The 71,459-nt window shown below is 43.4% G+C and overlaps 5 protein-coding genes and 1 non-coding gene across 6 annotated transcripts; 3 read left to right on the plus strand and 3 right to left on the minus strand.

Annotated features, from left to right (window-relative positions):
• The first annotated feature begins 16,327 nt into the window (after positions 1-16,327).
• On the plus strand, positions 16,328-19,934 carry LOC124708748. Its single transcript, XM_047240417.1, has 3 exons — positions 16,328-16,621; positions 16,784-17,010; positions 19,169-19,934. The coding sequence occupies exons 1-3, from the start codon at positions 16,369-16,371 to the stop codon at positions 19,763-19,765; spliced, it is 1,077 nt and encodes a 358-aa protein (XP_047096373.1). The 5' UTR covers positions 16,328-16,368; the 3' UTR covers positions 19,766-19,934.
• Positions 19,935-23,118: 3,184 nt separating this feature from the next.
• LOC124708351 (nijmegen breakage syndrome 1 protein) lies at positions 23,119-27,336 on the plus strand. The gene is made up of 13 exons (XM_047240022.1): positions 23,119-23,239; positions 23,326-23,379; positions 23,809-24,064; positions 24,278-24,366; positions 24,492-24,622; positions 24,876-24,922; positions 25,035-25,143; positions 25,213-25,299; positions 25,574-25,745; positions 25,972-26,510; positions 26,603-26,664; positions 26,756-26,858; positions 26,943-27,336. The coding sequence occupies exons 1-13, from the start codon at positions 23,203-23,205 to the stop codon at positions 27,000-27,002; spliced, it is 1,746 nt and encodes a 581-aa protein (XP_047095978.1). The 5' UTR covers positions 23,119-23,202; the 3' UTR covers positions 27,003-27,336.
• A 474-nt stretch (positions 27,337-27,810) lies between these two features.
• On the minus strand, positions 27,811-33,967 carry LOC124705651 (E3 ubiquitin-protein ligase RING1-like). The gene is made up of 2 exons (XM_047237357.1): positions 32,796-33,967; positions 27,811-28,062 (listed from the first exon to the last, which is right to left on the minus strand). Exon 1 carries the CDS (start codon positions 33,893-33,895, stop codon positions 32,819-32,821), a length of 1,077 nt encoding a protein of 358 aa, XP_047093313.1. The 5' UTR covers positions 33,896-33,967; the 3' UTR covers positions 27,811-28,062; positions 32,796-32,818.
• A 14,129-nt stretch (positions 33,968-48,096) lies between these two features.
• LOC124647423 (E3 ubiquitin-protein ligase RING1-like) lies at positions 48,097-51,019 on the minus strand. Its single transcript, XM_047187373.1, has 2 exons — positions 49,819-51,019; positions 48,097-48,227 (listed from the first exon to the last, which is right to left on the minus strand). Exon 1 carries the CDS (start codon positions 51,017-51,019, stop codon positions 49,844-49,846), a length of 1,176 nt encoding a protein of 391 aa, XP_047043329.1. The 3' UTR covers positions 48,097-48,227; positions 49,819-49,843.
• Positions 51,020-54,071: 3,052 nt separating this feature from the next.
• Positions 54,072-54,143, minus strand: TRNAT-UGU. The gene has a single exon. It is a non-coding gene; the product is annotated as a tRNA-Thr (tRNA).
• A 103-nt stretch (positions 54,144-54,246) lies between these two features.
• On the plus strand, positions 54,247-56,242 carry LOC124708872 (probable prefoldin subunit 5). Its single transcript, XM_047240510.1, has 4 exons — positions 54,247-54,519; positions 54,625-54,728; positions 55,264-55,341; positions 55,866-56,242. Exons 1-4 carry the CDS (start codon positions 54,339-54,341, stop codon positions 55,953-55,955), a joined length of 453 nt encoding a protein of 150 aa, XP_047096466.1. The 5' UTR covers positions 54,247-54,338; the 3' UTR covers positions 55,956-56,242.
• The last annotated feature ends 15,217 nt before the right edge of the window (positions 56,243-71,459 follow it).

The raw sequence follows: 71,459 nt of genomic DNA on the forward strand, positions 1-71,459 counted from the left end.
GTACACTAATAATGTTTATGATGGTGGGGAGATTAAAGCACCAATACCATGTAAGCTCCTAGCAATGCATGAAGCTCTAGATAATAATTATGCTTGGCTTGTTCCTGAAAATTTGTTTGATGAGAGTAGCGATCCCAAGACTAATGAAAAGGGAGCCGCTGAAACTTATGTATCCAATATACTATGCATGGTTGAGAAAACTCCAAACCCCGCTGAAGATGCATCACCTCTCGATAACACTTGATATACACTTTCTGCGCCTAGCTGAAAGGCGTTAAAGAAAAGCGCTTATGGGAGACAACCCATGTTTTTACTACAGCAATTTTGTTCTATATTTGAGTCTTGGAAGTTTTTTACTACTGTAGCAACCTCTCCTTATCTTAGTTTTGTGCTTTGTTGTGCCAAGTAAAGTCTTTGATAGTAAGGTTCATACTAGATTTGGATTGTTGCGCAGTAACAGATTTCTTTGCTGTCACGAATTTCGACCTGCCCCTCTGTAGGTAGCTCATAAAAATATGCCAATTTACGTGCGTGATCCTCAGATATGTACGCAACTTTCATCCAATTTGGGCATTTTCATTTGAGCAAGTCTTGTGCCTCAATAAAATCCATCTTTACGGACTGTTTTGTTTTGACAGATTCTGCCTTTTATTTCGCATTGCCTCTTTTGCTATGTTGGATGAATTTCTTAGATCCATTAATGTCCAGTAGCTTTATGCAATGTCCAGAAGTGTTAAGAATGATTGTGTCACCTCTGAACATGTTAATTTTTATTATGCACTAACCCTCTAATGAGTTGTTTCGAGTTTGGTGTGGAGGAAGTTTTCAAGGATCAAGAGAGGGAAATGATGCAATATGATCAAGGAGAGTGAAAGCTCTAAGCTTGGGAATGCCCCGGTGGTTCACCCCTGCATATTTTAAGAATACTCAAGCGTCTAAGTTTGGGGATGCCCAAGGCATCCCCTTCTTCATCGACAACATTATCAGGTTCCTCCCCTGAAACTATATTTTTATTCTGTCACATCTTATGTGCTTTACTTGGAGCGTCGGTTTGTTTTTGTTTTTGTTTTGTTTGAATAAAATGGATCCTAGCATTCATTGTGTGGGAGAGAGACACGCTCCGCTGTTGCATATGGACAAATATGTCCTTAGGCTTTACTCATAGTATTCATGGCGAATGTTGAATCTTCTTTGTTAAATTGTTATATGGTTGGAATCGGGAAATGCTACATGTAGTAATTCTAAAATGTCTTGAATAATTTGATACTTGGCAATTGTTGTGCTCATGTTTAAGCTCTTGCATCATATACTTTGCACCTATTAATGAAGAAACACCTAGAGCTTGCTAAATTTGGTTTGCATATTTGGTCTCTCTAAAGTCTAGATAATTTCTAGTATTGAGTTTTGAACAACAAGGAAGACAGTGTAGAGTCTTATAATGTTTACAATATGTCTTTTATGTGAGTTTTGCTGCACCGGTTCATCCTTGTGTTTGTTTCAAATAACCTTGCTAGCCTAAACCTTGTATCGAGAGGGAATACTTCTCATGCATCCAAAATTCTTGAGCCAACCACTATGCCATTTGTGTCCACCATACCTACCTACTACATGGTATTTCTCCGCCATTCCAAAGTAAATTGCTTGAGTGCTACCTTTAAAATTTCCATTCTTCACCTTTGCAATATATAGCTCATGGGACAAATAGCTTAAAAACTATTGTGGTATTGAGTATGTACTTATGCACTTTATCTCTTATTAAGTTGCTTGTTGTGCGATAACCATGTTTCGGGGACGCCATCAACTACTCTTTGTTGAATATCATGTGAGTTGCTATGCATTTTCGTCTTGTCTGAAGTAAGAGAGATCTACCACTTTAATGGTTAGAGCATGCATATTGTTAGAGAAGAACATTGGGCCGCTAACTAAAGCCATGAATCATGGTGGAAGTTTCAGTTTTGGACACATATCCTCAATCTCATATGAGAACATTAACTGTTGCTACATGCTTATGCATTAAAGAGGAGTCCATTATCTATTGTCCATGTTGTCCCGGTATGGATGTCTAAGTTGAGAATAATCAAAAGCGAGAAATCCAAAATGCGAGCTTTCTCCTTAGACCTTTGTACGAGGCGGCATGGAGGTACCCCTTTGTGACACTTGGTTAAAACATGTGTATTGTGATGATCCCGGTAGTCCAAGCTAATTAGGACAAGGTGCGGGCACTATTAGTATACTATGCATGAGGCTTGCAACTTGTAAGATATAATTTACATAATACATATGCTTTATTACTACCGTTGACAAAATTGTTTCTTGTTTTCAAAATAAAATCTCTAGCACAAATATAGCAATCGATGCTTTCCTCTTTGAAGGACCTTTCTTTTACTTTTATGTTGAGTCAGTTCACCTATCTCTCTTCACCTCAAGAAGCAAACACTTGTGTGGACTGTGCATTGATTCCTACATACTTGCATATTGCACTTGTTATATTACTCTATGTTGACAATTATCCATGAGATATACATGTTATAAGTTGAAAGCAACCGCTGAAACTTAATCTTCCTTTGTGTTGCTTCAATACCTTTACTTTGATTTATTGCTTTATGAGTTAACTCTTATGCAAGACTTATTGATGCTTGTCTTGAAGTGTTATTCATGAAAAGTCTTTGCTTTATGATTCGGTTGTTTACTCATGTCATTACCATTGTTTTGATCGCTGCATTCATTACATATGCTTACAATAGTATGATCAAGGTTATGATGGCATGTCACTCCAGAAATTATCTTTGTTATCGTTTACCTGCTCGGGACGAGCAGGAACTAAGCTTGGGGATGCTGATACGTCTCCGACGTATCGATAATTTCTTATGTTCCATGCCACATTATTGATGATATCTACATGTTTTATACACATTATATGTCGTATTTATGCATTTTCCGGCACTAACCTATTAACGAGATGCCGAAGAGCCGGTTGTTGTTTTCTCGTTGTTTTTGGTTTCAGAAATCCTACAAAGGAAATATTCTCGGAATTGGACGAAATCAACGCCCAGGGTCCTATTTTGCCACGAAGCTTCCAGAAGACCGAAGGGAAGACGAAGTGGGGCCACGAGGCGCCGCCACACTAGGGCGGCGCGGCCCAGGAGGGGCCCGCGCGGCCCTGCTGTGTGGGGCCCCCGTGACCCCTCCGACTCCACCCTTCCGCCTACAAATAGCCTTCGTCGCGAAACCCCCAGTACCGAGAGCCACGATACGGAAAACCTTACTGAGACGCCGCCGCCGCCAATCCCATCTCGGGGGATTCTGGAGATCACCTCCGGCACCCTGCCGGAGAGGGGATTCATCTCCCGGAGGACTCTTCACCGCCATGGTCGCCTCCGGAGTGATGAGTGAGTAGTTCACCCCTGGACTATGGGTCCATAGCGGTAGCTAGATGGTCGTCTTCTCCTCATGTGCTTCATTGTCGGATCTTGTGAGCTGCCTAACATGATCAAGATCATCTATCCGTAATTCTATATGTTGTGTTTGTCGGGATCCGATGGATAGAGAATACTATGTTATGTTGATTATCAATCTATTACCTATGTGTTGTTTATGATCTTGCATGCTCTCCGTTATTAGTAGAGGCTCCGGCCAAGTTTTTACTCTTAACTCCAAGAGGGAGTATTTATGCTCGATAGTGGGTTCATGCCTCCATTAAATGCGGGACGAGTGACGGAAAGTTCTAAGGTTGTGGATGTGATGTTGCCACTAGGGATAAAACATTGATGCTATGTCCGAGGATGTAGTTATTGATTACATTACGCACCATACTTAATGCGATTATCTGTTGTTTTGCAACTTAATACTGGAAGGGGTTCGGATGATAACCTGAAGGTGGACTTTTTAGGCACGGATGCATGCTTGGATAGCGGTCTATGTACTTTGTCGTAATGCCCAATTAAATCTCACAATATTCATCATGTCATGTATGTGCATTGTTATGCCCTCTCTATTTGTCAATTGCCCAAGCTGTAATTTGTTCACCCAACATGCTATCTTATGGGAGAGACACCTCTAGTGAACTGTGGACCCCGGTCCATTCTTTTACATCGAATACAATCTACTGCAATACTTGTTCTACTGTTTTCTGCAAACAATCATCATCCACACTATACATCCAATCCATTGTTACAGCAAGCCGGTGAGATTGACAAACCTCACTGTTTCGTTGGGGCAAAGTACTTTGGTTGTGTTGTGCAGGTTCCACGTTGGCGCCGGAATCCCTGGTGTTGCGCCGCACTACATCCCGCCGCCATCAACTTTCAACGTGCTTCTTGGCTCCTCCTGGTTCGATAAACCTTGGTTTCTTTCTGAGGGAAAACTTGCTGTTGTGCGCATCATACCTTCCTCTTGGGGTTCCCAACGAACGTGTGAGTTACACGCCATCACTCTCTTTTGCTTCAACTCCTATTTTTTGCGAGTGCATCATTAAAATTACTGAGCCCATCTTAATGGCTATAAAGAAAGCACTTCTTGGGAGATAACCCATGTTTTTATTTTGCTACTGTTTTGTTGTGTCTTGGAAGTTGTTACTACTATAGCAACCTCTCCTTATCTTTATTTTATTGCATTGTTGTGCCAAGTAAAGTCTTTGATAGTAAGGTTGATACTAGATTTGGATTACTGCGCAGAAACAGACTTCTTACTGTCACGAAATTTAGCAGCCCCGTCTGTAGGTAACTCAGAAAAATCTTCCAATTTACGTGCGTGATCCTCAGATATGTACGCAACTTTCATTCAATTTGAGCTTCTTCATCTGAGCATGTTAAGTGCCTCTAAAAAATTCGTCTTTACGGACTGTTCTGTTTCGATAGATTCTGCCTTTTATTTCGCATTGCCTCTTTTGCTATGTTGAATGGATTTCTTTGTTCCATTAACTTTCAGTAGCTTTGAGCAATGTACAGAAGTGTTAAGAATGATTATGTCACCTCTGAATATGTGAATTTTTGATTATGCACTAACCCTCTAATGAGTTGTTTTGAGTTTGGTGTGGAGGAAGTTTTCAAGGATCAAGAGAGGAGGATGATACAATATGATCAAGAAGAGTGAAAAGTCTAAGCTTGGGGATGCCCCGTGGTTCATCCCTGCATATTTCAAGAAGACTCAAGCATCTAAGCTTGGGGATGCCCAAGGCATCCCCTTCTTCATCGACAATTTATCAGGTCACCTCTAGTGAAACTATATTTTTATTCCGTCACATCTTATGTGCTTTACTTGGAGCGTCTGTGTGCTTTTATTTTCGTTTTGTTATTTTCATTATCTGAATAAATTCATGCTTGTGTGGGAGAGAGACACGCTCCGCTCGTTCATATGAACACTGTGTTCTTAGCTTTACTTTTAATGTTCATGGCGAAGGATGAAACTGCTTCGTTCAACATTATTATGGTTGGAAACAGAAAATGCTTCATGTGGTAATTGGTATAATGTCTTGAACAATTTGATACTTGGCAATTGTTGTGCTCATATAGATCATGTTTAAGCTCTTGCATCATGTACTTTGCACCTATTAATGAAGAACTACATAGAGCTTGTTAAAATTTGGTTTGCATGATTGGTCTCTCTAGAGTCTAGATATTTTCTGGTGAGGTGTTTGAACAACAAGGAAGACAGTGTAGAGTCTTATAATGCTTGCAATATATTCTTATGTAAGTTTTGTTGTACCGGTTCATACTTGTGTTTGCTTCAAACAACCTTGCTAGCCTAAGCCTTGTATTGAGAGGGATTACTTCTCGTGCATCCAAATCCTTGAGCCAAAAACTATGCCATTTGTGTCCACCATACCTACCTACTACATGGTATTTCTCTGCCATTCCAAAGTAAATTACTTGAGTGCTACCTTTAAAATTCTATTCTTTGTCTTTGCAATATATAGCTCATGGGAAAATAGCCTTAAAAACTATTGTGGTAAAGAATATGTAGCTTATGTATCTTATTTCTTATAAGTTGCTTGTTGAGCGGTAACCATGTTTACGGGGACGCCACCAACTATTACACCTTTGTTGAATATCATGTGAGTTGCTATGCATGCTCGTCTTGTCTGAAGTAAGGGTGATTTATCATGATCAAATGGTTTGAGTATGCATATTGTTAGAGAAGAACATTGGGCCGCTAACTAAAGCCATGAATCATGGTGGAAGTTTCAGTTTCGACATTAATCGTCAATCTCTTATGAGAATATTATCTGTTGTTGAATGCTTATGCATTAAATAGGAGTCCATTACCTGTTGTCTATGTTGTCCCGGTATGGATGTCTAAGTTGAGAATAATCAAAAGCGAGAAATCCAATGCGAACTTTCTCCTTAGACCTTTGTACAGGCGGCATAGAGGTACCCCTTTGTGACACTTGGTTGAAACATATGTTATGCAATGATAATCCATGTAAATCCAAGCTAATTAGGACAAGGTGCGAGCACTATTGGTAATCTATGCATGAGGCTTGCAACTTATAAGATGTCTTATGCATAACACATATGATTTATTACTACCGTTGACAAAATTGTTTCTATGTTTTCAAAATAAAAGCTCTAGCACAAAAATAGTAATCCATGCTTCCCTCTGCGAAGGGCCTTTCTTCTACTTTATGTTGAGTCAGTTTACCTACTTCTTTCTATCTTAGAAGCAAACACTTGTGTCAGCTGTATGCATTGATTCTTACATGTTTACCTATTGCACTTGTTATATTGCTTTATGATGACAACTATCCACGAGATATACATGTTACAAGTTGAAAGCAACTGCTGAAACTTATATCTTCCTTTGTGTTGCTTCAAAACTTTCTACTAAGAATCTATTGCTTTATGAGTTAACTCCTATGCAAGACTTATTGATGCTTGTCTTGGAAGTAATATTCATGAAAAGTCTTTGCTATATGATCAGTTGTTTAGTCATTATCTTTACCATTGCTTTGAATCACTTCATTCATCTCATATGATTTACAATAGTATTGATCAAGATCATGTTGGTAGCATGTCACTTAAGAAATTATCCTTGTTATCGTTTACCTACTCGAGGGCGAGTAGGAACTAAGCTTGGGGATGCTTGATACGTCTCCAACGTATCTATAATTTCTTATGTTGCATGCTAGTTTTATGACAATACCTACATGTTTTATTCATACTTTATATCGTTTTGATGCATTTTCCGGAACTAACCTATTAACAAGATGCCGAAGTGCCGGTTCTCGTTTTACTGCTGTTTTTTGTTTCAGAAATCTTACACAGGAAATATTCTCGGAATTGGACGAAATTAATGCCCACGATCTTATATTTCACGGAAGCTTCCAGAGAGCCAGAGAGGGACCAGAGGGGAGCCCTGGGGGCCCCACCCCACATGGCGGCGCGGCCAAGGGGGGCGCGCTAGCCTATGGGGGGGCACCCCCAGGCTCCTCCGAGGCTGCCCTTCCGCCTATATATTCTCTCCGACTCGAAAACCCTAAAGACATAAGCCACGATACGAGAAAAGTTCCAGAGCCGCCGCCATCGCGAAGCCAAGATTCGGGGGACAGAAGTCTCTGTTTCGGCACGCCGCCGGGACGGGGAATTGCCCCCGGAAGGCATCTCCATCGACACCACCGCCATCTTCATCGCCGCTGCTGTCTCCTATGATGAGGAGTGAGTAGTTCTCCCCCGAGGCTAAGGGCTGTACCGGTAGCTATGTGGTTCATCTGTCTCTCCCATGTGATCTTTATGTGATCATGAGCTTAATTTGTATCACTATTACTATGTGCTACTCTAGTGATGTTATTAAAGTAGTCTGTTCCTCCTTCATGATGTAATGTGGACAGTGTGTGCATCATGTAGTACTTGGCGTAGGTTATGATTGTGATCTCTTGTAGATTATGAAGTTAACTATTACTATGTACTCTAGAGTTACTTTAATATGAACTCCGGATTCACTCTCCATGGTGTGACGAGTGACGGTGTTTGCATCGTGTGTGATTCCTTTATGACGTTGTGGAGCTTGTTTACTCCGGCTTGAGGGTGCTCTCGTAGCCCTACACAATGAATGGTGTTTGTTATCCAACAATAGAGTCTTTGAAAGTAGCATAAGAGAAGAGAACTTATTTATTTATGTGATCATTGTTGAGAGTGTCCACTAGTGAAAGTATGATCCCTAGGCCTTGTTTCTAAGCATTGAAACTCCGTTTCCAACAAGTTCTATTACATGTTTCATGTTTGCTTGCTCCCATCTTTATTTCAGATTGCTATTACCACTCATATTCATCCACATTACTTGTATTTCACTATCTCTTCGCCGAACTAGTGCACCTATACATCTGACAAGTGTATTAGGTGTGTTGGGGACACAAGAGACTTCTTGTATCGTAATTGCAGGGTTGCTTGAGAGGGATATCTTTGACCTCTACCTCCCCGAGTTCGATAAACCTTGGGTGATTCACTTAAGGGAAACTTGCTGCTGTTCTACAAACCTCTGCTCTTGGAGGCCCAACACTGTCTACAAGAATAGAAGCGTGCGTAGACATCAGCAACCAAGGTTCGAACCTGGCTACTAATGGGCTAACATTGGCCTTAACCACTAGGCTAGTGCTAACTATCTGTCAGGACACAGCAGTAACCCGTTTTGTTTTGCTAAGTGTCTAAATTCTGTGGCGCACGCCCCTCTAGGTGCGCCACAGAATTAAGGAATTATGTGGCGCATGTCAGAGCTGATGCGCCACAGAATGCTTAATTCTGTGGCGCACGTACAGGGGGTGCGCCACAGAATTTAGACATTTGGTAAAATAATCGACTCGAACCTTTCTTCCGCACTCACAACATCAGTTTCTTCCCCGACGAGCCAACCCTAGCGCCCACTATGCTCTCGCAACCACCGCCTAGCACCTCCGAGGAGGAGGAGGACCGCCACCGCCTAGCGCCACCGAGGAGGAGGAGGAGGACCGCCACGCCGCCGCCGCCGAGCAGGACGCCCGAGCCCGAGCATCCGCCGTAGATCGAGGAGGAGGACCGCCACGCCGCCGCCGAGGAGGAGGACCGCCACACCGCCGCAGAGGAGGAGGAGGAGGAGGAGGAGGAGGACAACGCCGCCGCCACCGCAACCCTGCGCCGCCGCCGTTCGGTGAGAGCCCCTCTCCCCTGTCCCCACTCCCTTGTCCCCCTCCCCACTGCCCTGTGCCCATCCCCAATCCTGCCACCGCCAGCGTCCTGCTCGATTAGTCCTTCTTTCTGGTGCTTTTGGGATGCTGGGTGATTTCCTTGTTTAGAACTTGGATGGCCAATTCATCTTATAGCATCCCTAGAGTAGCATTTGTCCATGTAATCGTCTGATTGAATCCTAATGCAATGTAGTGAAGATTATTTCATCTAAGAAGGCTGAATAAACAATAAGAAATACTAATGCAATGTGAATTATTTGTTTATATGTTTGGTATGTTGGTTTTGCAGTAAACAATTAATTGGTCTCTTGTGTTTTGCAGTAAACAATTATTTGTTTATTTTTTTATAAGATAGCTAATCTCCATTTCTCCAGCAAGCATAAGCTTTAAAATGCCTAGATGTACTGTAAAAGAAGAACAAAGTGACTAGATGAATGTTGTAAAAGAAGAACACTTAATGCTTGTTTTGGTTGATTTTTACTTGCTATTGTTGAATTGCTTCCTGACTTGGAGTAATCAACCATATATCTAAATAAATGCTATCAAGAATAATGTTGTAGCAAAATAAATGTTGTCAAGAATAATGCAAAATAAATGATGTCAAGCTTGCTATTTTTTAATTCATTGCTTGCTATTTTTTAATTCATTGCTTGCAGTAGAGCTAATAAAGTTCTTGAAGTTCTCTCTGAAAAAGAATGAAGTTTGTTTAAATGAAAATTAAAATGAAGCTGCTACTACTCTGTTGATGTACATGGTTCAATAAAATGAACAATGCAGTAGGTTTTTCAATACAATGCAGTAGGTTTTTTAATAAAATGAAATGCTACTGCCTAGTTGATTTTGAATTACTGCTAGGATTTGTTGGCAGTAGCAAATTTAGGTTTAGAAAATGAAAATGCTTGGGTTAATAAAATGAAATGCTACTGCGTAGGATTTGTTGATTTTGAATTACTGCTTGGGGTTTCAAGATAATAATGCTACTAGTACATGAAATGCTACTGTTTGAATTCATTTATGAAATGATCATGCTCATGCTCCCTGGTTGCAAGATGAGAATGCATAGATGGTTTTAGTTCACCTCTGGCCACTGATTAAATAAATGGTTTTAGTATATATACAGTATATATTCATGAACCCAAAATGCCTCTGCCTAGCAAGAATATTCCTCTGCCTATCAATATGATAGATTTTGTAGAATATTCCTGAACCAAAAATGCCTCTGCCTAGCAAGAACCATCAGTACATTGTCTCTCGTGACCAAATATGACAGATTTTGAAGAATATTCCTGAACCAAAAATGGACAGTCTCTCCTGACCCATTTTGGGGAATATTCCCAATGGCTTGTCTCTGACCCATTTTGGAGAATATTCCCTCTTGTGGATTGACATCACAATTCATAAAAAGGAACTTATGGCATTGTCCTATGTAACACAACTGTTCAGCTTGTGTTCTCATACCCTCTGTGCCCTCCATCCTATATAAATGCCTAGTGTAGTGAACCAGAAAATCACACCAAACATGGACAACCTCTCCTGGAGTGCAAAGAGGAGGAGCACTGGCTCCAGGGATGCCTCTCTTTTCAAGACTTTTTCTATGGGTAGGACAGACAAGGAGTTGTTAGTGTATCATAGGAGAAGTGTGCAAGAGAGGGAAGAAGCTGCTGTCAGGCGCAGGGAGAGGGAGAAGGGAGAAGCAGCAGCAGCTGGCTTGAACCAGCTAGGTGTGTTCTCATACACACAAGTTCTCCCAGTTCCAAAATCCTGACCTAAGCCAATTCCCAAAATGAAAAGGTATAAGCATCAGTTGAGGGAAGGAGGACCCACAGAGGTGCTGCCCTACTATGTAGAACCAAATCTTGAAGAAAAGGTTAAAGCTGGAGTTATCTTGTGCTGGCTGAGGAAGGGCATGAAAAAAATGAAAGATTTGGTATCCTAGTTAATTTGTCTTGAATAATTATTTAATGTAAGGGTTGATGCATGTAATGTTGGCTGTAAGGTAAGGGTTGATGTAATGATGAATAAAAGGGTGTTGTGGATTTGGTATCCTAGTTAATTTTCTGCCTTTTCCTTAGTGAATTTTGATTTTTCATTGTGGTGTTGTGGATCATCAAACCAAAAGCATGTTCCACACTATTTGTGTTTTTCGATATGCCACAGCATTGAAAGAAGAAGCATTTGCCACTGCTCATGCTCATGCTCATGCTCATGCTCATGCTCATGATCAACTTGCCACTATTTGTGTTTTTAGATATGCTACTGGTTGCATTCATTTATAAAATGATCATGCTCAAGCTCCCAATACCACTGCATGTATATAATTAAATGCATATTTAGATGTTGTACCACTGCATATTTACTGTTAAATGAAATACTACTGCCTACTATTTTGCTCAATGGACAAAAAAAATATGCTAACAGTTGGTACTCTATGCTAACAGGAAGCACCAGTCGAACAAGAGCAAGGTGAAGATGAAGATCTTTCTTGTGCTCTCGCTCTTGCTCACCATCGTCGCGGCGGTACTCTATTTCATCCTAGTGTAGGCGTCGGCCGGTGTCACTTCATTTGTATCTAGAGATGATGAACTTAATTAATTTGCATGGATTATGAGTTGTATGGAGCTATATGTATAACTCGATCGGGCTCTAAGTAATGTGATGATGATGTATAATGTTGATATGTTATATGTGTCCATATTATATTTGTCTATATTATATCTGTATATAACCTGTATACTATGTACAAAACCTGTATAAAACATGTTTAATACACCAGGAAGCACAAAATCGAGTATACATGTACATTGTTCTGTGGCGCACCAAAAAATAATTCAGTGGCGCACCTATTTCTGTGGCGCAGCTGGTCCATATGCGCCACAGAACCTCTTATTTTTGTGGCGCACCACCTACAGTGCGCCACAGAAACCTTAATTATGTGGCGCATGGGCCGGTACGCCACAGAAACCTTATTTTTATGGCGAAGTTTCTGTGGTGCACCGCCCGTGCGCCACAGAATCATTTTTTGGTGCGCCACTGATGATACTTTTCCTACTAGTGTATGCTATTAAAACAACTCTTGCTCGATATTAAACGGTGTTAACTTCAGCTAATATGTATGATGTATCCTCTGCTAGTTCATATGTTTCCATTTTACTTATATCCAACAATTATTATTTGTAATGTATCCAACAATTATTATTTGTAATGTACCAAGCATTCTCGCTGCAACGCGCGAGTATCATCTAGTTACTTTAACAGAGTAGAGCTTTATGTTTAAAAGCTGACGGTGTAAATAGGCCAGGTCCATATCCTTTTCGTATTGGTGACCCGAAGCCATGTAAATGGAACGTGTAAATGCGGCAAATAGAAAATGCCCGTTTGACCTGTCTAGATGGTTTTCATCTGGGTAAATACTACTTATCGTAGGCTGAATTTTTGGCAGAAAGGATCACATCTACAAGTGAATTGTTAAAAAAAAAATCACCTCCGAATGAAATTGACAAAAAAAAAAAAACCACTTGCGTCGTGGAGGCAAGCTCACCAAGCGACACGTGGCACCTGCCGCCACAGCATGTGGCGGCAAGCTCCCCCAAGCGACACGTGGCACATCCCGCCTGCCGCCACGGGTGGTGCCAGCAAGTGCCACGTGTCGCTTGTCGGTGTGTGAACAGTACATGCCGCCACAGGCTGTGGCGGCAGGTGCCACGTGTCGTTTGGTGGAGCTTGCCGCCACGACGCAGGTGGTCTTTTTTGGCAATTTCACTCGGAGGTGGTCTTTTTTGACCATTCACTCATAGAGGTGATCCTTTTTGCCAAAAATTCTCGTAAGCCGATGGGAAACAAAACATCGGACCGATTCGACACCATTGATTCCTCCATGTATCTTCTTAAAAAGGCAGCCTGAAAATTACGCACGGTGACTCCCGTAATATCGCTGCCCTTCTTCCTCAAAACCGTCACTTCCTCCTTATTCATATCCTTCCTAGTTCACCTATACTCCTCGATCCACTGTGTTGCGCTCAACCCACCATTCCTCCTTCACCTCGTCCATCTGGATGTGGGAGGGCGTCAACGCTTGCTGCCATTCCACGGCGCCTCGGAAGTAGCTGTCGTCGGGACCTAGAAGAAGCACCCTCCCCATGGAGTTCTCTAGAAGAGCGCCAAGATGGATCTTTCTTTGTGAGGAAAGGTATGCCTTGCAGGTTCTTTGATGTTCTGAAGTGCTATGGTAGATTTAATTTTATATCTTTTGCAGCAAGATCATGGACGCGTGCATTGAAATCCATGAGGTCGTTGAGCACTTTACAACAGTGACAAGCCGGCGACTCCATGCTCCATCGAGCGTGTCCGACGTCATTACTTGTCGGCTTACTGTCGATCGGCATAAACACACTGACATTTGCAGCACCATGAATTTTGGTGGAGTCCAAGACTTCAAGACGAGGACGACTAAGGGGCGCTCGAAGGACAATGGCATCCATCCAGGACGTGCTTGTGTCTTCGCCCAAATAGTTGATTATTTGTAGTTGCAACATATATTGGATCCCAAGCTCTTATTTGTACAGAGACACTTAGTACTTGATCCATTACCATTTGAAACAAATGTCTACTCGGAAGCAAATTCATCTTTCAACAGTAGCGAACTTTAATTTCCTTGGAAGCATATCCCGAATTCATTTGAAGCTAGCACTAGTAATACTCCAATTGAAGCCATTGTATAATCCATGGCGTATGGACAACACTGCTAAGCTTTTGAAAAACAATACCACATTATATATGATAGAAGCAACCTTAAAACTGAAGCAAATTTCAGTGATGAAGAAATCAATTATCCGGTTGGCAGAAGCATGATTTTGTTATTTTCAAAACAATACGTTGAAGCTTGTCAGATCACAGCCTATTTTGGTTCCATTAGAAGCAAATTTTAGTAGCATTGGAAACATAACTTTTTATCCATCGAAAGTAGCAAATCACATGTCATGGAGACTTATTTTGCTTAAATAATTAGTTTCCTTAGAAGCTAAATTATTATTTTCCTGAAAATCAGGAATGAGTAATTACCGGGAGCAATTTGGAAATGGGCATTATAATGTTAATTGATTTGGAAACATATTTTTTTATCCATCGGAAGGAAATATAAATATCACTGGAAATACCATTTGTTCTGTAAGGAAGCAAATCACATGTCATGGAGACTTATTTTGCTTAAATAACTAGTTTCCGTAATTGATTTGGAAACATATATTTTATCCATCGAAAGCAAATATAAATAGCACTGTAAATACCATTTGTTCTGTATAAGGAAGCAAATCACATGTCATGGAGACTTTTTTTGCTTAGATAATTAGTTTTCGTAATTGATTTAGAAACATATCTTTTGTCCATCGGAAGCAAATATAAATAGCACTGGAAATACCATTTGTCCTGTAGAAGCGAATCACATGTCATGGAGACCTATTTTGCTTAACTAATTAGTTTCCTTATAAGATAAATTATTTTCTTGAAAATCGGGAATGAGTAGTTATCGGGAAGAGTCCTGAAAATCCACGTTAGGGCATGTACAATGGGGTGATATCAGCCTTCTCTTATGCTCACGTAGAACTTTTGCTTAGTTGGAGGAGAGGGAAGGAAGAAAGAGAAGGTTGTTTTTCCTTTGCTAAAGGATGATCTCTTATTAAATAAAAGAAGACTATTTTTCCTATTGTACGACTTATCTACCCTTAGTCACACAATTTCATACTAAAAATAATTAATTCTCATTTATTGTAAGGATGATAAAAAGAGATAATGCGTTGTACCTCTAATATTTATCGCCTTCTCTAGATGACGTGGATTACTAAGAGAAGACATGTCTTCCCTACCATTGTACATGCCCTTATAAATGGTAATGGATTCCTATATGGAAACTGCTAGGCGTCCCCCGGGGGATCTGATTTCCCAGCCCCCGGGTCGCCAGCCGTTGGATCAGCCATCTTAGACGGCCAGATCTGGTTTTACTGAATGTAGCAAGAAAACACCTCCCGGCAGCAAAAAAAAAACAACCCGTTTTTGCTACATTGTAGCAAAAAACGGTTCAGTCACGAAATTAAATAAAAATGCTGAACTCGCCGGAAACCTCGCCGGAGACCTCGTAGCAAAAAATTATGCTATTGTAGCAGAAAAATGTTAATGTAGCAAAACCCAAATATTATCGGAAAAAGTTGATAAAGACCTCGCCGGAGACCTTGTAGCAAAATTTCTATATTAAAGTAGCAAAACAACAAAACAATTATAGCAAAAAAAATAGCATCATAGCATTTTTTACAAGGTCTCTGGCCGAAATCATTGCTATTGTATCAAAACAGACTTCGCCCAATACATCATCGAAAATACTTAGTAGCAAAAATTTATATGCTAACATAGCAAAACCATAAAACAATTCTAGCATGAGCGATGGATAGCCCTGTGCTGGTAGCATCGGCGACGACCACATGTAGCATCGATGTCCTCTGCTAGTAGCACCCGTGACAACCAGTAGTAGCATCCCGAATTGGGCTAGACAGCAGCATCATCGACCGCCGGTAGCACCGGCGCCCTCCCTTAGTAGCATCACCCCGCAACGTTTGCAGCTCCGGCAACCACCGCTCGTAGCAAAGAAAAAAAAAACTCCGCATCAGCTGCTCCGTGGACCGCCGCCTGCAGAAAATCCATGACGAAGGGGCACCTGCGGGGTGAGCATGGGCTGGCTTCCTCATACCGGAGGCGGCACCGGCGAGCAGCTGGGAGGCGGCGGCGCGTGGTTGGGTTGCCGGCGTCGCTGCGCGCTCGAGGATGGAAGGGGATTACGGGAAAAAGTACGGAAAAGAAACGATGGGGAGGGAGAGAAGATAAGGTGGGCCCCCTGGGCCACGTGGTGCACGATCGAGCCGGGGGACGCGAGCGTGCGATCCCCCGGGGGAACATAATCATTTTCCTTCCTATATTCTCGTTTTAAACTCCTAGGAATATGCTACCAACAATAATTAATTAGCGTGTTGTACGGGATCTGTTTTTGAACGGAAGCATGCAAATCGGCGCTCCATTCACGGAAACAGACGCGCGGGGCTGGTTTAGATCGAATGGTCGTCAAGCTGCTTCTACTCCTACGGACGTACAGTGGTCCGATCATCTGAGGCTTTGACGGTCACTCAGAAAAGAGTGTGGTTAACAAGCAAACCCTAACCTTGTTGACGGCGGCGATGGACGCGGAGCTCGAATCGGAGCTTGGTGGTGAGGACTGCATCGGCCACAAGAGGGTAGATCCGGCGCGATTCTCCGGCGGCGGTGATGCCAAGAGGACGCGCGAGGGCAACAACGACCTCGACCGCTCCTCTGTGGAGATGGATGACGACGACGACGACGAGGACTGCTCATCGCCGGAGAATACCCTCGACCACTATCGCAAGTTTTGGATGGACTCGTATGGCAGCAGCTACTCCTTCGAGGACGAGAGTACGAACTATTTCTCATCTAGCTTCCCCGTCTCTTTATTTCCCCCCTTCAATTCTTGGTTTATACGTGTTTAATTTGCACATGCCTTATGTTACTAGTCTGATTGATGGTTGAATCTTGTCTTCGCGATGTATCATACCGGAAATTTCTTACATTTTGCAGCTGAATTTCGTCCCATGGCCCACACCGACGGACCGATGCTGCCCCTTCATGTTGATCCCATGCACACTATGCAGATCTTCTCCGTGAAGGTGACTCACATCAGCAGCGCCCTCCAGTGGCCTCTCGATGTCTATGGACTTGTTGCCGTGCGTGACTCCATGGATCATAAGCGCAACATCCTCTTCCGGCGTTGCAGGGATGAATGCCAGACCCTCACATCGCTGCAGGCATGCGCATAAGCCTTTTTGTCTATTTTATCCTAGTGTTTGATTTTTAAACATAAGGCTCGAGCAGAGCCCGGCTTTAAATTAATAAAGCCCCAACGGCAGCATTCATACATCATCCAAACACAAACCAGACACAACACGACAAGATGGAGGGATGCTCCACACAACCACCAACACAGGTTACAGGACCTGGACCGCACAAGATACAAGGTAAGCGACCAAGATCACCAGATGGATAGGCGACGCCCCAACGTCACAGCCTGCCACCTAGAAACACCGAGACGCCACCGGACACCACTTGGCCCCGCGAGGGAGCACAAGGAACTAAACACTATCTCTCGATAGAAGCATGAAGAGCTCGGATCCCGCCAATCACCAGCTCCACCGCATGCCGGTCTCCTCTCCTAGCCGAAGCTTCCACGCCCTGCAGTAAACAGATCATTTTGTACAAGCCGTTAGCCGGGTCGGTAGGGAAACTACCCTCAATGGTGAATTTGTTTCTAACGTTCCAAAGAGACCAAAGCAGGGCAGCACATGCCAACCAAAGAACTCTCCGAGTCCGGCCGACATGGACGCGCATGTACCGAAAAATGTCGGCAAAGCACGAGGGTTCCAAGAGCAACCAAGGAGGTCCCTAACCGCACTCCACATGAAGCGCGCCGGAGGACATCTAAAGAAGATGTGGTTGTTATCCTCCACCTCCAAGCAAAGGGCGCAGGTACCATTGGATGGACCCCTACGTTTCCGGATATTGTCGTTGGAGGAGTCGATGTCTCGATAATTGCCAAAGAAAGATGCGGACTTTGAGCGGCACCTTAATCTCCCACACTATCCCATAGTGTTTGAGGGGAATGCCTTGGCATAGGCTCTTATACAACGAACGCACTGGAGAACTTCCCATTTGGCTCCAAGGACCACGAAATCCGATCCCGGGGTTCCGACAGGTGAATGGTATCCACCAGCCGGGCGACGTTGGCCAGCTCCACACGCTCCCCAAGCCCAGCTCACGGCGGAACGTGAGCCTGCACCTGGTTTCCCGAGGAATAGCGTGGCCACCGAGGCAAGGGGTTCCGACGCAATGGCAAAGAGACCCGGGAACTGGTCCTTGAGGGGGCCCTTCTCATGCCACCGGTCCACCCGGAATCTAGTGGCGCGTCCATTGCGGATAGCATGCCGGGCCCCCATGCCGAAGACGTGCTTGATCTTTTGGATAGCATTCCAAAATTGAGATCCGAGCCGATGATTATCTACAAGGAGGTCCCTCTCCCCTAGATACTTAGCCCTAAGGATCTCCGCCCGCAGGCCTTGCTCCCCGGCGTACGACCTCCAAATCCATTTGGCCAAGAGGCAAATGTTCATAATTCTCGTGTCCACAATACCTAGCCCCCCCAGGCATTTAGGCTTGCACAACGCCGACCATCTGACCCAATGGTATTTGCGTTTAGCCCCATTCGCTTCCCAGTAGAAACGGGACCTGGCCTTGTCAAACAGGCCGTGGACTCCCTCCCCCAAGAGGCAGACCGCCATAGCGTGCAGAGGCAAGCTAGATAAGCAGGCGTTAATAAGCGTCAGCCTCGCCGCTGAGGACATCCTAGTGTTTGATTCAATTTCAACTATGTCGATATGTAGCAACTATGTGCTGTAATTGTCTGTCATCATAGTATAGTACCCCTAACATCTAAAATTTCTTTGGAGATGAAAGAACAATCTACATGGGATGGATCAGGCATCAAGTTCCTTCATTGTTCTCTTTGAGTTCTTGTCTTCCCAACTATACGGTTGGTTAGTTCTTGTGCGATTTTCAAAATGAATATCATCAGGGCCTTCATGTCATTTTTACAATCAAAGCGGTTTAATCCGTACAGCATATTGCTCTCATGTTAGTGTTGTTTTCTCTCTATTTTCTGTTGCTAGCGTCCCTATAAAATGCATCCATTTCATTATCTGCCATTGAAACATTAGGATGCAACTGTCTTACTTGCATCGGTCCACCATTAGCAGCAATCTAGAACTCACAGTAATGAAATCATGCCACAATTGACGCAAGAAAGATTTATGATATGACTTTCCACACTAGTGTTTTAATTTACTAATCTTGTGTACACTACGTTTCAGAGTTGATTAGCTGGCCTCACTTCTGTTTGTATAATTTGTACAGGATTCACTATTGGAACTTACAGGCCCAAGCCGCGCTGTTCTGCTGTTGGACTGCCCTGCTTTTGAGATTGACCTCAAAGTGAAGAGCAAAGAATCATCATCGCAAGACAAGACTTTAAGTTACTACGCCTTTATATACAACAACTATGCTTACCATGGCAACGCCAGCTACGCCATGACAGAGGTGGTGCCTAGCGAGCACAGCACGATGGAGGTCAGGTTTGCTCATCTTCCAAATGCTGTTGAGGCGACCATCACTGTCCGTGTTGTCAAGGGATCGAATGGTTTCAAGGCGTGCTTTACCGCTCGCACTGAGAGCATTGAGGATGATATGGTGCTTCTGGACTCCAAGTCTGCAAATGTGGCTGTTGACAACAGTGGACTTGTTGTATTGCAGCGCAATGTTGTTGTCGTGGAGGAGAAGGGCAAACTGATTCTTGGTGTCAAGGCTGCACAAGCTGATGGTGCTGTGGGGACTGAAGGTGTTGTTGCCAAGCAGAGAGCGTTCTGTGCAAGGTCCGCTTTGAGAAGTGAAGACTATTTCGATCTTGGCTTTAGCAGGCTGCATGTCGTGATCGCGTGGTCAATGCTTCCATAACTCACGGTTTCAAAGCAGCCATCTTAGTAGGTATGGTATGATAATTACCTCGTGACTAGTAGTACCATGTATGACTTGTGAACCACACGTTGTGCGGCTCAGAGGGACTATAAAAGAAGGACACTGCCGGGGATTCTCGGGATGATAAATTCGTTCCAGACTCCTGCTTCCCTGAAATCCCACTTTTGCCTCATTGAAACATAAAATGGTTCGCCTAGAAATAAAAAAAATAATCTGCCGGACACGGACCTTGCCGGAGACTTCGCCGAAGTCTTGCCAGAGACCTCGCTGGAGACCACACAGCACAATTTGTGTACTAAAGTAGCAAAATAGAAGAACAATTGTAACAAAAAAGAACTTCTATTGTAGCATTGCAGCATTTTGTGCTATTATGGTAAAATCGAGCTCGTTGGAGAGATCACTGGAAACCTCGTAGCAAAAAATATTATAATAACATAGCAAAAGCAGAGAACTATTGAAGCACCAAAAATATACTATTGTAGTTTGTACTTTGCAAAAGTAGAGAACAATGATGCCCGTTGTTGATAGCATCGTCGCCATATCTTTGCGGCAACTTTGCCTGCCGTTGCTAGCACCACTACCCTTTGTTTGGAGCACACCACCGCATGTAGCATTGTTGCCAATGCAAGTAGCACCAGCAGCCTTCCTAGCATTGGAAACCACCGCACATAGCACGAGCGCACTGCAACTGCCTTCCTTGCAGCTCTGGTGACCGCCCCACAAAGCAATGGCGACCAATGCTCGCAACAACGACGACCAACGCACATAGCAGCGCCACCTTCTCCTTGCAGCTCCAAGGAATACCTTCCGTAGCACCTACGACAAACTTTTCGCAGCACCTCCGGCCACCACCGACGGCACCGACGGTCAAGGGCACACCTCGAACGGTTATGTCAAGAATAGCAGTAATATTGTTATCAGGTGAAAAATGCATAACTGAGCAATTGTTAGCATGTGAAAAATGCATAGTAATATTGTTATCAGGTGAAAAATGCATGCAACAGGTTCTCCACCTGATAATAATCATTTTTCATAGAAGAATTACCGCCCAGTGAAGGAGATGAAATAATGAATAGCAGTAGGGTGATACAAGATGGCCTATGAACACCCCATCTTTGGAGAACGTGTTGTGGTTGTCAATTTTTCTGATAGGTGACACAAGTTTGCTTTTCGCAGCACCTCCGGCCCCGCAGCGAAATCGGCCGCGTCGTCGCCGCTCCCCCAGCCCTCTCAGATTGCTTGAATTTGGCCACCACCGACATCGATTTGCTGTGGCAGCCCCCCTCCCGCTTGCGTGCCTGGCCGGCAACGGCGCACACAAGGTGCCAACATCGACTTCAGCGTTTTTGTTCGTTGATTTAATGAGTAGTTCAATGCGCGGTTGTGTGTACATGAGTTTGTTGTACGATTCGTCTGATGAGGAATGAGATCTTTAAGAAGAAGTCGATTTGAAATACCGATATCACCTTTTGGTTGTATATATTAATTTTTTGCCGTTTCTGCAATTGGGAAAATGGCACCATTCCGTTGATCTGAAAGTTCTGCTCTTGTTAACACTTCAGATAATAATATTGTTATTGACATAACTGAGCACGTACGGAGGAGCCTGAATCACACCACAGGCATGGCCGCATGGCGGAGAGGACGAAAGCTCTTCTCCATTACCATATTTTTTGGGGAATCCATCTATTACCATCGAACGCTGCAATTGCTTAAACTTCAAATTGCAACATAGCTTATGTGAAATAAATCCCTCCGGGAAAATCTACTTGATATCTGAACATTTAGTACATTATAAGCAAATCACGCTGCATATGTATTGTTTTTACCCCGAGTTTTTTAAACGTTAGTTTAACCAACTTTTAAGTTGTTTCCTAGTACTATTCCGTCACTCCTATTTCAGTGAGCAAAGGAGAGTTACAGGAACACCTTCATGATCTGCCTCAACCGGATATGGAGTATCCACCTTTCCAGTTCCAGTGAACAAGACACATCTAGAGTAGACTTATTCTTGGGGATCTAACCTATTCTCTAGAAGCCAGCTTGGCTTGCTTGTTGTTAATAGGACATCAGGAAACACCATTAGCTTTGATCTTGCCATGGAGCTCATGCTCTCAGAAAAAAAGCACAAGGTGTTTCTTGGTTGGCTTCTTCTCCATAGCATACTCAAATACAAGGGAGATATTCCAAAGAAAAAATATCTTCCCTGCTAGATCACAACATAGCAAAGGCATACATCAAGAGTTTTGAATCACCACATTAAAGACCAATGAGGGCACCACCCTGGAAAACATTGCCAAGTTTGTGGAGCTATGGACGAAGGTAAATGAGGTGCAACTCACCCAGGGTACCGCAGACGAAATCATATGGAAGTTCACGACTTCGGGATCATACATGACGGGCCTATAGGGCCATATTTGAGAGCATGATCTCAACTCCTTCAAGCTGGAGGCGGTATGAAAAATTGACACCGCTGAAATGCAAGCTTTTCGCTTTGCTTATCTTACAAGACCGGGTGTGGACGGCCAATCTTCAAAGGAGTGGATGGCCAAATTGTGGAGGTTGTCAACTTTGCAGAAGGGAACCCTAAACCGTGGCTCACCTAGCTACTTTCTTGGCTAGGGATAACGTCGGTTGGACACATCAACTTGGGGCAAACTTCGACACTATGAACAATTGGTGGCTTAGCTTTATCTACCCCAATACTAGAAGAAAAACATACGAATCTCTCATCATGCTCACCTCTTGGGAGATTCGGAACGAGTGCAATGTAAGGTCTCCACGGTGCCAATTATTGTTGTAATTAAATTAAGTGTGAAGCGGCTCGTTGGAGCATGGTAGGTGCGAAGCATTTGGGCTAAACATGCCGCGAGAGTGATTATAGCTTGGCTTAGCCTGTAGCAAACCTAAACTTCTTCTTAATTAATAAATAAATGGGCAAAGATTTTGCCCCTTTAAGAAGAACAACAACTGACAACTGCAGTCATCCATTGAAAACGTCCTATAAATCGGCATGATTTTTCGTTTTCTCAGTACATACTCAAAGCCCGCAAATTGGGAAAAAAGAAGTATGCGGCAGGAATTCTTATTGTTTCCTCGTATATACAGAAAAAAAAAATGAACCAGGATGGTTGATTGAAACTAAGAAGAAGAAAAGTGTGACGAGTGCTGCACATAGGCCAAGCCCAGTTACTAGTAGGCTATCGGTCAATCGGGCCCGACTCGTGCAGAAACGGGAAATCAGTATTACGTATTCCTCCGGAAGAGACGTATTCCGCAACCACTTCAACTCGCTTCCACCGCCGCGCGTGCCGTTTCAGGCGACCATCGCACAGCTCCGGCAGCCGCCACGGAACATCAGGACCAAATCCCCGCCGGCTACCCCGAGACGAGAGCGAGGAGGTCCAGAGACAGAGATGGTCTGGGCGCTGACCCCCGTCGTCACAGCGCGCGGTGCGCCACCCCCGTCCCCGCTCCGATTTCACTGACCTCCTGTACTAGTTTTGGCTTTTGATTTTTCCCACCCTGGGTTCTTGCAGGGGCGCAAAAGTACTACATCTCCGCCGCCGGGACGTACACGGTCGGCCGCAAAGGTGCCCTTTTGGCCCTCCCTCCCTTGCGTCCCCTGTGATATTTATGGCGTGTTGGTTCACTCAGGTTTTGTTTCTGCATGCTATTATTGATCAGGTCATATGTGGTGAATGAGATAGCTGTGTTAGTGGTTCAGTCCATGTTCTGGGATTCAGACATGCTGATTCCTACTATTTTTAGTCTGTGTCCTGTCTCTTCACTACATTTCTCTGAAATGCAGTCTAGTGAAGGCTTCTGTCTCCTATATTTACTAAACCATCCGAGTACAAGACCCGTACTCTTGTTTCAGTAGAGTTCTGTATCGTCTCCGTATGTGCAGGCCCTAGAAACGATACATTGTCAACATAACAGCATGTGATTTAGCAATGCTGGTTCATACAGTGAATATTGCTGTGCAATATTGTAGATTAACGTTGGCATTCCTGCTATAGGTTGCGATATCACGCAAACGGACACATCCATGTCCCGAGTGCATGCGGAGATCACAGTTGAAAAGATGGTTGCCTGGGATCCACATTCTGGTGCTCCAGCCAGCCCTTCATGTGTTAGTCTAGTTGACCGCTCGAAATACGGCACATTTGTCAACAAGGTACAAGGATCCCAGGGCAGCCGGCTACGTAAAGATGAAGACGTGATGCTTAACGATGGAGATCTTTTGACTTTTGGAACTGGCAACACAACCTTCAGGTGAGTACAAAAGAAATCGTGGCAGCAACATGCTTGTGCCTTCCCTGCTTCTGCATCTCTTTTATTAGATGTGTGATTATCTGTAAGAAGCAATTTTCAACGCATACAATTATTTTTAATGTAATTGTTTTCTTAATTCATATATGACTGGTGTTTTGGTTCAAAAAGGTGGATGTATAACTTGTGCTTACTTCTGGGTGATGTTCCTGACAGGTTGTCCTTTGTCCCCATAGTGGTATTTTTTCATGGCAAAAAGTCAGCACGAATTGATCGATCATTGCAGGCAGCCATGACATCTATTGGTTAGTAGTATAATCTGCACTTATATGATGTACTTGAAGTGTTGTTGATTAATTAGTGAGCATATGTTTTGTCATGCTTGTTGCTATTCAATTTTTATAACCTGGTATCTCTTTATCTTTCTAAGGTGCATATGTTACTCGTAAGTGGAATGATGCATGTACACATGTCCTTGTGGATGAATCCTCACCATTGACACCTGAGCTCCTCGATGCAATCGTCACAAAGAAGACGATCGTCTTGGGAAGCTGGTTCAAGGTATGTTTCTTTTTCCCTATTGCTGCATTGCTTGAATGCTCTAATGCTCTTTGTAGCTAGTAACTTGAATTGTGTGAATTAAGTTAACACATTACTAGCTCGCATATAGAATATACAAGTACACAAGGAGGTCTCCGATGTGATTCATTAAATTTATGTGGCAATGAACAGCTAGTTCCCTTGCGCCACGTACACTTTTCTATTCGTATGTATATTCCAGGTTTGAGTTCTTTTTGTTTTGATCTGTTTTCAGGCAATCATGGAAAAGAACATACACGCAGAGATTCCTTCTTGTACACAGTAAGCTGTGGGCAATCTTCAGTACCTGAGATTGTAGTTTCTATAGATTCTTGGATCAACTTGTGTTTCTCCCATAATCACATATCGATGAAATTTGTGGTACTTGATCCAGATATATTCCAAACCTAACTCTTGATGGGATGGATATAAAGATGGTTGAGAACAAGCTCATGGAAAATTGCATAGAAGGCCATACTTTTATCCTGGGATCATCAGAAAAGGTGGCGTATTTATAATGTTAAAGGATTTCATCAGGCATTTTGCTTGTGACTAATATTATTCAGTTGCAGTATAAATTTGGAGAGAAAATACAAGCGTTATTAGAATTAGCTGGAGCAAAATATCTCAATATCGAGGAGTTTTGTGCTGACAGCGAGGTGAGTGCTCGAATATGTCATGAACATGTTCCTTCTTTCTTTTGAAGATACCTTAGAGGAGCTATGAATTTTCTCTTCAAAGAATTACTAAGGCACCCAAACTCAAGTTGAAGAGGGCTTGAGCTGGCAATAGTATCGATTACTTTTTCTGGTGTTACCGTATGCGATTGCCTCATTCTATAGTCGCATGACGATTTATCTTGTTATTATTGGATGTGTACTCTTTTTTATGGGAGGTGCAAACAGATGAATGACTTAAACATGAAATTAACAGAATTCTGGAACTGGAGAGAATGACCAACAGATTCTTCTTGTTCCTGCAAAATCTCCTCTGGAATTCAGTAAGATACGTGCTCTAACTCCCTTGGCCAAGGTCACTGACGTGAAGCTGTTTGCTGCTATATTGTCTGGTCGCTTGGAAGCAGCTGCTATTGAACCACCTGCTTGTAAGTATTAAAAGTACCATTCATATACTTTTTTGGAGAGCGTGCAAAATATATGGAGATCATATCATTAAGCAGTTGCATTTGCATATATACTAAAGTATACCACCAGCCTACATTTTTCTGTTGACTTCAGAGTTTGTACAGCAAGCCTTTTCTGGTGCTACTGTTTCCTTTTGTAACATCAAGCCTACAAATCTATATATTCAATTAATTTTGTTTCTGGCAGTCATAATTACATCCTCAGAGACAACGGATGAAACTATTGTGGCGGATTCTGACGTTGAAACTGATACTGCAATATCTGAGCATACTGTTGGTGCTAGCAAGTCTGAGCATCATATTCAGCATATCTCAGACAATAAAGCAGAAGGCAAAGTTATAAGCAGTGCGAATGCTGCAAATTTAGGAGAAGCAGAGGTCAACACTAGTATTCACGTGGATCTGGAGAAAGACAAAATTTCGGAATCCATGGAGGAAGATGTTCAGGTCATAGAGAAAACAGCAATTCCGAGGTTCAAAGCTGGAGGTGAGGATGTTCAGGTCATAAACAAGGTGCTGGAGGACGAGAACATTGACACTACCAGGGAAAAGACTTCTCATGCTGTTTTTGTAAACAAGGCGCTAAAGGACGAGAACTTGGGCACTAGCGGGGAAGAGACTTGTCATGTTATTTTTAGTCAAAATCTGATTGTCAAAAGGGTCCTTCGGCCAGCTCGTGCTGCATCAGCAAAAACTGGAGGCATTAACTTCAAAAGATTTAAAAAGGTATGTTCTGTAGGCCTTATTCATGTTGTCTTGTTGGCACAAAACGTTGAATGCCAACACAGCACTAAATTCTTGACCTTCCAACTTTTCAGAGGGAAACCGTGTCTGGGAACAGCTTCAGGGCCCTGATTCCATTTGCACGAGAACCATACAGGTAAAGAATTAGGAAGAGTTGGGATGGAATTTGAAGTTGACCAGTAGGTTTGGCACTAAAAAGCTTACTAAACCTTCTTTCCTTTCCGTAGAGAGTCTGATCAGGAAAAAGGCACCTTAACTGATTTCATGAGAGAGGAGAAGCGGCGAAAACAAATGGAATCCATTGCAGAGGACCTCTTCAACAATCAGAAGGTATACCTTGTAGGCTTACACGGTACCCCCCATAACCTCTGTGTATGTGTATTTTAACCCTGTTCTGTGATGGTGGATTTTCAGCCAAAGAAGAAGGCGGCTGCAGGCAGTTCAATTCAGACCCTACTCACCGGTTGCCGATGAAGTCCAGGAGAAAACTTGCAGCATATGTGTCTTCTGTTTGACTCTTCTCACCATCACACCGGTTGTTTTACTCTTCTCCTAGGGCACATTGTTTCTCAACTTTTTACCTTAGGAGTTCTGGCTAGGTGGTTGGCTGGCTTTTCTCTCCCATGGTTTTTTCCTCGTCCCAACAAGAAGCTAGCGAGCACATGTACATAGGAACGGAAGGGTGCGTGTAGGATATGAACTGTAACCTTCTCATTTTGGCAAGACATTTGCATTATTGAATGCACGTCCAGAAATGGAGCAATTCTCACGCGCATCAGTATTCTTGAAAAATGTCCCTGCTTTTTTCTGCCGTTTGTTATGAACATCATCACACGGCACAAAAAAATCATTCTGCCTGATGTCCAGTTTCAGCTAAGAGTCCAAGGAGAAGAGATGATGTATCGGTGTTTGTTTTGTACTGGTCACTCCAGCACTTCCATGGTGGAGAGTTTGTGGAGCAAACGGGTGCCCAGAAAAAAGGACACTGTCTAACCTAGCACAGGGTAGACGCATGCGAATGTTATGTAAGAGATCAGCACCTAAATAATATGGTGGAGGATTCCCATTCCCCCATTATCTCTGACAATGGCTCGGGCAGTCTCAGCAAGATCGCACGTCCATGGTTCCACCATGATCACCCCAGTGAAGAAAAGTGCAGCTTGCACAAACCCACAGTGTACAACTGCAGATGCGAAACATTCCCTGCAAAGACAAACAGAGTTTTTTTTTTGGCAAGGAGCATCGATCTCATCTATCACACAAAGCAGGAGGGCTAGCTAGGTGGGTTCATGACGAAACAACATTGATCAACAAATCTGCACAAAGAGTATCGGCAACGCACACTTCCTGCCACGGCAGTTTCTGTGCCTTGTGTACACGGCCTAATGGACAGAGACAGCGACAACAACAACTAAAACCAACATTGTTCCACCAAATAAACAGGCTGTAAATTCCTTTGTCTTTCGATTGTCTGTAGTATAACTCACGGTGGCTCATGAACATTCTAGGCATTTGGGTGCATCGCCAAGGGAACCTGCAAGGAGATACGACTCTTGTTAGTAGCTGGTACATACTGCAAAAGGGAAGGGCAATATGTGCCTGTAAGTACTAGGTAAAGAGGGGAGACATGCTGAATCAATGCATATGCAAGGAGTAAAACTGAAGATGTGAATAAAAGAAAAAATACATATATCGAAACTTATATACTGTAGAAAAATGTATACTGCACTAAACTGACTTCCAGTGATAGTAGTATGACATACACAACCAGGTGTACCATGTTTCTAAGACAATATAGGAACTTCCTTTATAACAGTTGAAACAATATATTCCAGATCAAGTGTTCAAGCTTTTGAAATATCAGTGGTACTAGATAGCTCTGCATTTCACTGTTGTGAGAGCTCACGGATGAACCTTTGATTTCAAGGACATAGAGAAGTAGATGGGAAACCTTTTTTATATATAAATTACAAGGTGTCAAAAAAAATGTAAGGTGAGGTACCATTGTAATCAAAAGCTATATCCTAAGATGGTTAATTTACTAATGGCAGGATTGGCAGATATAATACAGAAAAGATGAGTGGTCAAAATAGCTGAATAAAGGAGCTGCCTGACTAGTCCTACGAAAAATGGAAAGGAAAAAATGGGATTGTGCATGCATCCTGAACTTAGAAAAATGTGGGTCTTTTCTGTAACCAAACTTGAGGAAAGATGTGAAGGGAAATTGCACACAAGATGTAATTTGAGCACTCCTCAACAAATCAAGCCATCAATAATACCTACGACATATCACTGTGTAGATCATTCAAGAGCTAAACCAACAGAACAAACAGGCATGTAGATCCTTCCATTTGAACTTTGAAGTAGAACCTAAGAACACATTTAGGCCTTGTTTACTTCTAGTGTATTTAAAGTGTATTCTAGTGGATTGGAGGGGATTATCTGGGATCCCGAAAAATCCCAATAGTGTTTTACTAAGCAGGTATTGGATGGGATAATCCCAAGATATCCCCCACAAACCCTTTCATTTTTGTTTAAATTAAAACTCTCCAGCATGCTAGTGTATTGGGGTGGAAGTGTATATGAGGGGATTGGGTGGAATGGAGGGATTCACCAAATCCCTTTCCATCCCTAAACCCCTAGGGGGTGGAAATGCTGTAGAGGTAAACAAGGCCTTAGAGCATCTCCAACAGGCGCGCTATATCGCGGCGCGCTAAACCTCTGATTCTGCGCGCTGTAAACAGCTAGCGCGCGCTGGGCCGTATTTTCCCCCGCCGGACGCGGCAAAATGCAGCGCGTGCGCGGGCGGAAAAAATCGTCCTCCGCGCGGCGGCAGCGCCTGCATGCAGTGCCCCGCGCGGCGGGATGAAGAGGGCGCGCGCAGCAACCGTTGCGTTGCCGCCGTCGGCGCCGCCGCTAGGGTTTGGCGGTGGTGCGGCGGAAGTGGTGGCGGCGGAGGGTGGGACGGAGTAGGGAGGGGTGCCGGAGGGGTCCTCCATCGTCGGGATTTCACCGGCGGCGCGCGGAGACGACGGATTGGGCGCTCGGGCGGCGAGGCGGAAGAGGAAGTTTCAGCGCGGGGGATTTTCGCGCTTGGACGAGCGATGCCGCGCGCCGTAGCCGACGCGCCGGATATGCCGCTCCGGATTGTGCAAAACGCCGCGCGCCCTAAAAATTTTACAGCGCCTCGCCGTTTACCGCGCCTGCTGGAGCGCCACATTCTCTCCCGCGCGCGCTATATCGGACGTTTTTATGCCGCGCGGCCTATATAGCGCGCCTGTTGGAGATGCTCTTAGGAGATGAGCTGAATTGAGGATGGTGATTGGGTAAACCATATGGCACAAACACAGCAACATAACACAATAATCTTGGAAAACAACTGTGTTCCAGAATGATACAAGAGTAGGGGCTAAGCAAGTTCCAAAGGTAGCTCGTACAATAAGACTAGAAGAACTATGTTGGCCAAAACTACGGATGGACAACTATGTTCCTCTCATGGAGATTTCATGCCCAAAAGTTAACCTGGGTGCTCATAGATGGATAACTATGGAAATTATAATTATGCTGACGACAGATTCTTAACTTATTAGCCAATGAATCCGAAGTTCCTAAATACTGACAAAGAACCGTATCTTGATGGCTCTGCTACATATTTTGTCCAAAATTCTGCTCCATGATTAAAAATTATTTCTGTAGAAGAAAACATATGGCAGTTTCCAAAATCAAAAAATAAAGAATAAACTATTGCCATTATTTGGCTGGTTACAAAAGTCAGTCCGGAGTCTGATGTGAAAATTTTGGCCAATCAATCTTAAATCAGCAATGAGGAAATGGTCAACATGTCTGAAAGTACACTAATGCATCCATACATGATACACAAAAGGCTGATTTCGGCAGGAATTTTGCAAAAGAAGGGCCCTTGTCAGTCTAAAGTTATGCATACCAAGCCTGAGAAAAGAATCAGAAGATTAGAAGCCGCAGACAAGGAGACCCATCTTTTAATATTCCTATTAAATTTTGGAAGATCCCCTACAAATATGGTTCAATGGTCACTAGCTGGTCGAAAGGATAGAAGGCATCTTGCATGAGTTGCTGCTCTGAGAAAATCAGTAATAAACCTATTTGATGACAAGGAACATCCTTTGGAAAGAGCTTTGACACCCAAGTCTTGAAGTTGAATGGCTATAGGCGAAGGAACATACCTATTAGGATATGACGGTTCTAGAAGAGCTAGAAAGATTTTGCTTAATTCATCTCTTGTCTGATCAAATAAAATACAGTACAAACCCCTTCTGAATGACTATCATTACCCGTAACAAACAATAATTAAAACTTCTACAAATAAACTAACCAAGATAAGCATGAAGATTAATCAAATCAACATAACCCCAACAACGCAAACAAAACTCGTGATGGAGGCATGGACACATGGCAAAGTCTCTCAGACAGCATACTAACTTCATTGAAGATTTTTCTATTTTTCGCAGTACTTAAAACTGACAGCCATGGTACTATCAACTAAATTATCACATTTAAGAGAACATGAATTGCGTTACTCCTGGCTGGAGCTATGCAAATGAAACTCAGACCAGCTTTAAACTTGAAACAATAATCTGTTAACTCGAAAATGCCTGGACTCACAGAAAAAAAAAAGACAAGTTTTAGATTTCTGAATATATTAATCGCAATCAGTGCGTAAATTCATATATTCAAATTCAGTCTTAACACAAAATTACATGATTTGAGAACGGGCATGAAATTTCAGCAAAAAAGATAAGGCCCTGCTCTTCTTATATACGTGCAATGATAGAATCCTCACTACAAATAACCTAATCACCACATAATGTCTTCTTCTAAGACATCTAGTGAAACTAAATGTGTGGATGAGACTGTAAAGGTTGGATCATCCACTGGTTTTCGAGACCACAGAGGAAAATTGCATGTCAATGCACTAAGATTGAGTGAAAGAAGTGCTTGAAAACTATAATATCCTAACTAAAAAAACCTGGACTCGGAGAAAAAAAGAAGAGATGTTTTGTATGTTTAAAATTCAGGTTTGACTCACAATCACATGATTTAAGAATGGGAAGTGAAATTTCAGCAAGGAGGTAAGGCCCTGTTCTGCTTATCCTGGCCACAAACAACCTAATCAACATGTATTGTCTTTTCAAGACAACTAGTGAAACTAGATGCGTCGCTGAGACTGTAGAGTCAGTCATACAATGTTTTTTAGACCATGCATGTAAAGTGTGCAACTGTGCCATAGTGGGCAACCAATCTGAACTACAAGGCAAACACAACAAGAAAAAGGAAACTACAAGAATAAAAGTGTATTAGATGTGTGCCATGGTGATTAACTACCAGAGCCACCGTGGGGGACCTAGATGCCTAGGGCTCCCAGACGTGGGACCACTGGCAAAGCTCGTCCCTGATTGAATGTAATATTTGTAGCAGCTTCTTGTGATCGTTCTCAAAAAAAAAACTCTGCCGTTACAGTTTCCAAATCGTCCAGGTAGAGACCATGACAATGTTTAGCTGCATCACAACTGTTTTTCTTGAAAAACTTGTTACTCTCTCCGTCTCATGAAACTTGTCTTAAATTTTTCTAAATTTGGATGTATCTAGTTACTATTTAGTGTCTATATACATCCAAAATTTGACAAAGTTACGACAAGTTTCATAGGATGGAGGGAGTATTAAATGTTCCAAATGAGCTAATAAACCTCTAGAAGTCTTTTTCATCACAAATAAAATTCAGCAGTGTGCCATTGTGATAGCAGCTGCTTACTACCTAATACAAATTGGTTACGATGAAGTTAATACAAGTCTGAATGAGCATATGCAAAGTGTTACTTTACATTTTTAGAATGGTACAAAACCAGCAGATCAGTAAAGTGCCTCAAATTGGATGTGAGCAATCAAGTTTCTACCATAGCATCTCCAGATTTTAAGTCCTAGCCCTATTCAATAATGGAATACAGTTGCATTTAGCAGGGTTTTCATCAAATTTGGATCTCTCTTACCCTTTTAGTCAGTCAAGAAAATAAAAATACTAGTTCTATAGTCGAAAAACAGATTGAAAAAAATTCTGCAGGAGTTGTATAAAGAGTTGTGAACTAATCTACTCCCTCCTGTCTCTTTTAATTGACTCGGATTTAGTACAAATTTGTACTAAATTTGAGTCAATTAAAAAAGAACGGAGGGAGTACCAACCAAATTGCACTGAATACAAAACTGTGTTTTACTATGTGTGTAAATAAATAATACCTCCAAGGATGACATGTTTGTGTTCAATTCTTGTTGCTGCCTCCATCCTGCGAGCCGCTGTCCTGTGAGCTACTGCCAGCACCCCCATCTTGCTGTGGTGTTTGGCCTCCCAATCCACCAAACGGCCACGGCAGTGACACATTAAACCTCCTTTCCACCACCCTTGCAGTCTCATCCCTTCCTTCGTCAGCGGTACTAGAGCTCCTCCCAGATGGAACTACGGCAGCGATACCAACAGCCGGCTGTGGGCTTGGGGCCTTATTGCCCTCATAATCAGGATCATCAGTTGGCAGCTCGAAGCGACAAATGGGGCAGGAATTGTGGAGCTCCAACCAGGGGACAATGCAGTCGGCATGGTATATGTGCTTGCAGGGCATCTGCTTGGCCCCATCCCCAGGTGAGAAATCCTCCTTGCACACAGCGCACTCAGCACCCTCCGCCGCCGCGACCATGGCATCGGTCACGACAACGTCAGGAAGCGTGGACAGGGCCGATTTGGCAGCAGGCGGCGTGCCGTAGCGGTTGGGGTCGTTCTCAGCTAGCTGCTCGATGAGTTGCTCCAGACCTGGGCCGACGAAGTAGTCCCCGAAGCTTGCGCCACCGGCACGGCCGCCTAGGCCCGGGGAGAGGTTGACGCTGGCGTCGTCGAGGAGGACCTGGATGTTAGCGCCGCCCTCTACGAGGCCCTGGATGTAGTTCTGGAAGAAGGTGAGCGGGTCAAAGGAGTCAGGCTCGTTCTCAGGAGTGGCCGTGCCGGCGGCGGAGGCAGCACCGCTCCCGCTCCTGGACCTGGAGCGGCGGCCATCCTGGAGGTCGAGGAAGCTGGTGAGGAAGTTGGAGAGGTCGCTGGAGGGGGGCGCGGCGGTGGTGGAGGAGGAAGAAGATCGGGATGGGGAAGAGGCGGGGAAGGTGAAGGGGAAGGGGATGATGGTGGGGGCGGGGACGGTGACCTCCTCCAGGAAGTCGCCGCGGCACTCGGGACAAGAGAGCTCACCGGCGGCGGCCGCGGAGGCGGCGATGAGGACGGTGCGGTTGCATTGGTAGCAGAAGAACTGCTTGCGCGCGAGGGAAGCGTAGTAGGCGGCGCCCGGAGTCGACATGGAGGCGCCCGGCGATCTAGGCGGCGGCGATGCGAGTTTTTTCTTTCTTTTCCCAAGGAATTTAGGTCTTCGCCTCTCACTATCTTCTTCTTCACTCCCTCTTTTTTTCTTTCCTCGGCTTCCTTGTCCGATTTTTTTTCACTGAAAAACAAAGGCAAAAGAGAGGCCGATAGACGGTTACAGCTCCATACACGCCCGAAACATACTGTAAACCTATTTTACTGTAGTAGTATGTCGGGCGTCCAGCCCCCATCCATAGTTTTTAAATTCTAAAAATTGAAATTTCAAATTAATACCTCCGTCCACCAAGATTATCTGAGTTTTTAAAATTTAAATGTATCTAAATACTAAATAGGATCTAGACATCCAATTTTTGACAAGTCGCATACAACCTTCATGAGATGGAGCGAGTAATATTGTTTGATTCAAAAGCATGAGCTAGATGAAGTTGGGATCAATCTTTCATAAAAGTATGTATCTAAGGCCCCATAAATCAACACCAAACCCAACACTATCATCGCACTATCAATGTTGACATATTTCTCCTCTAAAATGCACTAGTACAGAGCGACGCTAAGGACACCCCTCGATAGAAACAACATCGATACGAGCTACGGTTAAAAATAACGACGTGTGTCCAAGGAGGCCCGCGAGAAATGGGCCCCAGTCGCGGAGACAACATGGGACACGGTCATAGTTTTATGCTCATCGCCGAAATATTACCAACGGAGGTATTGCTCATAAATGACTCTACAAAACGGTGCTACAAGAAAATTCCATTTTAGATAAAATACATGCCTTCTAAATACAATACTTAACCCTCGCAGAAACCCTACCCTCACTCTCTCCCTACTCTCTTCTTGTATTTGAACCAAACATGGTGACACGTGCATTTTATATCATCATATTTGCATCGTATAGGGATAGTTTATATTGTTGTTCGCATTCATATTGCATTATTTTCACTTATTATTTTCACTTATTTATATGATTTATGAGAGTTTCTTACAAAGTCTCTTGTTTTGGTATTTAGTTCCTGAGAGGCAGAAAACGTCTTATTCCGTGTTTTTAAGTTTCAAGGATCTTCGGGGACTCAATTGCATCAAGGAAAAATACGAGAAAGTTTTTCATCAGAGAGAAGAACATGGGCACAAGAAGTCATCAAGGAAGGCCACGAGGCCCAAGATGTGGCCCATGTCACGGCATGATACCCCTGCCGCGCCATGGGGGGGGGGGTGAAAGGACACGGATGTCGCTTAAAGGGGGGTGAATAGGCGATTTAAAACTTTTACGAGATGGGCTTAACAAATGCGAAATAAAACTAGCGTTTACTTTGTCAAGCCCAAAGCCTATATACTATTGTTCACCTATGTGCACCAACAACTTATTCTAAGCAATGGTTCACTGATACGTCTCCGACGTATCGATAATTTCTTATGTTCTATGCCATATTATTGATGATACCTACATGTTTTATGCACACTTTATGTCATATTCGTGCATTTTCTGGAACTAACCTATTAACAAGATGCCGAAGTGCCGATTCTTTGTTTCTCGCTGTTTTTGGTTTCGAAATCCTAGTAACGAAATATTCTCGGAATCGGACGAAATCAAGACCCGGGTTCCTATTTTCACCGGAAGCATCCGGAACACCCGGGAAGGACCGGAGGGGGGCACCGGGCCCCCGGACCATAGGCCGACGCGGCCCGAGGCCCCGGCCGCGCCGCCATATGGTGTGGCCACCCCTTCGACCCTCCTGCGCCGCCTCTTCGCCTATATAAAGCCTCCGTCGCGAAACCCCGATACGAAAAACCACGATACGGAAAACCTTCCGGAGCCGCCGCCATCGCGAAGCCAAGATCCGGGGGACAGGGAGTCTCCGTTCCGGCACCCTGCCGGAGCGGGGAAGTGCCCCCGGAAGGCTTCTCCATCGACACCGCTGCCATCTCCACCGCCATCTTCATCACCGCTGCTTGCTCCCATGAGGAGGGAGTAGTTCTCCATCGAGGCTCGGGGCTGTACCGGTAGCTATGTGGTTCATCTCTCTCCTATGTGCTTCAATACAATAATCTCATGAGCTGCCTTACATGATTGAGATTCATATGATGATGCTTGTAATCTAGATGTCATTATGCTAGTCAAGTGAGTTTTACTTATGTGATCTCCGGAGACTCCTTGTCCCACGTGTGTAAAGGTGACGAGTGTGTGCACCGTGTGGGTCTCTTAGGCTATATTTCACAGAATACTTATTCACTGTTGAATGGCATAGTGAGGTGCTTATTTATATCTCTTATGATTGCAATGTGTTTGTATCACAATTTATCTATGTGCTACTCTAGCAATGTTATTAAAGTAGTTTTATTCCTCCTGCACGTGTGCAAGGGTGACAGTGTGTGCACCGTGTTAGTACTTGGTTTATGCTATGATCATGATCTCTTGTAGATTGCGAAGTTAACTATTGCTATGATAATATTGATGTGATCTATTCCTCCTACATATGCATGAAGGTGACAGTGTGCATGCTATGCTAGTACTTGGTTTAGTCTTTTGATCTATCTTACACTAAAGGTTACTAAAATATGAGCATTATTGTGGAGCTTGTTAACTCCGGCATTGAGGGTTCGTGTAATCCTACGCAATGTGTTCATCATCCAACAAGAGTGTAGAGTATGCATCTATCTATTCGTTATGTGATCAATGTTGAGAGTGTCCACTAGTGAAAGTCTAATCCCTAGGCCTTGTTCCTAAATACGCTATCGCTTCTTGTTTACTCGTTTTCTTGCGTTACTATCTGCTGCGTTACTACTTGCTTGTTTACTCGTCTCGGGCAAAGCACTTTTACTGGTGCCGTTGCTACTACTTATTCATACCACCTGTATTTCACTATCTCTTCGCCGAACTAGTGCACCTATTAGGTGTGTTGGGGACACAAGAGACTTCTTGCTTTGTGGTTGCGGGGTTGCATGAGAGGGATATCTTTGACCTCTTCCTCCCCGAGATCGATAAACCTTGGGTGATCCACTTAAGGGAAACTTGCTTGCTCGTTCTACAAACCTCCGCTCTTGGAGGCCCAACACTGTCTACAAGAATAGAAGCTCCCGTAGACATCAAGCACTTTTCACGGCGCCGTTGCCGGGGAGGAAAGGTAAAAAGGCACATACTACGGTCCCGGGTAAAGTATTTTTACGGCGCCATTGTGTTTGTGCTCGAAGCTATTTCCTTTAGATCCTGCAATTGCATCTTTTTGTTTCTTGTTTACACTAGTTTGGCATAATGGACAACAATGAGCTTCTTATTCTATTTCCCGATTTAAAACATGGATTGTTTGATGCGAAAATTAAAAAACCTATGAAATCTTATTTGCATGCTGGTAGTAATATTAGTATGAACGCTTTGAACACCATTGTTGATAATAATACAGAAAGTTCTAAGCTTGGGGAAGCTGGTTTTCATGATATTTTTAGTCCCCCAAGCATTGAGGAGAAAATTTTCTTTGATGATACTTTGCCTCCTATTTATGATGATAATAATGATAGTAGTCTTTTAGTACCGCCTGTTATGGAGGATAAATTTGATTATGATTACAATATGCCTCCTATATTTGATGATGAGAATAATAATGATAGCTACTTTGTTGAATTTGCTCCCACTACAACTAATAAAATTGATTATGCCTATGTAGAGAGTAATAATTTTATGCATGAGACTCATGATAAGAATGCTTTATGTGATAGTTATATTGTTGAGTTTGCTCATGATGCTACTGAAAGTTATTATGAGAGAGGAAAATATGGTTGTAGAAATTTTCATGTTACTAAAATGCCTCTCTATGTGCTGAAATTTTTGAAGCTACACTTGTTTTATCTTCCTATGCTTGTTACTTTGCTATTCATGAACTTGTTTATTTACAAGATTCCTATGCATAGGAAGCATGTTAGACTTAAATTTGTTTTGAATTTGCCTCTTGATGCTCTCTTTTGCTTCAACTACTATTTCTTGCGAGTGCATCATTAAAGCTACTTGAGCCCATCTTAATGGCTATAAAGAAAGCACTTCTTGGGAGATAACCCATGTGTTTATTTTGCTACAGTACCTCTATTTTATATTTGTGTCTTGGAAGTTGTTTACTACTGTAGCAACCTCTCCTTATCTTAGTTTTGTGTTTTGTTGTGCCAAGTAAAGTCTTTGATAGTAAAGTAAATACTAGATTTGGATTACTTGCACGGTTCCAGATTTCTTTGCTGTCACGAATCTGGGTCTAATTCTCTGTAGGTAACTCAGAAAATTAAGCCAATTTACGTGAGTGATTGTCAGATATGTACGCAACTTTCATTCAATTTGGGAATTTTCATTTGAGCAAGTCCGGTGCCCTTTTAAAATTCGTCTTTACGGACTGTTCTGTTTTGACAGATTCTGCCTTTTATTTCGCATTGCTTCTTTCGCTGTGTTGGGTGGATTTCTTTGTTCCATTACCTTCCGGTAGCTTTGAGCAATGTCCAGAAGTGTTAAGAATGATTGTGTCACCTCTGAACATGTGAGTTTTTGATTATGCACTAACCCTCTAATGAGTTTGTTTCGAGTTTGGTGTGGAGGAAGTTTTCAAGGGTCAAGAGAGGAGGATGATATACTATGATCAAGGAGAGTGAAAGCTCTAAGCTTGGGGATGCCCCGGTGGTTCACCCCTTCATATTCTAAGAAGACTCAAGCGTCTAAGCTTGGGGATGCCCAAGGCATCCCCTTCTTCATCGACAACATTATCAGGTTCCTCCCTCGAAACTATATTTTTATTCCGTCACATCTTATGCACTTTGCTTGGAGCGTCGGTTTGTTTTTGTTTTTGTTTTGTTTGAATAAAATGGATCCTAGCATTCACTTTGTGGGAGAGAGACACGCTCAGCTGTAGCATATGGACAAATATGTCCTTAGGCTCTACTCATAGTATTCATCGCGAAGTTTCACCTTCGTTAAATTGTTATATGGTTGGAATTGGAAAATGCTACATGTAGTAACTCTAAAATGTCTTGGATAATTTGATACTTGGCAATTGTTGTGCTCATGTTTAACCTCTTGCATCATATGCTTTGCACCTATTAATGAAGAAATACATAGAGCTTGCTAAAATTTGGTTTGCGTAATTGGTCTCTCTAAAGTCTAGATAATTTCTAGTATTGAGTTTTGAACAACAAGGAAGACGGTGTAGAGTTTTATAATGATTACAATATGTATTTTATGTGAGTTTTGCTGCACCGGTTCATCCTTGTGTTTGTTTCAAATAACCTTGCTAGCCTAAGCCTTGTATCGAGAGGGAATACTTCTCATGCATCCAAAATCCTTGAGCCAACTACTATGCCATTTGTGTCCACCATACCTACCTACTACATGGTATTTCTCCGCCATTCCAAAGTAAATTGCTTGAGTGCTACCTTTAAATAATTCAAAATTTATCACCTCTGATTTGTGTCAATGTTTTATAGCTCATGAGGAAGTATGTGGTGTTTTATCTTTCGATCTTGTCATTTACTTCGACGAGACTTTCACAATGGACTAGTGGCACATCCGCTTATCCAATAATTTTGCAAAAAGAGCTGGCAATGGGGTTCCCAGCCCGATTAATTAACTTGCATTAATAATTCTCTTCACATATTTTGCTCCGATTCATCGGTAAGCAACTTAATTTTGCAAATAGACACTCCTTCATGGTATGTGATTGTTGGAAGGCACCCGAGGATTCGGTTAGCCATGGCTTGTGTAAGCAAAAGGTTGGGAGGAGTGTCATCCATAAATAAAGAAAAACTAAACTAAAGTACATGTGTAAACAAAAGAGAAGGGGGATGATCTACCTTCGTTGGTAGAGATAACGTCCTTCATGGGAGCCGCTCTTGAAAGTCTGGTTGATGAGGTAGTTAGAGTGCCCACTACCATTCGTTGACAACAACAAACACCTCTCAAAATTTTACTTTTATGCTCTCTTTATGTTTTTAAAATAAAAGCTCTGGCACAAATATAGCAATCGATGCTTTCCTCTTTGAAGGACCATTCTTTTTACTTTTATGTTGAGTCAGTTCACCTATCTCTCTCCACCTCAAGAAGCAAACACTTGTGTGAACTGTGCATTGATTCCTACATACTTGCATATTGTACTTGTTATATTACTCTATGTTGACAATTATCCATGAGATATACATGTTACAAGTTGAAAGCAACCGCTGAAACTTAATCTTCCTTTGTGTTGCTTCAATACCTTTACTTTGATTTATTGCTTTATGAGTTAACTCTTATGCAAGGCTTATTGATGCTTGTCTTGAAGTACTATTCATGAAAAGTCTTTGCTTTATGATTCACTTGTTTACTCATGTCATTACCATTGTTTTGATCGCTGCATTCACTACATATGTTTACAAATAGTATGATCAAAGTTATGATGGCATATCACTTCAGAAATTATCTTTGTTATCGTTTTACACCGCTCGGGACGAGCGAGAACTAAGCTTGGGGATGCTTGATACGTCTCCGACGTATCGATAATTTCTTATGTTCTATGCCATATTATTGATGATACCTACATGTTTTATGCACACTTTATGTCATATTCGTGCATTTTACGGAACTAACCTATTAACAAGATGCCGAAGTGCCGATTCTTGTTTTCTGCTGTTTTTGGTTTCGAAATCCTAGTAACGAAATATTCTCGGAATCGGACGAAATCAAGACCCGGGTTCCTATTTTCACCGGAAGCATCCGGAACACCGGGAAGGACCGGAGGGGGGCACTCGGGCCCCCGGACCATAGGCCGGCGCGGCCCGGGCCCTGGCCGTGCCGCCATATGGTGTGGCCACCCCTTCGACCCTCCTGCGCCGCCTCTTCGCCTATATAAAGCCTCCGTCGCGAAACCCACGATACGAAAAACCACGATACGGAAAACCTTCCGGAGCCGCCGCCATCGCGAAGCCAAGATGCGGGGGACAGGAGTCTCTGTTCCGGCACCCTGCCGGAGCGGGGAAGGTCCCCCGGAAGGCTTCTCCATCGACACCGCTGCCATCTCCACCGCCATCTTCATCACCGCTGCTGCTCCCATGAGGAGGGAGTAGTTCTCCATCGAGGCTCGGGGCTGTACCGGTAGCTATGTGGTTCATCTCTCTCCTATGTGCTTCAATACAATAATCTCATGAGCTGCCTTACATGATTGAGATTCATATGATGATGCTTGTAATCTAGATGTCATTATGCTAGTCAAGTGAGTTTTACTTATGTGATCTCCGGAGACTCCTTGTCCCACGTGTGTAAAGGTGACAGTGTGTGCACCGTGTGGGTCTCTTAGGCTATATTTCACGGAATACTTATTCATCTGTTGAATGGCATAGTGAGGTGCTTATTTATATCTCTTATGATTGCAATGTGTTTGTATCACAATTTATCTATGTGCTACTCTAGCAATGTTATTAAAGTAGTTTTATTCCTCCTGCACGTGTGCAAGGGTGACAGTGTGTGCACCGTGTTAGTACTTGGTTTATGCTATGATCATGATCTCTTGTAGATTGCGAAGTTAACTATTGCTATGATAATATTGATGTGATCTATTCCTCCTACATATGCATGAAGGTGACGAGTGTGCATGCTATGCTAGTACTTGGTTTAGTCTTTTGATCTATCTTACACTAAAGGTTACTAAAATATGAGCATTATTGTGGAGCTTGTTAACTCCGGCATTGAGGGTTCGTGTAATCCTACGCAATGTGTTCATCATCCAACAAGAGTGTAGAGTATGCATCTATCTATTCTGTTATGTGATCAATGTTGAGAGTGTCCACTAGTGAAAGTCTAATCCCTAGGCCTTGTTCCTAAATACTGATATCGCTTCTTGTTTACTGTTTTACTGCGTTACTACTGTTGCGTTACTACTGCTTGTTTACTGTCCTGGGTAAAGCACTTTTCTGGTGCCGTTGCTACTACTTATTCATACCACCTGTATTTCACTATCTCTTCGCCGAACTAGTGCACCTATTAGGTGTGTTGGGGACACAAGAGACTTCTTGCTTTGTGGTTGCAGGGTTGCATGAGAGGGATATCTTTGACCTCTTCCTCCCTGAGATCGATAAACCTTGGGTGATCCACTTAAGGGAAACTTGCTGCTGTTCTACAAACCTCTGCTCTTGGAGGCCCAACACTGTCTACAAGAATAGAAGCTCCCGTAGACATCATTCACCTATGTGCACCAACAACTTATGCTAAGCAATACAAGCAAGTATGTGATAGCAAGATATATATAACTTCAAGCACAATGGCTATCACAAGGTAAAGTGCATAAGTAAAGAGCTCGAGTATAGAGATAACCGAGGCACGCGGGAGACGATGATTTATCCCGGAGTTCACACTCTTGCGAGTGCTAATCTCCGGTGGAGAGGTGCGGTTGCTTAGTGCTCCCGAACGCCACAAGAGGCTCACCTTGAGGTGTGGTTGCTCGATGCACACCAACGCCACAAAGGCCTCACCCCAAGATGCGGTACTCACACCACACACCGAACGCCACGAAGGCGCCTCACCTAGATCTCCCGGTGACCCTCGCCACAAAGGCCTAGGTCACGGTTCCACTAAGGGATTTCCTTCGAGGCGGAAACCGGGCCTTACACAAAGATTGGGGCACACATCCACAACTTAATTGGAGGCTCCCAACAAATCGCCACAAAGGCACCCAAGAGTAACAACCTTCTTGCTTTCACCTCCACGAATCACCGTGGAGAACTCAAACCGATGCACCAAATGCAATGGCAAGAACACCACAAAGATGCTCAAGTCCTTCTCTCTCAAATTCCAACAAAGCTACAAAATCTATTGGGGGGATAAGAGAGGAAGAACAAAGAGGAGAACACAAAATTCTCCAAGATCTAGATCCCAAAGATTCACTCACAAAGAGATGATTTGGTTTGGTCAAAGTGTGGATCTAGATCTCCTCTCTCTTTTCCCTCAAAATGGGGCAAGAATCATGGAGGGATAGAGAGATAGGGCAAGCTTCTCAAGAACAACAATGGAGGAGAGAGAGTAGAAGAAGCAGCAACCCAAGGAGGAAGAAGGGGGGTATTTATACCCCCCAAGAAAATCGAGCCGTTGCAGACTTTCGAGGGCCGGATAATCCGGCCTAAGTTGGGGCCGGATAATCCGCCCCCCGGATAATCCGGCCTCAGGGATAAAACCTGGTCAAAATCCGGCCAAAAGTCCGGCCCCTATCCAGAGCTGCTTTTTTCCTGGTCCTTAGGCGATTTCGAGGGGCCGGATATTTCCGAAATATCCGGCCCGGATCATCCGGGCCGGATTATCCGCCCCCGAAAACCGGCGAGAGACGAGCAAATAGAAACGGACATAACTTTAGCATCCGGACTCCGATTTTGATGATCTTGGGCTTGTTTTAAAGCTAGGAACAAGCTCTACAAGATCATGCAGGAAACCATCATAGTCCAACAAGGTAGGATAGAAACAAATGATGAAAGGTTTGACCTATCTAAAAAAGACATACCGGTAAAACCTCCAATCTTGAAAATGCAACAAGTTGCCCGTGCAAAAACCATTCTTGATGAACTAGAGCTTGTCATGAGAATAAGCACAAGCTCTAAATCATCACATGGATAAGATCCAAATAATAACCAAGAAAGATGATGAACCAAACTCGAAAACGCAACAAGTGATCTATGCGAAATCCGTTTTCGATGAACTAGAGCTTGTTATGAGAATAAGCACAAGCTCTAAAACATCACATGGATACGGTCCAAATAACAACCAAGAAAGATGATGCAAGGATGCAAAGGTTTGAGCTCTCTCCGAACGATACGATCGAGTTACTCACTCGAGAGCCCTCTTGATAGTACGGCAACTAAACTATAAACCGGTCTCCAACTACACTATGAGACCGGTGAGAAAGAAACCCTATCAAGAGCAAACCTTATACTTGCGCATTCCACTTGAGCTTGATGACGACGATCTTGACCTCAACAAGATGGAACGTCTTTCTTGCTTGTGCTTGCTTGACGAAGTCTTGTAGATTGCTCCCCCATAAACCACCATGGGAGAGCTTCTTCTTCGGCGCATCTTCGCATAACCATGACCACCATGTGGATTGCTCCCCCATAATCCACCATGGGAGAGCTTCTTCTTCGGCGCATCTTCACATATCCATGATCACCATATGGATGGCAAGACTCAAGCAAAGGATCTCTTCGAGATGGCTCATCTTGAACTTGCACATCATTTCTCCATGGCAAGCTTCAAGCTTATGAACTCTTCGAGTTGGCTCATCTTGAACTTGCACAACATTTCTTCATTCTTCATCATGTTGATGTCTTGAAGTAACTTGAGGGCTCACTACATCTTCATCTTCAAGACATACTTGACACTTGATATCCTTCATCAATTTCTTCTTATTGCAACCTTGAAGCCAACATATGGTTCAAGAATTGCCTATGAAAAACTCCTACAAATATAACTCAATGCAAACATTAGTCCATAGGGATTGTCATTAATTACCAAAACCACACATGGGGGCTCCATGCACTTTCAGGGGGGCATCTAGCCCCCGTGCGTAGCCTCGCCTCCATCTTTTTATGGGGAGATTCGTATCACAAAAAAAGTTATGGCATGATTTTCCTGAAATTTATACAGGCGACGGAGGAGGTGGAAGTCTTCTCCTGCTCAGAGTGAGGGCAGATCTTGCTCCTCTAAGGCCTTCGCTGTGGGGAATCAAAACTACCATCACCAACAACTCATCCTTGGTGTAGTGGGTCTCTCCATCATCTCCAACATCAGCACTGGCTCTATCTCGAAGATCAACATCATCCCCTCATAGTTTGTGATAGACCAAAATCCTAAATAATTTTCTAGTAGTGTGTGCATGCTTGCTTGTCCTCGGTAACTTGTTGTTATTTGAAGGGGAAGTTATATTTTCAGACTGTTTTGTATACCATATGTTCATATGCCACTAATCATTGCCATGTTTCACAATCATGAGTAGTTGCCCGTGTTCCTAAGGCACAAGATGGATTGGCTATGATTTCTATATAGTATGCTATGAGTGTTTGGTCAAGTTTTATACTTTTATGTGGTTCTACGATGGTAACATACGAACGTCGACTGTGTGTTACTCATAGGGTTGCACACCAGTGTAATGAAAAGGAGTATGGATAGTAGTAGATGATAGACACCTTGTCCAAATCTTTAGAGTTGCATTGGGTGGTTTATATGATCCGGGGCCTTAGAAGTTAAAGCAATGGTTGAACATTTATGTCTCAATGAACCTCTTGTTTGGCTCATGTAAATGGCTTAGGGACCAATTATTTGGGATGTGTTTTCTCATGCTTATGGATGCGCCTAATTTAGGCTCCGTCCAACCAGAATAAAACTTGAGAAAATATTTAGCATGCTTTTCTAGAAATCTTTATGCCATGAAGTTTGTGCCACCCTCAAGGACGTTTGCCTCATATAAGAAGTTTGTCCTCTTGCTGAAGAGAGAATTAATTTTTCTCCAAAAATAGTATTACTTGCAATTTACTTTACCAGACCACTATTTTACTTTACTTTTTTATTTACTTTCCCGCAAATTATAATGCAAAAATACCAATCCATGCATCTTTCATTGTTTACTTTGTTGAATCCGATGAGCAATACATTCAGCTCCTCGTGGGTCCGACAACTTTTTAGGTTCGAAAGGTACTAGAATTGATCCCCTACACTTGTGGGTTGTCACGCGGCGGAGGCGCTCGAGGTGGCCTAGGGTTCTCCTGTGTCTTGTCCTGACGAGAGGGAGTGCATTTTTCGTGTCTACACACGATGTCTCAACATCGTCCTCTCCTCTTCGTCCATATCTGGTAGCACCGGGTTGGAGGTGGCCCACACTAGGGATCGAAGACGAAGTCCGTCGGATGTGGGCGGATTAGGCCAGAATTGGCCTCATCCGAATTCCTCTTCGGCCTCCCTCGTCTGGTGGTGGGTGGCACATCTGTGGGATGTGCGGTTGTAGGCGGAGCAACCAATGATGAACCAGTCGGACCCGAGGGCGACGCTGACGAAAAAATCCCGCGTTATCTAAGGTGTAAATCTTTATAGTTAGAGATATTTTCAGAATCATAAATATGTTTTCTAATTTGTGTTCCATTAATCTGTTTTACGTGTTTGTGAAGGAGTTGTTTATGCTATTGTGGATGGGTTGTTTGGCTTTATGCTATCCTGAAGGTATGTGTTGCTTAGGACCTTAGATTATCATGAATGTTCTAGAAAAGTGTGGTATATTATAAAAAAAAATAATGCTTGTAGCTTCAGTTAATTGTGGGACCGTATCCAAAGAGGTCAGGTGTTACTTGTATAACAACACATTATCACTGCTTCGTTATAGTTTACTGTCCTTTGTATCTTATTTAAAAAATTAAGTTCTCTTGTGATTAGATTAGAACTCATGCATATAAAAACAAGAATCTATTTTGGGGACAACACATAATTCTCTTGTGATTTCTTTATTGAAGGAATTGGGACCAAGTCACAGTCACGAATAGAGTTCTCTTAGTTCATGCTACTGGCTTTGATAGCTGGAACTTATTTCGATGGCAATGCATACGAAATGACATGTTGATTGCAAAATATAATAAACTACTAGTGGATGGTGCGCCTAGCCTTGAAAGCCATCTCAATTAGGCTTAGTTGAAAAAATTGTTTTGAAAACTTTCTTGGATTTAAATTGATTATGTACTTAATTCTGTCGATTAACTAACTTTATCCTTGTTTTTTTAGTTACATCTCTTAACATATCTATCTCCATTCTCATCCACCCTATGCCAATTAGATTTCGGTGACTAAACATAAGAAGGGCAGAGTTGATGTGGGCTTCTACAGCAAGTAAATGTTGATGTCAAGACTCTCCTGATGTGTGAATCGAGGCATAGCTCGGATGGTTGCCGGGTGCTGATACCTGTGCTACCCGTGAGATCTTGAGTTGGAGTGCTAGCGCCCGCTCTCTCATGTGTGAATCGAGACATAGCTCGGATGGTTGCCGGGTGCTGATACCTGTGCTCCCGTGAGATCTTGAATTCGAGTGCTAGCGCCCGCTCTCTCATTGTACACACCAAAATATCATTAATTGAATTGCTTGGAGGGCTTCTTACCCCCCAAGTTGCATTTTTTTTTTTTGACTCCCCTGATGTTGCTGACATGATTTTTTCCTAGCTCAAGATAGACTACATCTAATGTGGATTGTCAGGTAATATGAAATGAGAAATTTGCCAATATGTAATCGTTCATATAAATAAAATGCTACAGATGTGATGATGGCATTTAGTATATGAAATTAATGAAATGTTATTGTTTTAGTTCTTGGTCTGAAATGAATGAAATCTATTTTTCGGCCTTTGTACCGTGAGTTCTTGATGTGTAGAGGAGATTATATTAATTATAGGACACCACACTACAAATGGGTATAATAGAAAACTGTAGCTGATGACCCAAAGGAAAGGTAAGTTTGTAATTGTTGCCAAAAAAGGGGCATTAGAGAATCTCTAACAAATACCCTATAATAGGGACCAACCGTTTTTAGGGCACTGGAGGGAAAAATACAGTCTCCAACAGGTGCCCTAAAATAAGGCTGCCCCAAAGTTTGCTCCTCTGTGCCCCATATTTGCGGTAGAGGGGTTTGCGCGTGGACTAGTGCCCTATCCAGGAAACATTGCGCGGGAGGGCCAGCCGCCCCGCCCATCCCCAGCTCCGCCGCCACAGCCACCTCCGTCGCATGAAAAGGTATCCTTGAAATAAAAACAAGTTTATAACGAACATAGCGTGAATAGTACATGAGGTTTGTTCGATTTTGTCTTTTTTACCCCGGGTACAATGATAGTAATTTCCTCGCGAAATATTTTTGTACAAGTACAATACTTGATCATATTTGGTTTCCATAAAAAAATGGATTTTTAAACCTTTATTTAAATTACCGGAATATTTTGGATGTACGGGGTGCTTGGCACCCATGATCATTGATGTATTTTCCTAATTTTAACCAGATTATCCTAATTAAGAAATTTAGACGATTCATAAAAATGGCGGATAATCCGCATCTGCCAAATAATTGCAATACCATATCCATCTCGAATATCCGCACGAGCAATATCCATATCCTCGTCCATATCCATGCGGTTTGAATAATTCCGTACCATTTACATCCCTAGCTGGCGGCAAGATGATTCTGTATTTCATTCAAAATATTTCTGCTAAATACATTAGAAACTATGTTGCTCACGTGACTGAACATGCCCATACAACGGATGGATAAATATGTTCATGTCCTGTGGAGATGTACACAAAACCTGACCTGAGAAAAATACCAGCAGATTAGAAGAAGGCAACCCATCTTTCCCTACTCAGTATTCACATTTAATCTTGAAACATCATGTACAATCATTCAAGCCAGGCGAAAGGATAAAACACATCATACGTGGATATTGCTGCTCTGAGCAAATCTGGTATGAACCTAGTTCGTGACAGAGAACATCCTTTCCTTTGGAAATGGGCAAATGGGCAGGACACCAAAGTCTTGAAGTTCAACGGCTCTAGGTGAAGAAAGATAGCGACTGAGATAAGTATGGTTCTAGAAGTGCTAACAAAACATTGCTTAATTCATCTCCATTTGATCGATACAGTCTCAACCTCCTGTAGGAATGTCTAGGTCCCTATCAATAATACATACCATTTGGAAAGGAGTCAACGGAAGATAAGCATCCAGACTAATCAAAAAGTACAATGACCAATATAGGAAATTAAGCTCGTGTGAGGCCAGACTCACACTCGCCCCTGGAAGCTGGCACTGACTTCATTGAAGAGATTTTCTAATTTTAGCAATAGAAGTGACAGCCGTAGTACACTGAACTCAGCAATACCTGGATTCCCGAACTTGCTAACTGCAATCATTGCATAATCTTTTATTTTGGTTGTTCCAAATTCAGGATTAACTCAGCATCGCACGATTTGAGAATGGAAGTGCAATTTCAACAAATAGGCAATGTCCTGTTCTGCCTTACATATGTGCCAAGATGGGATCCTCAAAGTGAAGGATTTTAGGGTTTAACACTTAATTAGATGTATCCCAAACACGAGGATATATATATATATAGTCCATGGAGTCATGGAGGATGTCAAAATAACTGAAGATTATGATCACCTAGAATCAGGGATACACTAATCCAAATCGGTTAAAGGAGATCCTCCGTGCTGAAACAATGCAAGTGCCGTGCGCAATGATGATTAAAGTACCAGAGCTACCATGGGGGCCTAAATGCCCAGGGTTCACAGGTGCATACAACTGGGGAAGCTCATCCCAGATTGAGTAAGATCTGCAGTAGCTTCTTGTGATTGTTCTAGAAAAACTATGTTATTCCTCTTTCCAGATCATCCAGATGGAGAAGATGACAATGATTAACTGCGGCGTGACAGCTATTTTTTTTGATAAATTTGTTATGAGGTGTTTCAAACAAAACAATAAGCCTCTACAAGTAAAGGATATACTTTCTGTTCATCACAAACAATATTGCAGTCATTGTGTCTACAATGGTAGACAAGAACAAGAAAAGGTATGTGCCTGAAATTGGATGTGAACAATCAACTTTCTATTATATAGCATCTCTAAAGTCTCAACCGTTTTGGACAAGGCAATGCAATTGCATTAACCGAGTTCTCAGCGAATTTGGATACCAAGTCAAGAAAAAATTGTACTCCCTCCGATCCATAATAAGTGTCGTGGTTTTAGTTCAAATTTGAACTATAACCACGGCAGTTATAGTAGTTCTCCAAACATAGATCGAAGAAATTTCTTCTAAAAATGGAAAGAGCAGGTAGTTCTGAACATGATATAATCTATAACCTACATTGCATCCGATATAAAACTGTGTTCACTATGTAAATAATACCTCCCAACTGATGACCTAATCGAGTTCAATTCTTGTTGCTGCCAACTCCATCCTGCGAGCCATTGTCCTGTGAGCTACTGCCAGCACCTCCATTGTTCCCATTGAAACTCCTCTCCAGCACCCTTGCAGTCGCCTCCCCTCCTTCCTCAGCAGCAGCAGCAGAGCTCCCGGATGCAGGTGTGGCCGCAATGCCAACAGATGCCTGCATCTTTGAGGCCTTGTTGCTCTCGTAATCAGGATCATCGGTGGGCAGCTCGAAGCGGCAAACGGGGCATGAATTGTGGAGCTCCAACCAGGGTACGATGCAGTCGGCATGGTAGATGTGGTTGCAGGGCATCTGCTTGGCCCCCTCCCCAGGCGAGAAATCTTCCTTGCACACAGCGCAGTCGGCGCCCTCTGCCGCCGCGACCATGGCATCCGTCACGACAATGTCAGGAAGCGTGGACAGGGCCGACTTGGCAGCGGGCGGCGTGCCGTAGCGGTTGGGATCGTTCTCAGCGAGCTGCTCGATGAGCTGCTCCAGGCCAGGGCCGACGAAGTAGTCCCCGAAGCTTCCACCACCGACGCCGATACCAAGACCGCCGTCGTCTACGCCGGCGGCGAGGTGGTCCATGGCGTCCTCGAGCAGGTCGAAGATGTTGACGCCGCGCCCCCTGCGGCCGCGGAGGTAGTCCTGGAAGAAGGCGTGCGGGTCATAGGCCTCAGGCTCGTTCTCAGGTGTGGCCGCGCCGGCGGCGGAGACGGCACCGCTCCCGCTCCGGTGACCCTGAGGGCCCATGATGGTGGTGAGGAAGGTGGAGAGGTCGATGGAGTGGGTCGCGGCGGTGGAGGACGAGGAGGAGGATTGGGGTGGGGTTGAGGCGGTGGGCATCATAGTCATAGGGGAGGAGGCGGCGGTGGGCACCATAGGAGGGGAGGAGGCGGTGGGCATCATAGTGGAGGAGGAGGCGGTGGGCATCATAGAGGCCATGGCGGAGCGCATCGCAGGGGAGAAGGAGGCAGGGGAGAAGTCGAAGGTGAAGGTGGGGATGGTGGGGGCGGGGATGTTGACCTTCTCCAGGAAGTCGCCGCCGCACTCGGGGCAGGAGAGCTCGCCGGCGGCGGCGGCGGAGACGGCGAGGAGGACGGTGCGGTTGCATTGGTAGCAGAAGAACTGCTCGCGCGCGAGGGACGCGTAGTAGGCGGCGCCCGGGGTCGACATGGCGGCGGCGGCGCCCGGCGATCTAGGCGGGGCTGCGGCGGCGATGCGAGTTTTTTCTTTTCGGAATTTAGGTTTTCGTGTTTCTGGTATCTCGTTTAGTCCTTTTTTCTTTGTTGGGATTTTATCAAGAGCGGTGACTCCGGTGCTGGCACGTATATTTTTTTTAAATCGAGGCCGGATAGGATGATGCGGCCGGTTTGCTCGCGGATCAGAAAACATGAGGAGATTGAGTTTGTTTTGAATCTCTGCACAGGGTTGGTTTGAAAGACATTTACAAAGGCTAGCTAAATGTTTTACAGTCGATGGCTTTTCTTTAGAAAGGCTAGCTGATTAGCTAGTAAATAAATTGAGTTTAGATTGGACTTATGATTGTTTCGATTTTAGTTAGGATGCATTTGGCATTGCGGTGTATTATCATGACTTTGTTTGCTACACTTGTTTTGTTTAGCTCGTTCTTATAATTTTATCTACGTTTATAGCTAATATTTAGTACTATCTTCGTCCCTTTTCGGGACCAAGGGAGTATTACGTTACAAGATAATCATAACATATCACAGTTTAGCCGCCACAAATTATTAAGTCTTAAAGAGAGGAGGACAACTAGTTGAGACTTGGTGTGGAAGCGGCACAAAGAGGTTATTCATAAATCATACAAGGAGGACAACTAGTTGAGTGGTGTTTAGATGATAAAGACGATTAATCACAAGATATGTTAAATGACAGCATCACGACGGAGGTGATGCCAAAATGGGGGAGGAAATTTTGATTATTTGACTATTTATGATGTTGTTTGTGCTTAAAATCAGCCACATACAACATATATAGACTAGCATTTAGAAGAGTTGAGAACTAGTATTTAAGTTAGATGTGGTGTAAAAGTTTCGAGTGACTAGTTGGAATTATCAATAGGATAGAGAGTCAACAAAATATATTTTAGGTATGTTTCAGGATGGTATTGTAGTGTATCTCTACAAGATTTGATGGGGGGTTAATAACATTGAATGCATTGATTCAAAGGATATTCTATGGTAGAGTAAAAAATACTTAGGGATCTAGAAAAAACATTAGGATCCCGAAGATCCACCTTTTCCTCCTTCGAGAAGTTTTTTTCTCTCCAATCTTATTCAAAAACCACCAAGGTTTTATATAGAAAGTTAGAAAATCAAGGGTGGAGGATCGAAATGGTTAACCTAGAGGGGGTGAATAGGTTTCAAAAAAACATGTACCTTTTCTTCCCAAGGTTTAGACTTTCCGGATAACAAAGATGAGCCTAATACAACTATGTGAAAATATGCATGATGATATATCAAATTTCAAGCACGAAAGCCATCTAGTGAAAGAGCTCGGATAGAAATGACTGAGTCACATCAAGACAAAGATAAATCCTGTTGTTCACTTTATTGGGAAGAAGATAATCACCGTTGGATAGGTGTGGGTTACTACGAAGGTTCCTAAACGCCACTAAAAGCTCACCTTGTTCTTGTTGAAGCTCATCCACTCATTTGGGACTCAATCACTAGCGATAGGCCTTAAGGTGACCTTCAAACCATCACTAACTCTCTAGGAGCTTGACTCCACATATTTGATTGCTCTGGGACAGCCCTAATACACCTAGGTTTTGCCACAAACACAAGAGTAACAAGTATCTTCAAGGACACATGGAGGGATCATGATTTGGCCTGTATTTCTAGATATGGATCTTCTCTCTTATTTCCTCGAAGGGATATAAAATTTGGGTGGAGAAATTAGGAGATCTCGAGCTTCGAGGTGCCCAACAATGAAGGAGAGAGACAAAATGTACATGAAGAAGTTGAGGCTTTTATAGCATCACCCCAAAACTGCAATTGTTAAATATGTCACACCCCACCCCCCCTGATGTCATGTACTTCATTCACTACCCTCACTTGAATGAAAATCGAGGGGAGGATATTAGAGCTCGAAGACGCGTTCATGGAGCCTAGGGTCGAATCTCAGAAGGCCCACATGACTCGAATTGACGTTGAGTAAGAGTATGTTGGGGTCATCCTCAAGAAAACTTTCTACCAATTCTTCCGCTGTGCCTTACTAACATAAGATTGAGTCACGCTCAAACAAGAAGACCGAACCTTACCATAAGGCCGATGTACACAATATGTACCCATTCCGCATCGGTGCTCTATGTGAAGAGATACCCTAATCTAGTTATTACTAGACAACAATAATATATCACCCGTTGAAACTTGTAGAATTTTGTCTTCTTTAAAACAAATTACTCTTGTATACCCCTAGAAAATATTTCACCAAAAGAATTAATAGATTTATCTTTTCAAACCTCTGGTTTCATTTTCCAACATTTACAATGTATTAAGTTTCTTCTAATTGGATGACGACTTCAGATAAATTTTATTGTTCTTCTTAGAGAATATACAATTCACTAGGTATACACGTATTTATCTGATTATTGTTGTCCATTTTCTATCCAAGTCTGTTTCATTTTCAATTCAAATCCATAGTCTGACATAATTCGTATTCGAATTTGCATCCCATCATTATCCGATCCAAATCGTAATATAGTAAAGAGTAAATCTGATCTATTTACACCTCCCTTACAAAATATTCCATCACAAAAAGTACTCATGTATACCCCTGCAAAATATTTCACCAAAAAAATTAATAGATTTATTTGACTACAATTTGATCCAGTTCTGTCTAAGTAATATACTTTCCATGGAAGTTGTCTTAAATTTATTAAAATTTGGAGGTATCTAGACAATATCTAGTGTATGCATACATCTAAATTTAGTCAAGTTTAATGGGAAAGAGTGAGTAGTACAGAGTAAAATCTTATCTGTTTACACCCTTTACCCATGCAAAATATATTTCATAACAAAAACAAATCACTCCCGTTAACCCCTGCAAACTATTTCTCCAAAAAAGTAAAAAAAAATGTGAATATCTTATCTGTTTACACCCTTTACCCATGCAAAATATATTTCATAACAAAAACAAATCACTCCCATTAACCCCTGCAAACTATTTCTCCAAAAAAGTAGAAAAAAAATGTGAATATAAGTGCCCCCATGCAGGATCGAACTACAGACCTTCAGTTTACAAGACTGACGCTCTACCACTGAGCTATAGGGGCCAATTTGATTTTTGAAGTAACCATTTTTATTTCTTCGTTATGATAAGTCCTGGCGCTGATTTTGCTTATTGATCGCTCTCGCGGCCTGGGCTCTTCCCTTCCCCCTCCCTGCCCACCAGTCAGTCCACCACCGCCGCCGCCTCTCCTCCCCTCTCCCCTTCCCATCTCCCCGGCGGCGGCGGCCAGAAACTAACCATGGCGAGCCCCGCGCGCATCGAAGTCGACAAGCTGAGCGTGGAGCAGCTCAAGGCGCTCAAGGAGCAGACCGATCTGGAGGTCAATCTCCTCCAGGACAGCCTCACCAAGATCCGCACCGCCGCCACCCGCCTCGAGAACGCCACCGCCGCCCTCCACGAGCTCTCCCTCCGCCCTCACGGCACGGATCACCCAACCCTAACCCTCTCTTCTTCTCCGCAGCCTTCTACCTGCGCGCGCGTTCTCTCTTTGGTTAACGCTTTCGTTTGTCACTCCGCGTCTGCAGGGAAGAAACTGCTTGTGCCGCTCACGGCGTCCCTCTACGTCCCCGGCACGCTTGACGATGCCGAGAAGGTCCTAGTCGATGTCGGCACGGGCTACTTCATCGAGGTACCTTGCTACTTGCAATTGTCAGACACCTGATTGGGTCTGCAATAGCTTACAGTGTGTTAGTTTGTTCAGTACCTCAGTGAATCTCTCAACCTGCTGATATACATTGGGCTCATGAGCTTCTTTGGTTAATACAGAAAAATATCGTATTGGTTGGTTTTCGGTGACATTTTGATATTCAGTCAACAACACATGATCAGCACAGCATCAATGCCATGAAAGTTCCATTGTTGCACAGATATTAGGCAACCACCGGTTGGCCTGTTCTTGTTCCATGTCTGGTTCAGCCTTTGTTTACTGAGAAGCTAATCATGAACTCTGGGTGCCTGCGATTTTTGGCCCATTAGCTTCTTGTTGAATGAGACATTGCTTAGAACTTTGCCCTGTTACTCATAAAATTTCATGTTTTCTGGTCTCTTTTAGAACCTAGTGAGCAACGCAGTACCCTAAGTAAACCATATGCACACTGAAATAATGTATCTATTTTTTGTTTGCATCTGTTGCCTTCCATATGATTATTTTTTCTTTTGCGCAGAAAACTATGACTCAAGGAAAAGAATACTGTGAAAGGAAAATTAATTTGCTGAAGTCCAATTTCGATGAACTGCTTGAGGTAATATTGACAGACTGCACTGCTTTTGTCGACGCTCAATATAGCCAACCCGGAGGATAAATTGCTTTAGTCTTCATGTTTGTTAAAATTCTAACTGAATAGAAGCAGTCAAGATACTGAAGTTCATAAAGTCAAGTAGAATGCATCTGACTGCAGTAGGAAGAATTACCGATGCCTGCTAAGCATGTTATGAACATGCCATTGTTTACTAATTTACATTAGTTATGCATATTTTGATCAATAACAATTCTTGAACTGTGCAATAGCCTTGTGGAAAGAAGTGCATTTATATTGCTGATGATAGCCACATGAATTGATTTCCTTTTACTCATTTCCATCACTAGCTAGTCATCACTATTTGGAAGGCATAAGATAGTCCGTCAATAGGATGTGTTATATAGTTATGCTAATTCGTGTGGGTGATATCAAAAGCTGGGCATCTCTCAACTGCAAGGAACATATGTAACATGAATTCAGTACAACACTCTCCCTTAGCTGATGAACATTCTCTTGTTCATGTGCAGATGGCGACAAAGAAGAAAAGCATAGCAGACGAAATGGGCATGCTCCTACAAGCTAAGCTGCGGCAGGCATCAGCAAGCCCAAGCTCGTGAGAGCCAATTGCGCGCCATGTCCCTCATTTTGTTGGATGGCTGCCGGGTGGTTGGTTTGCAGCATTCAGGAACCATAGAACAAGGTTTAGCTGTTTTGGTTGTGTGTGTGTGTGTGAGGTTCTATGAGATGGTTTACCTGACCAAACCCTGTTACCATACTCCATCCAGTGATTTTGAAAGTCAGTAGTATCGAACATGCAGCTTAGCTGCACAGCTTGTACTTTATGACTTTGCACGATGCCGCTGATGTGTGAGCATCAATCCTGAGTTTATTGCATTTTTACATCTGGATGGTTGGTTTTGTTTGCACATCTCGTTCTTTTCCTGGTACTTCCTGGAGTTGCCATGTGATGTAGTAAGAAGTAATTGTACTCGTGTCAAGAAGCCGTGCCCGGAGGAGCAGCGTTGGGGGCGTCTCATCCCGTAGGGATGATGCCATCGAGTGCCTAGCTGTGTCACTGCCAGTCCGTGCCGCTGGGAGCCCGCGTCTGGCAGACTGCTCCCTCCTCCCCTTGATTTTCTGTATCTCCTTTCTCATCCAATAACGGATATAGCAGCGACAGCGACGCTGCGACGTCATTTCAGCTCAGTCTCCAGTTCTCCACCGTCGGATTCTCCAGTTCTCCACGTCATGAGCGGACGCCGGATTTACTGCCCGTCATCGAGGTGTGCTCCATCGGCCTCGCCTCCTTCGTCGGTGCCGTACTGTTGGAGATGTCAATGCCGTTCCGCCCTCCTGCCTAATTCGCGTTTTGTTTTTTTCCTTTGTGAGTTTCATATGCTGCGGCCGGGGCGATCGGAGATGGGTATGCGCTCTGCTTTCCTCGGACCTGCGTTTCCTCCGCATAGTTGGGCTGTTCTAGGTTTTCTCTTGGCTGATTTGTGTTAATCTGTTCCAAATCTTATAGCTGATGTTGATCCTAATCAGTAAGTGTACACATCATTTCAGGGATTTCCTATTTTATACATATGGAATAGGTATTGTCGAGTATGCCTATTTGACCAGATTTCAGTACGGTAGCGACACTGCCAAGTACCAACTGTACCGTATGTTCAGATAAGCTCCCAAATGTTAATACTACTACAAAGGACTCGGTGGTAGCTTTTTTCAGCGAGTCTTCTTATACAAAATACATCTCAAACCTTCCAGGATTGCCTTTCCTCTCGAGAGTGTAATACTCTAATTGTTGATGGTGTCAAGTGAAACTACATTGGAGAGAAGACATCTTAGTAGTCCAGTAAGATATATGCCGAGCTCCTCTCTTTGGTAGTACAAAAATGGTTTGTGCCCACTGCGTTAATTTGTAGAGAAACCATATATTAATTTCCCTTCTTTGGAATTTGCTATTTCAGATTGTGATTAGTTATACTATTTCTTACCAGTTAGAAGGTACTAAATTTTTCTATGTTTCTTAAACATATGTTATTATTTGTAATAAGATAGCGAACGAAAGTAAAGATTCATTTGTCACCATCAATGTATGTTCTTACTTCTTACCCGGAGCTCTTTTACCATCTATAAGGTGGAAGGGTCAGGCAACTCTGTTCTAGAACGCCGTCGGGACAGATTGGTGTGTGTCGGTATGTGTATCACTATGCTGTGCTGTGACAGTTCATAGAGCTGATGTAACTAATGCTTGCTGAGATGACGATGGTCAAATCACCGCCAAGGTGGCGTTGCTCTTCCGGACATCAGTTCCTCGAGGGAGCGGAAATAGTTGTCCGTAAAACATGAATGTTTCCAAAGGGTGTACCATAACTTTATAGAACCAGAACAATTCTTATTCATCCATTCAATGACAAGTACACTATCAGGTAGTGCTGCAATCCACCAGTACTTTTAGATGTACTCTGTCTCTTTTTACTGGTTGTTCTAATATTTATACTGATCTTCTTTTTTGGTGGAGAATAACATTTCTATATAATTTCTTATTGATCCAAAAAAATAGCTGATTTTGTAGATTCCATTATTTCAGGAAGTATAGGGTTAGAAACCTATGTCTTGCCCTTCCTTGGCTGTTGTAAAGTTGGTTATGTTCTTTTAAAAAAATACTGCCCTTTGTTTGTTGTTGTAAAGTTGATTATCTTCTTATTCATGCTATCAAGTTAATGGCATAGGCACGTTGTGGTGCCATATTTTAGATGACCTAGATAAGCAATAGAGTAAGCCTGATTTTTCACTCTACATTTTATTGCAGTGTTCTGAGAGTTGAGAGGTTGGATGATATGTATTGTCAGCTATGCACATATTGTCTACTGGGTGAAGCATGGTTATAAAATCTAGGTACCAAAAAGATAACTACAGGCTTGACCATCAGTTAAGAACAGCAGTAATAGTGAACTCATTTTTCAGTTTGCCTGTATGCATATGTGCCTACAACTGCACTTTGGAAGGGACTTGGGAAGCATCAGAGAAAGAGAAAGTAAATGTATACCCTTCTGAGCATTGCAACCTGCAATGCAAAGTATGGTCAGGAGTTCTCTTCTTCAGTGTCTACATCAGTTTATGGAATTTTTGAACTTCAAATCATCCATGCTCTCCATATGCACAAGAGAAGATTCAGAGAGACAAAATATAGGCCTACTGCAAGGTAATCTAACCAATATCCAGTTAGTTCTCTCAGATTCAAATAGGCCTGCCGTTGTAAGATAAAAATAGATGTGCTGCAAAATAGTGTTATCTGCCACTTTATGCAAAGAAATGTTCGCATATTATAGTGTTAGCAATTGTCATTGTGGTTTGTAACCAGAATCATGTTATTTCCACTACTTTGCTCTGTTCTTGAACTTCAAATCATCCTTACTCCCCATATGCACCAGAAAAGATAGAGAGATATAGATAGAGATAGAGAGAGAGAGAGAGAGAGAGAGAGAGAGAGAGAGAGAGAGAGAGAGAGAGAAAATGACCGGAATCATGATGCTTCCACTACTTCTGCTCTACCGATGTGCCTCTTCTAAAACATGGGTCATCAATGCTGAATTTTTCATTCTTAAATTGGCTAACGGGCTGCTTCTACAAAATTTGTATTCATTAAATGTTCCTATGTGATGCTGCATTTCAGAGCAGGGTTGAAGTGTTTTTATACAGTCTTACTTTCAGTAGTAAGTAACATACACTGAGTATTTATGTGTCATTCACATTTTTTTCCACTAAATAAAGCTGCAGCTCAGTTTTTTTGTGCGTTCAACATGTGTATATGACACATCAGGAATACATTACTCCGTATTGAAATGAACATTAACATTTTTTTTTTCAAAACATGAACTCCTGAAAATATTAGTTGTTTTCAGGAACCAATCCTATTTGGCTCGGGGAGGACACATCTCTTGAATTTATTGGTTTATAACATTTGGCCAAAGCTGACCTAAGGTGATTTTTCCTTTTTAAAAATTGTTCTTTCATGAGTTTATCAGCTGACGTTATTGTATCTTATTGAAAGGTCTGGCACCAACACTTAACTAAGTTACGGGTGCTTGCAACAGTTACTTATTTACCACACCATTCATAATATTTTTCCTTTGTTATCTCATGTATACAATATTACTTACTCCATATACTAATATTATCTAATTTGTTCCATTTAGATCCAACTTGCTTCAGTTTATAAATTCTCTTCTCTAACCAATGATGGAATTTGTTTCTTCCAGGTACCATTAACCGATTCTTCTTGCCTCTCGGGTCATGTGCTGAATATATGTGGTTGTATATTATCGTGAGGTAAGGCTCATTGGCCCTTCTCCGAATGTCTTCTGCTTCTACCGAGTGAATCGTTCTATATTATATGTTTGAGATACCACCGGGGCTTGGCATTAATGGCATTAGCATATAGCTGATAAATATTGGTGGAATGGCATTCCCAGTCGAATCCGACGAACCCATCCTACTGAACTGCAACGTCCCCCTAACTGGTGATGAACTTACTGAAGGTCTAATCACCATGGAGAATGTGTTGACCATGAGTGATTGTATGGGTTATGAGAGTTAGTTTTCCCATGTAGTAACTGAACAATGCAACCACATGTACCTCAAACTTCCTATTTATGTTGTGTCAAAATACTTATCTAATATAGGTGACCTTGTGACGGATAGAGATGGAAATACGAAATATCACGATGAGGGAACAATTATAGTCCTGAGCTTATCTGCAAATGTTACTGGCTTCAGTGAAGTGCTAGATGCATTCAGTAGAGCTCTGATAAAAAAGGATGTGATCTTCTGGCAGCTCCTATAAGTAAATGTTGTTCAAATTTTAATATCTGCCTTTGAGATGAGATATCTATTATTCATGCAGTTTGGTGCATATGTTGTCCTTTTCCTTCTGCCCAGTAATCAAATTTGCTTTTGGTCTTTATCATTTTCTAAATGGGCGCGGCGTGCCGCCGCACCAACCTTACTAGTTGGTATATATACATGAAGGCTGACAGCTTATTCACAGTAAAAGATTCACAAACTATGGCTCAATGATAATGATAATTAATTTAGACGGCAAGGCTCAGGATAATATAAAGGTTCACAGATCTACTACTTTGTAAGTTATTTGTATTAGTTGAACGCATAAGACTAACACCCAAACGAAAAGACTTCTATGCCCTTTATCTTTTCGATTTCAGCAAGATTTTGAAAAAAATAATATTTTTGAAGCATTTTCACATAATTGCAGCAGACAATATCATTTCAACAGGATTCAGGAACTGAACATCTGTTGCTACTTTGAAATTGGTTGACATGACGAACAGTACACACAATAGAGGAAACACAGGATGATATAAATAGTTGTTTGATATAAATCTAATTCTTGACGGGAGCTCATTTTCCCCCTCCCCTCCTCTCAGCTTGCTACAGTTTCTGACCTTATCCTCATCCTCACCGGGCCGCTCCTCCTCCCTCTCCGCCGGGCTAGCCGTCCGGAGTTGGAGAGAAGATGGCGCCGGAGTACATAGCAGTAGTGGTAGGTATAGGTTATGGTCCCTAGTGGCGTATGGCGCGTATGCCGGGAGAGAGGTGGCGGATCCCATCGGCTGGATCTGGCGCTGCATCGTCTTCTTCCTCGACCTCATGGAGCTCCGGCGGTCGGAGCCAGAGGTGTGGCGGCGGAGGGAGATGAGGACCTCCGTAAATAAAGCCGTCCCTCGCGGATCTGGTCTCTGCCGATGCTGCGGTGGCCTCCTCCTCTCTTCTCATCATGGTGGTGAGAGAGAAGAGGGTTGCCCACCTGCTCGTCGTCGGCCACTTCATCCGCAGCAGGGAAGCTTCTCGGCTTCAACTTGGAGGCTCTTCACGGCGCCACTGTCGTCGTATCCTATGGCTGGAAGGCAGTCCCTCCACCGGAGGACTACCACGGCGCCACTGTCTCCGTACTTCACGGCCGAAGGGCGGCCCCTCCACCCTCGTGCGACGGCAACAGGCCGTCCTCTAGGCAACAACAACCTCCGTCAAGCGCTCATGCCGACTCGGAGGATCTCCAGTGTCGTCGGAGTTAGCTCCCACCTCTGCGCCCCAAGTGGTTTTGTCCCCGGCGGCGTAGAGGTTTACTCTGGCGAGCTTTGTCGCGGTGAAGAAGGAGCTGGACCTGATCGCGTTTCCATGTTTTACTCTAGGGTCCTCAGTGCAAGTTGTAAGGGCCAGGTTGTAATTTGCTTGTTTCCTTCAGGCCTTTTTGTAAAATGTACTCCACCGCATAATGAATGAAGCCCTAGGTCCTTCGGGACCTTTCCTGTTCAAAAAAAAATATCTAATTTAGTTAGCTGCTCTTAAAGCCCGGATAATGCTAAATGACACATATGTTACTCATGCTCTTTTACTCACTCATATTCTTACGTTGTTGGTACCTATTCTGATATAACATAGAGCTGGTCACACCTTTCTTGTTTAGGACAAATTTTATAGGAGTTGTTGTATATTTGCAAAATTCAAGTATGGGCCCTGTTGACATGGCATGTATGCATGTCCATGGAAATGCATCATTAATTCTTTGCTAGCACAGTTTGTTTGTGTAATTATTAGCACGATTTTTTTTTTTTTGGTTTATCTGTGAGGTGTTGTACAAACTGGTATGGAATATTCAATTCTTTCTAACCTGTCTGCTGGACGAAATGATCATGTTAGTTCGATTTCTTCTGTATGCAGTGGGAAATGACTTGTTTGTTCATTTATCAATTATATGTGTGCTCTCTTAGATGTGGTCATAAGAGCTAATCTCGTTTCAACGGGAATGATCATTTTAGTTCTGCTAGGCAGAGTCTTGGGTTTCTCATATGGTCATAAGAGCTTAGCCAAATACGTGGTTTTACCTTGTCTGATATTGACCGACTTGAGAGCACTAAGTGATATCCTAGATTGTGAAGAATAAATTGTATTGATTGTCTGTTTCTTGAGCCCTTGATCAAACTAACATTTGATAATTTAATCGCATATATATCTCACGGCTTTCCTTAATATGGACGGGCACGGCCTTTAAGGTCTAGTCTGATTGATGATAGTGCATGCAGATGTAACCATGAGCCATGCATGTCCGGTGTTGTTATTTCTTTGTCGTTAGGCAATTTCGGTTTTAAACCGAACCAAATTGTTGGTTAACCAAACTGCCGGTTGGACGGTTGGTTAAAAAACCGATGTTATTTTGGTGCCCATTTCGTATCAACCGAATTACAGAAAAACCGAACCAAATTATCATCTGCTAAAACCGAATAGCCACCCCGACAGACGTGACATGATTACCCATCGATCGCCGAAACACGCGAGCGGCCGTCATTTGGGAAAGGCAGTGATTGGCCTCGGTCCTCGGAGGCTCTGGGCTATACTACGTAGAGCAAGTATAATAAGTCCTAGTCAGCTGGCTATAAGGATTAAAATAATATATTTATGCTTAGTTGGAGGAGAGAGAGGAGGAGAGAGAAGAGGAGTGGGCTCGTGCGAAGCAGAATCTCCAAGACACGTCCTCCTAGGCACTTTGTGAAAGTGAAATGTGGACCATCCATTGATAAAGTAGTACATGATTATACCTCACTATTATACATGTTGGCTCTATATTAACTACAAATGACATGGCAGATGGCTTATAGCCAGCAGCTGGCTATATTATTAAACTTGCTAGTACTCCACTCCTTCACATCCACACGGGTATAAAGAAGAAAGATTCCTCGGGGCCCGGCCGGGCGTCAGGGCTGCACGTGGCACGTCCTCTCCTCACCGCAGCCGATCGAGCGACTGGCGCCGAGGACGGCAGCTCGCGGTCGCTCCGGGATGGCTTTTATTGCACGCCGAGACCGAGACCGGCAGAGACGAGACGACCGGCAGCTTGGTCAACAGCGCCACCGCCCACCGCCCAGCAGAAACGATTCCAGAGAGAATGGAATACTTCCCTTCTCGGCGCGATGGTGCCCGACTTTCCTGGCTGTACAAAACGCCCCGCGTCCGGATGCAGAGGATTTTCCTTTCCAGTCAGCTCACATGGCACGTCGTGTGCTGAGTGCTGACGCGCATTATGCTACGGGCCGGTTTAAAGTACGGACCCCTCCATTCATGGCCACTACGTCTTTTTTTCAAACTTTGACTACTAATTTAGTCATACAAATATATAAGTTACAACTCATCCAAAAGTATATTATCGAAAAGTTTTTTTTTTTTGAAATGTGCATCCGGTCATGTATTCTTAGATAACATATAACTCATATTTATTAGTCGGAGTTTATCTCTAAAAACGAAGTGGCCTTGTATTTTCGAACGGAGTGAGTTACAATGCTCCTTAAACACAAGGGGTCATTCTCATTCCATAACATTGATCACCATATTCATCATATATGGCCGGGCCCTGGTTACATCCACACGTAAACAAATCATCTAACCACACACGGTCACATCGACCCACCCATCCGAGTGCATTTTACATGATGCACAAGCTCATTTTTTTTGCATTGTTACAAAGAAAAACATTTCCTACCCTGATGCATGTGCATCATGCTGAGCATATGTAGCTCCACCCCTGCACACGGTTAAAACCTATTCGCGAGTTCAGCTTCGCTCAGTGCTGCTCGTCATAAGGCCTCGTTTATCTCCAGTGTATTTCTTTCTTCTAGGGTTTGAGGATGGAACCAGATTTGCGAAAATCTCACTCTACATACACGTGGGCGTCACGGGCTTATCCCAGACGTCCAAATCAGCATTGAGATTCGTGCAACCAGTTCTGGCACATTATAGGAATCACCCTACTTTATGTCCATTCTGCATCTGTCAGTCCTTCTTTATGTACACAACAACGCCTGTGTTCCTTCTCTATTTAATTCCACGCAACATCCACGGATGTAATAACTAATTGATTTATAGTGGAATATTAAGGATGAACACCTAGATCAATGATTATGTTAGGAAATTTGTTACTGATTAGGGAAAAAAATTATGTTCCGAAAAACTTTGGGAGGGACTCGGATTCGGAAATGATGGTGGAATGTTAAAGATGAACATCCACAGATCAATGGTTATGTTCGAAAAAACATGGAAGCGAATCAATCATGCAACAAAACATGGAAGCGAATCAATCATGAACATCCACAGATCAATGGTTAGCGTAGTTTTTTCGCTTCTGATTAGGCTAGACCAGATTTTGTTCAATCACACCAGATTTGGAAGAAGGAAAACAAACAAGATATTATCAAAGATTTAGGCACCAATCATGCAACAAATCACTAGAGACTTTTGAGCATATAAGAGAGAAGAACATCTTGACAGAAAAAATACACTGAATCCCATTTCTCTTCCACCAGCGTACATGCATGAATCAGGCAACAAATCATGAGGCCCACCAGAAAACAGATCTGGATCAAGCAAAAAAAGAAAACGGATCTGGAGATATTACAAAGAAGAAAAGGGAAAGGGTTGTCAATGGAGGCGACATGGCCCCCTTCTCCTTCCTCCAACCGCCGCCGGCCGGCCTGAATCTTCCGTAGTCCAACCTAGTGTTGTCCGTCCCGTCGTCCTTCTCCTCGGCGGGGAGCATGCGTTACATGTGAGAAGATATCTAGTGCTCCATGGCCTTGCCGTGCTACAAGTTTCCCGAGCAATCTGCGCCCTCCAATCTAATTCAGTGGATAGGATGAAACATACATTTAGTTCTGTCACCTACTGTAGCCTATTTACACAAGAGTCCATCTATTCTTTCAGATTGCAGCACACGATCCTTGCCTTTCTAGCCTCTCTCCCCTAGCTCACGGGATTCAGCTCGCCTTCAAATCGCCAAAGCTTAGCACAAATTACAGGGTAGTTGACAATACAAACTTCCATTAAAGGGGGCCACATTCGGAACCAATTGATTGCTAAATCAAGGTTATCTGTATTCCTTCTCTGAACATTTGTACAATTGATAAAGCAAGCAGTGAGATCAGCCGATGCACACACAGAAAAGCTAGCAATTCAAATTTGGAAGAGAAGAATGTAAAGAAGAAGATTTCGCAGATATGAAGAGGCAATACGAATCGAGATTAGAAGCAGGGTATAGAATCTTGACGCAGGAGAAAAAAAAAGGATGGATCCGCGTGGGAGTGTGGCGGCGCCTGCCAACATTACCGGCGGCCTTTGTAGCTGGTAAATCCTGATCGGTGGCACGGCTGTACCGGAATAATTCCTTGGCAGCAATGGCTATTTGTCCAGCTCTGTGTGGCGGCGGATCGAGCGCAACGACGTTGTGCTTCCGTAACCTGGACGAGATTTGGGGATGCTCTGGCCTGCTTTGCATGAGAAATTAAAATTGTGGGTGTCATTGTAAATGTTACGGGAGGATACTAAGCCGCAGCTGTGATGTCCATCCGATTTAATCCAACGCTACTGGTAGCTGGAATCACGTAGCATCAAAAGAGGCTGGAGCACTAGATATCTTCTCCGTTACATGTGTTGGTGGCTACCCACCTGCTTCTTCTTCGCGGCCGACCACCGCGGATCACCTTCTAACCCCGGCGAGGAGCAAGTATCCGGTGATTGGACCGTGTGGTGAGTTCGTTGGGAGAGCAGAGAAGGCAGAGGTGAGGAAAGTGGTGGGCTCGGTGGGGAGGGAAGGTGTGCAAGGAACACTTCGTTCCTATAGAGGGCAAGAAGTGTACAATGTTAGGTTGTGGATGTAAATATACTCGCACGAATCTTCAAACATTACTGTCCATAGGATAAGCCAGGGACCCCCACGACTATGTAGAATCGCTGCGTCGCTAGATTTGACGAAACTCTCTATTTCACCTAATCTCCGCATTTCTCTTATTTTTCAACCCACTTTAATTAATTTGATTTTGGGGTTGGGAGGTGGATAGCAGAGGATTGAGATCATGTAATAAAAAGAGAAACTTTGCGCCCACGACATGATAATGGATAACCACTAGAGTAACAGAAACTACAATCCGCAACTAGTTGCGGGTGGGCCCCATTTTACATGTCACACTTTCAAGTTTCCAAAAAATGCAAAATAAACAGTGTAGTCCTTTTCCTCCTCTTCTGATATGTCTTCTTTACCTTATGTTCCTCTCGAGGGTAACCGCTCAAATCCTCAGACACAGTGGTGCTATCAATAAGCAACTGTATATACAGAGCATATGACATGGTAGTCCGACTCACCATCGCATCGTGTATCTCGTGGAAGATATAGTCCATAACATCAACAGTCTAGTCCTTTTCCTCCTCATCTTCAGCACACTCGCCAGCAAGAGCAAGAAGGCTCACCAGGGCTCCACGGATAGCATCACGGTTCCCTCCACTTGGGGCAATGTTGTCCCGGAAAAATCGAAGCAGCTGATCATATAGTGGAAGGAGACCGGTGATAGTGCCAACTTTACCATGCTCATAATAGAGATCACCGAGTGAGTCCTTGTTAGACGCATGCCAGCCCGGAAGGGATATCCAAGAAGTTCAGTGAACCTGTGAAAAGTGGCTTCACAGGGAGTACTGCCAGTCATCCACATCATGGTACGGTCCTCATCATTCTTGAAGACAAGAGTGGAGTAAAACTGCTGAATAAGTGGAACGTTGTAGTCATGCTTCAGTGTCATCAGCTTCTGTAGCCCCATCTGTTCAGTCACCCAAACTGCATCTGCAAAGTGGTTCTTCTGAGCAAGGGTATTCAGATCAAGAGTATGCATTGGTCTAACTTTGTCCATCATCTGGTAAATATCTTTGTAGCTGAACAGCTGCTTGGTGTATCAGAAACGGTTATCCTCAATATCCAAGTCCCGCTCCATGTCCTCATACCAGTTCTTCTGCTGGAGAGCTGCATACTCAATGGAGTCCATGTCCTTGTAGTTGATCTGTAGTTCCTTTCCTTTCCGACCCATGGTGGCGGACTTCCTCGGAGCAGATGACTCAACACTAGTTCTTTGCGGGGACGGGGACGCGGGCGCGAGCTACCTGTGAGAAGAATAAGATGGATAGCATGGGGCGAGTGAGCACACAAGTCATATAAAAAATACAGTATACAGTAAAGACAATCTAGGTTCGATACTATTGTGGACATAGTTGTTCAAAGGTTGTGCTGCAGGAGATTCCAGGCCGGAAATTCCGGTGTGGTCGAGGGGCGGAAATTCCGCCTCGCCGGAATTTCCGATCTGCGTCGGGGCTGGAATTTCCGCCCCGGTGACAGCACAAAAATCTGAGCTAAACTATGTCTAGATAGTAGATTGGCACACTAGATTGATTCTACTATATAATGCACAACATTTTGACCACTAGGGATGCAGATCCACCAAGCATATTAACAAAGAAAAACTTGAGGCTCCAAAACGAGATTGCAAAGTCTACCGGAGTCCATGGGCAAAAATTCTTGGATGGATTTGATCCTAGCGGTGAGGGGAACAATCCCTGACCAAAAACCGCGGAGGGGAGTGGCCGGAGTTGCTCCGGCGAGGTCCGGAGGTCGCCGGCAGCTGAGAGAGGAAGAGAGGGCGCGAGGGTGGGAGTCTGGTTGCTGGGCAACTGCCCACCCCGCGTGCCCTACTATATCTCTCGCAGAACCGCTAGGACGGAAATTCCGGTCCAAGTAGGAGCCGGAAATTCCGGTCCAAGTAGGGGCCGGAAATTCCGGTGGGGCGGAAATTCCGACCTCCAGCAGGGCCAGATATTCCGGAATTCTAAAATGCTCAGAATTTTGAGATATCTGGCCCATCAAGCATGGTTATTTGCACTCACCCATATATGAGATAATACAAGAAGTATCATGTCATGTATCGGTGACAAATTGACTAGCTAGATGGGAGACCAACAATTTCCATCCAACGACTTTCAAACCAAGTTTTTTTTTGGAAAAACGACTTGTGTGCAAGATGGAAATGGCTATAGATGAGTGTAGGCTTGGGTTTAGATAGCACAAACTGTTAGTGGTACATGATCACTTAAGTTTGCAAGATTGGAGCAAATAAGGCAAAACTAGAGTGATTTCCCATAAGAACATGTAGATGTCAAATAAAGTCCATTAAGATCCAAATAACACCAACTCTTTACAAAGAAGAGTGCGGTGGCCTAGGCCACCATGTATGAGTGTTATGGTATGACACCACGAAGATATATCTTGGACCCAAAACCAATACTCGTCATTGAAGCTCACATATCAATATATGATATAAAGAGAATGATTTCTTACTATCGGCATTATGGGGGGAGGGATAGTTCAATAGTTCAAACCACACTCCCCTATTTCCATGCCCACATCTAAACCAAATAAAGTTTTGAGACAAGGTGTGTTTGCAAGATGGTCAAGCTATACTCCTTGAATCAATGATATTTAGCTCATTTCTCAAATAGCAAAACCTTGCTTCATGCTTGTGACGGTAAAGCACACGTCCGTTGGGAACCCCAAGACGAAGGTATGATGCGTACAGCAGCGAGTTTTCCCTCAGTAAGAAACCAAGGTTATTGAACCAGTAGGAGATGAAGGCCACGTGAAGGTTGTTGGTGAAGGAGTATAGTGCGGCGCAACACCAGGGATTCCGGCGCCAACGTGGAACCTGCACAACACAATCAAAATACTTTGCCCCAACTTAACAGTGAGGTTGTCAATCTCATCGGATTGCTGAAAACAAAGGATTAAACGTATGGTGTGGAGAATGATGTTTGCTTGCAGAAAACAAAAGAGAACAGTGATTGCAGTGGGTTGTATTTCAGATGTAAAAGAATGGACCGGGGTCCACAGTTCACTAGTGGTGTCTCTCCAATAAGATAAATAACATGTTGGGTGAACAAATTACAGTTGGGCAATTGACAAATAGAGAGGGCATAACAATGCACATACATATCATGATGACTACTATGAGATTTACTTAGGGCATTACGACAAAGAACATAGACCGCCATCCAGCATGCATCTATGCCTAAAAAGTCCACCTTCGGGTTATCATCCGCACCCCTTCCAGTATTAAGTTGCAAACAACAGACAATTGCATTAAATATTGTGCGTAATGTAAACAACACAAATATCCTTAGACAAAGCATTGATGTTTTTCCCTTGTGGCAACAACACATCCACAACCTTAGAACTTTCTGTCACTGTCCCGGATTCAATGGAGGCATGAACCAACTATCTAGCATAAATACCCCCTCTTGGAGTTACAAGTATCAACTTGGCCAGAGCCTCTACTAGCAACGGAGAGCATGCAAGATCATAAACAACACATATATGATAGATCAATAATCAACTTGACATAGTATTCCATATTCATCGGATCCCAACAAACACAACATGTAGCATTACAAATAGATGATCTTGATCATGATAGGCAGCTCACAAGATCTAAACATGATGGCATAAGAGGAGAAGACAACCATCTAGCTACTGCTATGGACCCATAGTCCAAGGATGAACTACTCACGCATCAGTCCTGAGGCGGGCATGATGATGTAGAGCCCTCCGGTGATGATTCCCCTCTCCGGCAGGGTGCCGGAGGTGATCTTCAGGACCCCCCGAGATGGGGTTGACGGCGGCGGCGTCTCTGGAACTTTTCTCGTATTTTGGCTCTCGGTACTAGGGTTTTCCGATACGAAGGAATATATAGGCGAAGAGGTAGCGGCAGGAGGTGGGGCCGCGCCGCCCTATGGGGTGGCCCCCTGCTGGCTGATACTTCCCAAACGTATCTATAATTTCTTATGTTCCATGCTACTTTTATGATGATACTCACATGTTTTATACACATTATATGTCATTATTATGCGTTTTCCGGAACTAACCTATTGACGAGATGCCGAAGTGCCAGTTCCTGTTTTCTGCTGTTTTTTGGTTTCAGAAATCCTAGTAAGTAAATATTCTCGGAATTGGACGAAATCAACGCCCAGGGTCCTATTTTTGCACGAAGCTTCCAGAAGACCGGAGAGGAAACGAAGTGGGGCCACGAGGTGGCGACACACCAGGGCGGCGCGGCCCAAGCCCTGGCCGCGCCGGCCTGTTCTGTGGGGCCCTCGTGACCCTCCCGACTCTGCCCTTCCGCCTACTTAAGGTCTTCGTCGCGAAACCCTCAGTACCGAGAGCCACGATACGGAAAACCTTCCAGAGACGCCGCCGCCGCCAATCCCATCTCGGGGGATTCAGAAGATCGCCTCCGGCACCCTGCCGGAGAGGGGAATCATCTCCCGGAGGTCTCTTCATCGCCATGATCGCCTCCGGATCGATGTGTGAGTAGTTCACCCCTGGATTATGGGTCCATAGCGAGTAGCTAGATGGTCGTCTTCTCCTCATTGTGCTATCATGTTAGATCTTGTGAGCTGCCTATCATGATCAAGATCATCTATTTGTAATCCTACATGTTGTGTTTGTTGGGATCCGATGAATATTGAATACTATGTCAAGTTGATTATCAATCTATCATATATGTTATTTATGTTCTTGCATGCTCTCCGTTGCTAGTAGAGGCTCCGGCCAAGTTGATACTTGTGACTCCAAGAGGGAGTATTTATGCTCGATAGTGGGTTCATGCCTCCATTAAATCCGGGACGATGTGACGAAAGTTCTAAGGTTGTGGATGTGCTGTTGCCACTAGGGATAAAACATCGATGCTTTGTCTAAGGATATTTGTGTTGATTACATTACGCACCATATTTAATGCAATTGTCTGTTGTTTACTGATACGTCTCCGACGTATCGATAATTTCTTATGTTCTATGCCATATTATTGATGATACCTACATGTTTTATGCACACTTTATGTCATATTCGTGCATTTTCTGGAACTAACCTATTAACAAGATGCCGAAGTGCCAGTTGCTGTTTTCTGCTGTTTTTGGTTTCAGAAATCCTAGTAACGAAATATTCTCGGAATTGGACGAAATAAAGACCCAGGGGCCTATTTTGCCACGAACCTTCCAGAAGACCGAAGAGCATACGAAGTGGGGCCACGAGGTGGCCAGACCACAAGGCGGCGCGGCCAAGGAGGGGCCCGCGCCGCCCGTGGTGTGGGCCCCTCGTCGGCCCTCCGACTCTGCCCTTCCGCCTACTTAAAGCCTCCGTCGCGAAACCCCCGAGGCGAAAAACCACGATACGGAAAACCTTCCGG

Source organism: Lolium rigidum, chromosome 4 (assembly GCF_022539505.1).
Source record: "Lolium rigidum isolate FL_2022 chromosome 4, APGP_CSIRO_Lrig_0.1, whole genome shotgun sequence".
Classification (NCBI taxonomy): domain Eukaryota; kingdom Viridiplantae; phylum Streptophyta; class Magnoliopsida; order Poales; family Poaceae; genus Lolium; species Lolium rigidum.

Bases quoted from the DNA above. Each gene is read 5' to 3' on its own strand.
- LOC124708748 (XM_047240417.1), top strand. From the start codon at position 16,369: ATGGACGCGGAGCTCGAATCGGAGCTTGGTGGTGAGGACTGCATCGGC. The intron at 16,622-16,783 runs GTACGAACTATT...TACATTTTGCAG, and splicing joins CTACTCCTTCGAGGACGAGA to CTGAATTTCGTCCCATGGCC. The intron at 17,011-19,168 runs GCATGCGCATAA...TAATTTGTACAG, and splicing joins AGACCCTCACATCGCTGCAG to GATTCACTATTGGAACTTAC.
- LOC124708351 (XM_047240022.1), top strand. From the start codon at position 23,203: ATGGTCTGGGCGCTGACCCCCGTCGTCACAGCGCGCG. The intron at 24,065-24,277 runs GTGAGTACAAAA...TGTTCCTGACAG, and splicing joins ACTGGCAACACAACCTTCAG to GTTGTCCTTTGTCCCCATAG. The intron at 25,746-25,971 runs GTAAGTATTAAA...TGTTTCTGGCAG, and splicing joins TGCTATTGAACCACCTGCTT to TCATAATTACATCCTCAGAG.
- LOC124705651 (XM_047237357.1), bottom strand. From the start codon at position 33,895: ATGTCGACTCCGGGCGCCGCCTACTACGCTTCCCTCGCGCGCAAGCAG.
- LOC124647423 (XM_047187373.1), bottom strand. From the start codon at position 51,019: ATGTCGACCCCGGGCGCCGCCTACTACGCGTCCCTCGCGCGCGAGCAG.
- LOC124708872 (XM_047240510.1), top strand. From the start codon at position 54,339: ATGGCGAGCCCCGCGCGCATCGAAGTCGACAAGCTGAGCGTGGAGCAG. The intron at 54,520-54,624 runs GCACGGATCACC...CCGCGTCTGCAG, and splicing joins GCTCTCCCTCCGCCCTCACG to GGAAGAAACTGCTTGTGCCG. The intron at 55,342-55,865 runs GTAATATTGACA...GTTCATGTGCAG, and splicing joins ATTTCGATGAACTGCTTGAG to ATGGCGACAAAGAAGAAAAG.